This window comes from Cicer arietinum, chromosome 3 (assembly GCF_000331145.2).
Source record: "Cicer arietinum cultivar CDC Frontier isolate Library 1 chromosome 3, Cicar.CDCFrontier_v2.0, whole genome shotgun sequence".
Classification (NCBI taxonomy): Eukaryota; Viridiplantae; Streptophyta; class Magnoliopsida; order Fabales; family Fabaceae; genus Cicer; species Cicer arietinum.
Genome location: NC_021162.2, coordinates 62,067,617 through 62,134,351, shown reverse-complemented (window position 1 = coordinate 62,134,351; position 66,735 = coordinate 62,067,617). Strand labels below are relative to the sequence as shown.

The following is a 66,735-nucleotide window of genomic DNA, read 5'->3' as shown; positions in this document are numbered from 1 at the left end:
CTAAATCCATTTATCTCCGTTTTTTCAACAAGGTAACTACTTCTCTCTCTCCCTCAACCATTTATTTCATTCGTCAATTTAGGTATTGTCTCTTTCTATACTATAGTGTTGGAACTTCAATTTATAAACTCGGATTATATTTTATGCATTCATCTTCCAAAATTAACAACACACTTTGTTTTTTCTTTAATTTTAATTTTAATTTTGATTATGTGTGCAGGGATGTCCAACTACTCATATGGTATTATGCCCCAGGGTTAAGGCCCAGTTAAACGAGGTAGTTAATACTTTCCCTTTTATTTACACTTTATAAATATATGTGTTTTCAAATATGAATTTGGCTAGTCTAATCCAACAGAGTACTTTAAAGGATAATAAAAACACAAAATTAGTATCATTGATTGGAAACTTAACACTTGAGATTGTATGTGATAGATCAAAAATACATCATTGTAATGTATGCTGCAAACTATAAATTGTCAAAATTTATTGTCTTGATAAATATTTTTGTTATTAACCATCCGGTTTCTGGGGGAAGGGGTCGTGGTAACTCGGAGTTTGGCAAGGAGGTAAGTAAAGTCTGGTCAAAGATTATTTCAGCTAGGGTTTGATGTCTTGTCTTGATACATATGTGCGCTCACACACCCACATGTTGGTTTGCTGATTTTTGGTCTCATCTTTTGGCTTCAACAAGGTTGCCCTTGATGGTCCCTCCAATGATGTGCCTCCTGTTAAAGCCAAATCAGGCGTGGAATCACCAACCACACCTTCAATTGAACCATCTTCTTCAGTCTCGGTAAACCAAGAATCAATCTCTCAGTTTTTTACTCAAGTTGCAAGTCTCGTCAAGTAAGTAACCAGCTGCTTCAATCTTGCTACTTATTGTTGGTATTGAGTAGTAGTATATATGAAATTTTCCAACAATGTTGGAGTGGAGCAACAAAAACCTTCAGGTGTATTTTACCTACTGCAGGCTTGTTGATTCAAGAGACATTGTAGAGTTGAAGCTGAAGCAGCTAAACTGTGAGGTAACAATCAGGAAAAAAGAGGCTTTGCCTCAACCACAGTATGCTCCTCAACCTGCAGTGATGTATTCACCACCTCCGCAACATTTTGCGCCATCATCTACTCAGGCTCCTCTTGCTCCTTCACCGTCAACTTCTCCCCCTGCTGTCAAGTTGCTTAAATCATCACGTCCACCTCTTAAAAGCCCCATGGCAGGGACATTCTACCGAAGTCCTGCACCGGGTGAACCTCCATTTGTGAAGGTAGATCTTCTGTTTAATTATGTATTTATTCTTTGTATCATGCTTTTTGGCACATATATGAAGAGATTCTTTCTTTAGGTTGGTGACAAAGTGAAGAAAGGTCAAGTCTTATGCATCGTTGAGGCAATGAAATTGATGAATGAAATAGAAGTAAGTTCAAAGATTTTATGTTCTTTTTTTTCATAGTAATTGTTGATTAAAATTTTGACTTCTACATAAGATTCACTTATTATTGCCTCTCATGGTTTTTATTTGCATTATTTAAATGCTGAATTTTGTGATAAATATTATCATTAGTATATGACACAAAGTATATGCACTTCGTTTTGCAATGCAAATCTTAAATTATCAATTACCGGTTAGCCATGGATAATGCAGTGAAATGTAATATATGAGGTTATCAGAATGCATTTTGACAGTTTGACCTCCTTATCAAGTAAATTGAGTCAAATGTGCTGTAGAATGGTCATTGAATTTTGATTATGGATTTCTGTTCTCCATTTCTCTCTTCAAGCATGTTTTCATATCTTACTGTGCTAGTATATTAGGCGGGTCATGTAGCATGAACTGCTTAATGACTACTAGGAATGTGTAAGGTAGACAGTTAGGAACTATCAACTCTGCAAGTAATGTTTAGATCGAAGAATAACAACATTTGGAATGAGAGAAGAGGTATAAAGGAGGTTAAGGTATTCTCCTTATATATAACAATGACTGAAACTAAAGTGAGACAAAGAAAGCATAAATACAAGAGAAATGCTACATACTCCTTGTTACTCATTATTGTTGAGTAAAGTCCTGTACTGGCCTCACGAATAAACATTGGACCCAGGCTACGGAGTCCCCATGAATTTCACCTGCTAAAAAAATAGTTTTGAAAAGAGGGTGTTGGTAGCATTCATCTTAATACAAAAATGTTTACAACTCCTTTGTTTAATTAACAAAGAAAAACTTGAAAGAACCATGTGGAGAGAACTAGGGTGAAACCGTGAAACAAGGCCTATGATTCTGTAGGACATCAGTGCATTATGAGCATAACAAAACTGATTCATAAACATCCATCAAGATTTTTGCCACACACTGGTCTTCCTGGTGTGGCTCGCTCTATTTTGTTTTTCCAAATATTTGGTTTTTCAGAGACCCTGTCTCCAAGTGGCTTCTATTGATCTATGCCATTTATCCATGAGCCAACCAGTAGTTGGTATAAGGCTTGGCTGTTGTTTGTTGTTAGTCATACCTGGTATAGTATTCTGAATTTCTCTGCATGAACATCCAAATAAATCACTTGTTTCCGATGTTCCGAGAAATGTAGTTCGTAAACTTTAGTACATTTTAGTCTCTCTCTCTGAATGAGAAGTTTAGCACTGTTAGTGCTCTCTTGTTATTGAGAAATGATTTGAAGTAGCTTTTCTGGTCAGTAAGTGCCTTAAATGCAACATGCAAGTTGCTTTCTGATGCTTGCACCATCCATACTACATCACTCATTTTGTTTTGTTAGTATTTTAGGATTGTGTTGGACTTTAAAATATCTAGGCTTTTCAATTTACTATATGGTCTTACATTCCTCTATTTTGACAGTCAAACCATGATTAAATTGATGCCTTTTACCATGAAATAGTAACTTAGTGAAAAAGTGTGTGTGACGTCCAAGTAGTCAAATATTGGAAAAGTTTGAATGCAACACATAAAGGAGGAAAGATGAGTTATATAAGTTGATCTATTGCTCTGGGATTTTTGTTCTTTTGGTTTTCTTTTTCAGCAGATTTTGTTTCTTCTCTCTTTAATAGTTCCTTCCTGCAGTAGTTCTGGATATTTCATAATATGTGAATAGGTTTGTTTCTTTATTAGTATTTAAATAAGGATTCAGAGTTGTTTGAAAGTTCAATATAGTTTCACGTATTTATAAGCATGTGCTTAGTTTTTTTGTTAAGGTACTTGGTTCTTCACATATGTATAAAGAATTTGGAAATTGTAACGATGAAGTTCATTCAAGCAGAATAGATAAAGCAAAGAATCCTGCTAATAGTTGTAATCTTATTTCATTCATAAGAAGGAAATAGCTTGTGTTAACCTAGCGATGAAATCTTGTACTTAAGGTAGCACTTACTAAATAACTAAAATCAATTGGCCAAATTGCATTTATTATTTTAGTTCAGAATGGCTACACTTCACTTTTTTTATGGAGAGATAAGTATGAAGTGCAAAAACTTATTGAATTATCTGAGGATGGATTATAGTTAGAATCTCCATACAATAAACCTTGCACTATAAATATGCTTAAAGTTGATTCCGAGCATTGCTTGTTGTAACTACAAAATACAAAATAAAATAGTCATCAAAATATGTGCTAGTTGTAGCAATTTTTATTTTGATGATCCTGTGTCATCTCAGACTATAAATTTGTGTACTATACAGGCTGATCAGTCAGGAACTATAGTTGAAATCGTCGCGGAAGATGCTAAGCCCGTAAGCGTTGACACTGTGAGTATATTCCGGACCGTGTTGACTAGTACTACTCGCAAGTAAAACTAACTTCATTGTCATTAGAGGTTTGATTCATTTTGTTCCCATGCAGCCGCTATTTGTGATCGAACCGTAGAGCCAACAGAGTATTTCAAGTAGATGGATGATAATCTGCAGGTCTTGGTAGTTGAGAAGTGTGAGGTGCATCAACTCGGTCGAGGAAGTGTAGGAAGATTTTGTTTTGAATTGGGATGGTACAATTGAGAAAAATTACTCACTTATATGAATTTGAGAGAACCTTCCTCTTATTTTTCACTTCTAGATGGTTGGACTATGTTTTGGTGAACTTTTCTTTTTGGTTTCAACTTTCAGTTAAGTTTATGTGTGTGATATTTATTTCAAGTCTTCTGTTTTTCCTTTTTTAAGGATAGGTGAGCTTTTGATCCTGATTTTAGTTGGTAACATCATTTATTTCAAATTTTAGGTGGTAAATTGGAGAGTATTAGCCTCAATCAAATTATCTTTACATATGTAAGAGATGGTACAATTGAAGTGAGTATTTGAAAAATGTGTTCAAGCTAGTAGTAATTATCATTTATTTCTGATCTTTTATTTTTCTCCTCCTCACTTCCGTGGCGTGTGCTGTTAAGTTCTTATTAGGATCTGATTTTTTCAAACAACCAAACAGGGAAGGGGGAGGATTAGGATATATTTTAATGGAGGAAAAAGGTTAATTTATAATTTAAGCCCTTATAAGTTATTTAGTGTGACATTAAATGAAAGAATATTTTAGTGAATGCCTTAATAATTTTATGAAGCATTCTCTATTTGGGTGGAGATGTTTGGAGGGGAGGGAATGTTTTTAGAAAAATGTGTTTGATTCAAATTATAAAGGGGAAGGGAGGGGATGCAAAATCCTTCCCTAAATGGTATTTGGTCTCCCTTATTTTAGGTGGATTTGAAGGGAAGATGTTTTATTTAACTAAAAAATTATTTAAATTTTCTCCTTTTGAATCAAACAAATTCATTAAAAATTCTTCTACTTCTTCGTTCAAATCCATTCTCTTACGACTAAACAAACTATTATATCTTTATTTACGTGAGTCAAACTTGACTTCGGAGAGATTTTTATTTTATTTTATTTACTAGGTTTTACTCCCTCTTATATTTAGCTTATTTGTTTTGGTTATAAAATATAAAAAGATCTCTTATATTTAGCTTATTTGTTTTGGTTATAAAATATAAAAAGATTTCGAAGAATTAAAATTGTGAATTTAAAAAGGAAAAGTAAACTACAAATGTATTTTAACTTAATTTTGTTACCAATTTAGGTTTTAGCTATAAAATATAAAAAGATTTCGAAGAATTAAAATTGTGAATTTAAAAAGGAAAAATAAACTACAAATGTATTTTAACTTAATTTTGTTACCAATTTAGGTTTTAGCGGCATCGATAAAACTCATTAAATTATAGTCATAGGTATACTTTGCACTTATTGATCACATGGGTGGGTGCCAAGAAGATATATGAATTTTGTGTTCTCTTTTATTTAGTTAAGTTAATTTAGCTTATTGAGAACTACCTAATAAGTTTGTTCGAGAAAAGAAAAACGCATGGTAAATAAGTCTATCTCATTAGGTTGTAGTTTATTTTGATATGCTACTTACAAAAGCTTATAATTTTTATATGTTATTCGATATCATTTATATTTATTGCAACTAACTTTACGAAATACTTTAGTTTTATTCGATTAGATTCTAGGTTATAAACTATTTTAGCTTTGTGTGAAATAAAATCCTTGTAGCTTAATTTAAAATAAATATGAATCGAATTGTTTTCATAGCTACACTTCAAAATTGTATTTCAATTTTATAGTTATCCAATTAGATCTAATTGTAGTGTCACTTTGTTACAGTACTCCCTAAAATATCTCAACAACTATATACAGAGGAGAGATTTGGAAATAATCTCAATTTATTAAATGGGTTGTATGAAACATCTCTTTTAATATGAGGGTACATCTATGTATCACATTAAAAATTATTTAAAAGTTAAATATCAATGTGTCCATCCGTCTATTTTTATCAAAAAGTAATTTAATTGATGAAAACAGATAAAATTATAAATAAAATAACATTATAAATTGGAAGATAAAAAAGTAATACCACAACGTCTATTTTCTCAAAAACAGTTATTTAATTGAGGAAAAGGGATAAAATTATTTTTAAAAAATAACTTAAAAAATTAGAAGATAAAAAAGTTATGCTATAACTTTGTATAGTTTTATATAATGGTAAAGATTAAAAATGATAAAATAAAATAATTTAAATGAAACTAAAAATTAGAAGAAAAAAAGTCACAACAAAATTTAGCAGTCTTTTTTATATATAAGTATATATCTCAGTTTTACTTAGATTAAATAAATTTTCAAACATAGAATTTCTAATAAAACTAACTTGTATAAATTTATTAAAACGATGATATTTAACATTTTTCAACGTTGAACACCCTAAATAAATGGACATAAAATGAAACAAACAGAACAAAAAAAGGTAATAGCAAGTTTAATATATTCACAAAAGCTAATTGCAAGTTTAACCTATTCACTTATTATCAATATTTTGAGCAAATAAGGAAAGGGAAAGGAGAGAATTTCCAACTCTCCAAAATCTTCGGTTTTTCCTCTTTCTCTCTCTCTCTCTCTCTCTCTAGTCCCAATCATCTTCATCAATGGCTATGACAAGTAGGGTTTCCATTTTCCCATCAAATCTTCATCTTCTTCTTCTTGTAACCGTTTCATGGCTATTTTCGTTTGTAAATGCATCAAATTCAACAACGATATACGATGAGTTAAAAGCAAAGGGTCTTCCCGTAGGGCTTTTACCAAAAGGAATAACAAGGTATGAGATCAATGATAGCAGTGGTGAATTCGAGGTTTGGATGGAAGAACCGTGTAATGCAAAGTTCGAAAACGAGGTTCACTACGATCCAAACATTAAAGGTACCCTTGGTTATGGTCGGATCGGGGAATTATCTGGTATGTCTGCTCAGGAACTCTTCTTATGGTTCCCTGTTAAAGGCATTCGTGTTGATCTACCTAGCTCTGGTCTTATTCACTTTGATGTTGGTGTTGCTGATAAACAATTCTCTTTGTCTCTCTTTGAAGACCCTCCCGATTGTAACCCCCAGGTTTTTTTTTTGCCATCAATCTGTTCATTTTTTTATTTTTTTCTCTTTTGGGTATTTGAAATTCATGTTTGTTGTAGTTGGGTGTATGAAATTTAATTTTTTGTTATTTGGGTATCTTAATAGTTGTGATTTTTTTTTTTGTTGGGTATATGAACTTCATGATTTTTGTTATTTAGGCATCTTAAAGTTGTGATTTTTATTTGGCCAAAAATGCACCATCTGTTATATTAGTCCATGTTGTGATATGAATGATAGAAACTTAAATTGTATCTATGTAGTATTTTTTGGACACGATAGTGTTGATGTTTTGAGTGAGATTTCAAGCTATGATCTTATGTAAACAAGTCATGTGCTTTTTCAGTTGTCAGCAGCAATTTTTTTGGTAAGTAAACGGAGTGCTAAACAAAACTTGAAAATCACACACAACTGATTTTTTATTTTGGGTGAAGATGTCAAACCTAACAATATTGGTATTTTAGTTGAGCTAGATCTTACTGTCTTAATTCTAGTAGCTTTATAACTGTGCTATTTGAATATGCATTTAGTTCATCAAATTAAGATTTTTTTTGGTTGATTGGGTTTTCCCAATGTGAAGACTGAAGACTAGTTTGATTTGACTAAAAAATTCTGCACATTCAAGCCATTAGGCCTAATTTGTTTATCATCATATAGTAACAAACATGACCAATTTTATGTCTTTCAGGAACTATTGGAATTCATATTTTTTTTTATTTTAATTATTTGGGTATTTGAAAATTTTGATTAATTTGGTGTTGGATTTATTCAGGTTAAAAATGCTGGAAGTGATGATATACTGAGGGCTGTTTGGTAGAAGATAAGCATGTTGCTGCATTTCAGAGTTATAGATCAAATAGATCAATCAGCCTAGCTGTGCCTGTGGTTGGTCTTGTGATATTGTTTCTGTACAGTCACAGTCTTTTTCTATTATCTGCTTGGATTGGAATCAATCGCCTCTGTCAGGGGACAAAGGATGACAATTTTGGTGGTCAGCAACAATGGCCTATGGTTTTGGCAAAATCTGTGCTATAGTAAGGGATGTTGGATTTGGTTGGTTTTGCTAATAATGTTCTATATTATACTAAGGTTTTTGTTATTTGTATTTTGGTATTGTCATTTTTGCACACAAGTTTTTATGGCTTGTTTTGTGTTTGACTCAACTATATTAATAAAATATAGCATAGTTTGTTGGTGGTTCTTGTATTGTAAGTAATTTTGATTCCTTATGCCTACAATTATATTGTGAGTACCCTTTGTCTGTTTTGTCTAATAAATTTCTGGTTAAATTCATACTTTCAATGAGGCAATATTCTCCAATGATTTGTATACTCTGTTGAAACTTGTTTGTTGTTCCACGAGGTATTCTAAATTCTGCATTATGTTCTGTTATGGTTCAACACAGGACAAATTTTTTGGGTAGAGTGAACATGGAAATTACTGTAGTTGGCAATTATATATGGATTATGGATGACAGAGGATAAAGGATAAATGATTCTTTTAATGAAATTTACTATCGGTTCTGTTTTTTTTCATCACATAGAGAATTTGAGTCTAGTATCACTCAAGTTAAAGTTGGTAGAGGTCAAATGATTTGATGTAGGTGGTTTATGCTATCCAAAAAGAAAACAATTGCAATGTGCCAACTTCTAAAATTTAAATTAAATACATCAATTAATTAAATATTTCTTTTCTATATATATTTTATTTTAGATGGAATATATTACTATTCCTAAAACCTTATTGGTAATGATTTGAAATTTTTTTAGTGGTAAACCTTGCTTCAAATGAATCTACACTGGTCTGTCAATTTTGTATTTACGTTTTAGAAGTGTTTGGTAAATGGATAGTGAAAATCTGTCCAGAACATGTAAAATGAAAAGTTTGATTATGGCAAAAAGTTTCTAATTTGGTTTATCTAAATCTAAATACACTAATAAATGAAAATTCTATGCATAAAAGATTAACCAAGGCACTTACCTTGTTATGATGGACTTGTGGTGGCCATTAATTGTGACATTACTACATGCGTAATCCAACTGTAATCAATTTTAGGTGAATTTCTTGTCATTCATGATTTTTTTTCCCCTCTTAGCTCAAATGATCAAATCTATGCTTAATATCTTTTTGGCCAAATTCATGAACTGTATTGATGGTAGATATTTGTAAAATGCGTAATGATAAGACACTGAACATTCATTGAACGGCATTGGCATGGCTTGTGCTGTGGGACCTTCAAATATTGCATGTAGTGATAATAATGTTGTGGGGAGAAAAGATATCGTAGAAATGGAAGTATGGAACACATGCTACAAACTTTATCGTTTTATTTTTAAATTAAAAGATGAGCAATTTTTTTTTTAATATAACAAGAAGGATATTAGTTAGTAGCTACTTCTTGATATTGGATGCCAGATATCACTGATAAATTAATGCTACTTTGGTTATTATATTTCTGTATTTAAAAGAAAAGTATTGAAACTTTGAGTTGATGAGTGTTTCTACTTTCTAGCCTCCACTAGCAATATTTTATTTTATTTTATTTCCTAGTAATATATTATTCATTTTTTTATGAGTATGTTTATTCAACTTAAAATGTAAAAATAGTTACTAGATATAAATCTGTGCTATTATACGGGTTAAATTAATGAGACTTTATATTCACTCCTAAGATAATTAAGATGGTATCAAGATTGTATTAAGATGGTATTAATGAGACTTTATATTCACTCCTAAGATAACTAAGATGGTATATTTTTATAACTAAGAATAAGGCTTTATGAATTCAATGATATATTAAGTACATAAAAAAAACTCAATGATATACCCATTATTTATTTTTCTAAAAATATCTTTACCACATATAATTTATGACAATATATAGTTAATTTATATACACTATCAATTAATTGTAACCGATAGATCTTTAATAATATTAGATTTTTGTCGTAACTATTTAGTGCATGTTTGCCATCAGACTAAAATTATCAAAATCACAGTGAGTCGATGTGATTTTCAAACATAAGTCACTCACATGATTGGTCATGATTTGCCAATTGTGTAAATTTTTTTACTTAAGAGCATGAAAATTAAACTTTTTATGAAATTTATTAATAACCGCATTTTGATTATTGACCAAAAACTAATATAATGTTTATATGACAAAGATCAAAAGAACAAATGATTTCATAAGTTATGAAAATTGATAGTTATTAGAAAGAAAAATTTCAAAAGATTCTTCCAAATAGTACCAATGTTAAGAATTTGCTTATATGGCTGAAATAGCGAGGATTTCAGAAGTTGAGATGATAGCTCTGATAGATAGATATATTTTTTTTAAAAGAACATAAATAGATAAAATAGATAGTGATAATAGATTTGAGATACCATTTTTTTATTATTTAAGAGCCTGAGTGAATAAAAATCAGGACTAATTGAATTTTGAACTAAAAAATATTTCTACAGGATATGTTCCTAATGTATAATGAGCCAACAACATCGTTACACGCAGTTAAAAACATCTCTCTGTAATTCCGACCATATCAAACAAACACATCAAATATCTCAAATGATTGATGTCTATTCTGCCTGTGAGAAGGTGGCTTGTAGATAAACCAGTGAGCCTGCATCTATCAATTTAAATATGCTAGTTTGCCACCCTGTCCATGATAAAGAATTGAAGCGTTCATGAAGCACAATCATGTTTTAGTGTATGGGGAGTTTTTTAAAGGGCTCTGATATTATATGTTGTCAGAATAATAGAAAGAGAACTCGACGAACTTCTCCCTCTCTCCTTAGTTAACAAACTACTTTACTGTGTTGTAACACTCTTGGCAAGATTACGAGGCTGGTCGACATTAAATCCCCTCAGTACAGTGAGATGATATGCCAGCAACTGCATCAGAAAGAAATATTATGTTCAAGTAATATTACATACAAATCTTCTTTTGAAGAATACAAAAGAACAAGCTAGCCAATTATTTTAGGTGACAAGAAAATAGAACTGCAAAATTTGCATATAATCTAGACAGATATATTTATATTCAAAATGAGGAAATACCATGAAGCTCATGGAATAATAATGAAAAGAAAATCACTTTCCAGTGTCACCACAGTGCATATTTGATTTCTCGGCGAGTTTGGCAAAATCACGGTGGCTCACCGTGATTTTGATAATCTAATCATGAAACCAAACATGCATTTGGAATATGTCTATATAAAGATAGACAAATAATTTTTTATGCTAATATTGAAACATTATCCCTTTGTTATGTGAACTACCTATGTTTTAAAGATAAAATAAAGCAGGGAAATAGGTTATAAACATACCTGTAATGGAACTACATTAATTACAGGTTGAAGACAGTCCACAACCTGTGGAACTTCAATTGCTCTACAAGATTCACCAGGGCATACAGAAGCAGCATCCCCTTTTGAACACATAACTATCAGGCGACCCCTGCGGGCATGAAGTTGCTGAATAACAGACTGCTGTTTGCTGCCAAATGTAAAAGTTGTCAATGTGAAACTCCTAATTCAGATCATTAAGCTACTCAACACTCAATACAACCAACCTGAAGCAAGCATCGTGTGTAGCTATAACAACAATGGGAAGATTTTCATCCACTAATGCCAAAGGACCATGCTTCATTTCACCTGCGAGTATCCCTTCACTATGCATAAGTGCCACTTCCTTTACTTTCAAAGCTCCCTCCAGAGCGGTTGCATAGTTGTATCCTCTCCCAAAGACAAGAAGAGACTGCTCAGCAATCAACAGATTTGCTAGATCCTTCATCTCTTGATCAAGCTCTAGGACCTCTCTGACTTTGTCTACAATTAAACATTTTAATTAGATTATTTCTACAACTACTACTGATCTACTTTATGTGGTATTTTCTACAGTATTTTGAAGGATTCATCATAAAAAATTAGTTTGACTTAAATGAAAGTTGTCTATAACTCCTGAAGTTCTAATTTCTTTATTGTTTTGTATGATTGACACGCGAGATACTTAAACGTGAGAATTGTGGCATGCTATGTTCTCTGTTTTTCACATCTAAACTAGTATTTGTGCATTTCTTGGTAAGTTTACATTTCATATACTTTGTCTTCTTTAGATGAAAACCGTGTTTCTAAGCATGTCTTCAAAATTTTAACTTTTCTTTTATTTCTTCTCTCGCCTATCCAACTAAACCTATACTGTTCACAAAAATCAGACATAACAATACCATTTTTGTATACGTTTGGTGAAATATACTAAATTCTAGTAATCAGCTCTTACGAAATGAAAAAAACTTAGTTATGCTCAGCCAACAGAAACTCACTTGGCAGGTCATAAAGACCATCTACAATAGCTTCTCTCCGCGCTTGATTGGAAATAGTATCACCTCCTATTGCGAGAGCCAACATGGCCATCACTACTATTTGGCTCGTGTATGCCTATAGTAGTTGTAAATGTATGAGTAGGCCATTGGTTAAATCAATAATAGGAAAATATATAAAAAAAATAAATGAAGAAAATGACATCATTTAAATACAACATGTACCTTGGTACTTGCCACACCGATTTCCGCACCAGCATTTATATGAACACCACAATGTGTATTCCTTGCTATTGCACTACCAACAGTATTTGTTATCCCAACACATAATGCACCATTGTCTAGAGCATATTGCAGTGCAAGTAAAGTATCTGCAGTTTCACCAGATTGACTAACAAAAACGGCTGTATCTTCTCTGTAAATTGGCCCCTCCCTATCCAATAAATCACTAGCAATTTCCATAGTAACAGGAACACCTATAATGCAATGTATAGAATAAAACATTATAACAACAAAATTTAAATATGCGAAACTTACAAAAAATTGAAGTCATACAGCACTGACCAGAAAGTTCTTCCAAGATGGGTCTAGCTGCCAAAGCAGCATTATAACTTGTGCCGCAACCAATGAAAACTATTCTTCTACTTCGCCTGATGGTTTTGAGGTGATCCTTCAGTCCACCCAACAGAACAGACTTGGATTTGCTAGATCCCCGACGTATAAGCCTCCCCCTCATAGTGGTTGTTAGAGACTCTGGTTGCTCATGAATTTCCTTCTGCATATAATGCTCATAATGTCCTTTGTTTATTTGCTCAACCTCCATTTCAAGAACTGATAATGCACGTCGCACTGAAGAAGTTCTGGAGAGAGAAGCTCCAAGTTCGCCCATGTCATTCTCATACTTCAAAATAGAAACCCCACCATCCTGAAACAACCATTTCCGAGTAAGACAAAATACGTTATTTCTAATTGACGTGATTATAACCAGCACGTAGATCCATTAACCAAATGCAACATAGAGTAACCGTGGATAGAAGATATCATCTCATGTCATCATGCCAAAAAGGGAGAAGTATAAGCCGTAAGGGATAGATGAAGTAAAGCAATTAAGAAATCATGAAAACAATTTTTGCAAAAATCCACCATTCTTACAGAAATATTTGTGAGGTTAAGTTACTATAAATTTCAGTGATTTGAAGTGTGCCAATAGACATAAAAACACATTAACATGCAAGCACTACTTTGAAAAAGGAAGGTTGTTGTACATGTTAGAGTATTAGAAAATATCTTATAATATCTATTATATTATATTAAAGTATCAATTTATAATCATAAAATATCTTAGAATATTTCTCATTATTATGATTTGTTCCTGATTTAAGATTGAGTCTATGTTTCTCTGTAAATAGAGATTAATATTGAGTCTTTTTTAATCAAGTTAACATAAAGCTATTATCAATAATATTCAAACCCTTATTATTTTCTCTAAAATCTCACAACTTCAACAATATCTACCTTGAGATGCACAACTTCGCCATCCTCAATAACTAGAACTTTCTTGGTATGCTCAACCACAGCATTTGCATCACTGGACAAAAACAGTTCTTTGGGCTTTCCATCTTTTGATAGGAATTTGTTTTCCTCAAAGGCTGAACCGTTATCCTTATTTTCTGTCAATTCCTGAAATTAGAGTACTAATTAGTTCAAACAATGTCAATCAGAAATTCTTCATCCTCACTCAATTTACATATTAACCATGAAAAATAAATTAAAACTATAAAAGGTGGTATTGTGAAATACTCGATAGAAAGCAAAGGAGAATCGTTTAGTGATGAATAACAACGAACTATCTCAATTTCCTTTCATTTGCTTCTACCTTTTTCATTTATGCAATATGTACTGCATTCACAACTGTTATGTTCAAAATGCTTTTAATTATTCCCTGATTTTTTTCCTAGGGCACACGTTACTGATAAAGAAGCATTATTACTCAAAATTATTGATAGTTTGAATCCACGGCTATCCCTTTGCATTGGCGTATAGTAGGTCAGTTGCCTTAGATAACTCAAATAAATTCCAATAGGTTCTATTTCCAGTTTGTTAATGGGAAACCTTCTCATGTGGTTTTACCTGTTTTGGGTAGAGCAAAGAAGGCTCATTTGCAGTGAGCACTGTATAAAGTGAAACCTAAGCTCCAATATATGCATTATTTAACAAAATACATCTGACTATATACACAAACAAGAGACAGCATTTCAATAATTGGCCCTCTTTTATGTGTCAAGACACTGAGTGCCTACAAAAACAACTATATTCCTAAGAGGTCTTTAGGCTGTCTAACTAGAAGTGTCATTAATGAAGTCAAGAGAGACAGGTAAAACCAAAACAATCACTGCCAGGAAATAACCCCGAACTATCAATGCTGGTAGGTAACTGATCTAAGAAACTGAATCGCTAAATCAAATTTAACTTACTTTAACACCTAGGAGCAGCGGGCTACCGCGCTTGCAAGCAATCAATTCATTAGGATAGTGTACACTTTTGAAAATAAGTGCATAGGCTCCTTCAAGATGCCTCATAACTTCAAGGACAACTTGACTGAAGGTAACAACCTGACCACCTGCATCTATTAATTGTAAACACATGAGAAAATACCAAACGGTCTAGAATTTCGGAAGGTAACAAAATACATCTGAATTAACGGCAACATCATTGGGATAGTGTACACTTTTCATATTAGTGGGATAGTGATTCAAACTCAAAACATGCAAGCTTATCATATTATTGGGAACCAAACGGCAACATCATTGTTAAAACAAACTATAAAAAAAAAATCAGTCTAGAATTTCGGTACTAAAATGGTCACTTTGTAAATCTCCACCTTCTCTCCTTCAGTCCTTCTCTTTCACAATTTATATATTACACTTCACAATTATTGCATGTAAAAAAACAAGATGTATGCATACATAACTTAATCCTATAAATTATATGTAAACAAATTCAGCAATAAAAATTACCAGCGGCTTCAGTTGCTTTGTCATAAACAAACTTGGCAAGCTTGGGAATGACTTCGGTATCAGTTTCCGATTCAAAGATGAAACCATGTCGAAGCAATGTTGCCTTCAAAACCTGAACACGCAACAAAAGAAAAGCCTCAAATTCACAGACTACAGCATATTAATCTACAAGGAAAATGAAATAAGAGTTCATGCAATGTAATTCAATTGTAGAGTACTATAATACCTCATAATTAGTGATAACACCATTGTGAACAACCATGAATTCATTGGCAGGACCTGAAGTTTGGGGATGACTGTTCCTCTGTGCAGGTTCACCGTGTGTAGCCCAGCGCGTGTGCGCAATTCCAGCGTGAGTGCTGAAACATTCCTCCAAGTTCAGTTCTGTTTCACCAACCTCTGTTTCCATGCAATTCAACACACAATTGCAATGCCGAATATAAAAAATTAATGAACAAAAAGAAAAGATCAAGAAGAAGAATTAAACCTTGGTAGACAGATTTAACGAGTGACTCAATGTTTCCTTCTTGGCGGAAGACGAGAGGAGGAGATGAAGTTAAATCGGAATCGGAGGAGCATTGAGGTCTGGAAGGAGAATCGATGGCGATTCCGGCTGAATCGTAACCGCGATACTCTAACCGTCTTAAACCGTTGAAGAGAACTTGCAAGATGTAACTTCTCTCTCTTTTCACGTTGTAATTCAGATATGCAAATATTCCACACATTTTTCCCTCTTCTCTCTTCTTCGTTTCTCTCTCTTTTACTTTCGCTCTTTTCTTCTTTTAAATTTCCCAGACTCGGACACTCCTACTCAGTTTTTAATTATTAGTTCATTAATTCATTTGTTGCGCCCAATCTATTTGACTTGTTATGAGTTCTGGTGTCACACGAGCAAATCAGAAACTTCCACCTTGTTTTTTCCCAATTCCGCCCCCAGCGAATAAAAGAACTCATTTTGTTTTATTTCTTCCTCATTACTATATTGGGGGTATTTTCGTCATTTAACTCCGCATCAGAGGTTCTGACGTGGCGGTCTCTCGTTGGGTGGATGTAGTCAAAATTCAAAACCTATACATTCTTTGATTCTTTTTACAGGTAAATCTGGTTGGTTGGACCCTCCGCCACTATCAGTTGTTGTTGCTTACTCGAACTAATTAATTTAATAACAAATAATCATATCCAAATCTCTACCTTTATTCGTTTCAATTTTTTTTATCGATTTCATCGTTTCGGGTTACCTGTGCTAGCATCACATGGATGACAGGACAGTCATGATCATCTTCATCATAATTAATTGTTTTGCATAAACATGGCTGGTAATATAATTGGAGAGACACAGTAGACAACTCCTTCTTGTATGCACAATCCATATTCAATTTATAGCGTGTTTGGGAAAATGATAAAAGTTTAAAACTGAATAAAACGTGAAAGACTGCGAAGAGGTAATTTAAAATGAAAACTATTGTAAATTAAAATTCTAGAGCATCTAATATTTCTTGGTTAGAGAAGCATATTTGAAAAATCATGCATATTCTTCATAAATTGTGGGTCATTGTTTCACGAAATTGCAATTTTAATTTTTATATTTTTATCTATTTTTGAAATTTGTCTAATTTTTTAATTAAAAAATTACAATGTGAGATTATTTAAATAACGTGACATATGATAATGTAAAATAATTAACACCTATTAAATTTGAATAAAACACCGTAAAAACTTAATTTTTTATTTCGATTTTTTTTTTATATTTTTAATTTAATTAACAACAACGAATAATTGATACATTTAGATAGAAAACCAAGTTTATCGATTATTAAAATAGAGAATCAATTTTATAAATTAATAATAATAATAATAATAAAGGAATTAAAACTACAACTAAATTAAATACTTAATAATCATAGATATATTCTTAATTGCAATTCCTTTCAAAGTGTATTTGTGGTATGATAAATGGCTACCAGAAAAAGATTGCATATGTTCTTATTCAATTTGTTCACATTTCTTATATCCATTTGAGGATTTGTGACATACACAATTATGGCCAAATTGGAAAATGATAAGTATATATGTTGATTAGACTACTAATCATTTATTGATACAGAATTCACCGAATTTATTTTACAACTATCTTCACAAACCAACCAACATTGTCTTTTCAACATTTTGTCATCACTCACACTTTTTAGAAATATTTTTTCTCCATCAAATGATTATTTGTCCAAAATGTGTTCTGCCCACTAAATTTTTGTTTCATACTTTAGGGGAATGCCACACAATTTCAACTATTTGGGATTTGCTAGGATCTTTGAGTATGCAACTACTTTAGAGGAATGGTCATTAGATTCATTTTTTCTCATCTACATCAAAGATATTTCATTCGATTGAGACAACTTTTTGTACATCAGTTTGCACAATTAAAATTTAGCAATTAGATAGTACCCTCTCTCACATAGGTCAAACTTCAAATGGAAGTTCTTTAGAGATTTTAGATAAATTTGTTTCTTAAGACTCTTTTTGAGAGTTTAAACAAAGGAGAGAAAAAAATTTAAAAATGAAGGAAAAAATCGAATGAAGAAAGAACTTTAAGAGAGGGTCTTAGAAAGGTTTTTTTTCTTCGTGATACAAAATTCCTCTAATTACTCACTTTTCTTGAATAGTTTTGAAAGAAAAGAGATAAAAAAAATACTTTGAGCAATATTATTTTTGTTTTGAGAGTATTATAATATAGAGAGAATAAATGAATTTTAAAATTAATTCAAATACTTCCAAATTCCTCCCTAATGTATTCTTTTAGTTCCCATATTAAAAAGTTTTAGTCCTCAACCTTTCCTTTACTTATTCCTTTATCTTCAAAATAGTCTCTCCCTATCCCTCCAAACTCCCTAAAATAGGCTTAGTTTAGTCTATCTCGGGTTGCTAGACATTATCAATTGGGCATTGTTTTGACATACCATAAAACCCCCGTAGATTAGATATCCCTTGACAGCACTGGCTCAATTCATATTTATTTCATACAGTTTTATCTTTTCAAAAGAACTAGTAAAAGCAATCTGTTCGTAACAGAAATAATTTTAAACAACTCTTCCCTAGGCATAGGGAATAATTAATTACATTACAACTTACAACAATAACATGATGACATTTCCTCATCTTCCACTCAGCAGCTTACAATTGCATTAAAAATACTTACAGAGGGTATCAAGCATGATCTTTTTACATAGACAAGAAAATACTTATACTAGTAATATTGTTTAGCTAGACCGAACAGTGTTAATAGCAGCGACCAAATCATCATATTTAGCTCCAGTTACTTCTTTTACAACCTTGCTGTCCTTTAGAATTTTAAAAGTGGGAACCACTTTAAGTCCTAGCTCTTTTGCCAAGGGCTGCCAATAACCATTATATATACTATGTCATTTTAGGTAATGCACACTTCTTAAGAAAATGATAACTTAGGTTGATTTCTCTAATGTGTATAGCCTAAAATACTCATTAATTAGAGTGATTGAAAGTAGTAGTAATAAAATAGTTATGTAGACTATTCATTTAAAGGAGGGAGGGTGTTGTTGGAAAAAAGTGAGAAATGTTCTCTTGGTGTTTGTTCTAAAATGACAAATAATTTGAGATATAACTATTTCAAACATGACACTTTATAATGAGATGGAGGGAGTACATTACATCCATACCTTGTTATCTTGGTTGCAATCAAGCTTTAGAAAAACAACATCCAAATACTTCTCAGATAATTCTTTGAATTTTGGAGCTATCACTTTGCAGGGACCACACCTGCAAAATTCATGATAAATCATATCCAATTCCAAGGTTATCCAAATATCCACTTGGCAATGTCATAAAGGATCGATCAAAATTGTAACCATAGCATAACCATTCCTGCAGAACCACACCAGAAAATGAGTCTGAATGACCAAAATCAATTAACCTTTTATCAACTTTGTTTTTGTTGTATCCCAAAGAAACTGGTTTTTCTTACTTTACTGTAAACTAATGAAATGATCAGCTGATCACTATTTAGGTCATATGACATCTCAATATCACTCATGAACAATCCATTCTTATGCACATGAAGAAAGAGAGAAAAAAAAAAAGTTACTCTTCTTCTGCAAGCTAAAGCAAGTTATCAATAATCCATATGCGTGGGTCCATATACTTCATATCCCAAACAATAACACAACTTTATCCCAAGAGTAGACCATGAATTGGTCTTTGCTAAACATATTGGACAGTCCCAACATTTTGCCATTCCTAGCCCGTGTTCTTAAGCATCTCGCCCTTGAAGCCTAATGCTTGGGGTTATGGGCCATCATAAAATACTTGTTATGCTCGGATCGGGCCTAAATGAGAGAATTCTAGAATGGCCCGAACACGCTGAGTTACGTGCCCCTTTGCACATTACACTGTAGCCCGATTGCTCTGACCAAAGTCTGAGGGTCCCAGGCAAGATAGGCCAAAAGGAGCCCGAACACATAGGAGACTCAAAAAACCCTAGCCGAGTAACCCAAAATTAGCAGCTGAATCTAGAATTCCATCCCGGAACACGTTATTATCAAAAAAATTGATGCTAATTGTATGCCAAAGGCCAAATTTGAAGTTTTCAACAGACTGGAAAGCATGAATGCTAAGTATTACTTTTGTTATTCAGCCTACGTACAAGTACTTTAGTCATGTTACTTTATTCCCACTTTGTCAGAAATTAAGTTCCCTTAAGAAGTGAATTACCTCCTCTTCTTTTTACCTCAAATGTGGGCATTCTATATTAGAGTAAGGGTTCACTTTATAACAGTTGCAATTATGATAAAATGCATGGATGTGCATAACAAATTGTAGTTTTATGTGACTCCACTCCCTTGATTGTTTCGTCAACTGTTAAAAATTCTGACTTCTCCCTCTAATAAACCCCTTAGTTTAGAAACCCACTTTTTATCAACAATAGTTAGCTATTAATTAGAGATTTGTGTTTGGTTACATTTATAGTTCATAAGCTATTTTCACCTTATTTATCTTCATAAAGTTTTTAAGATAGTGTATCGTCATTTGGTTGTTTGGATTGACTTATTTGAACTTACCTACTAACATAGACACTTGTGAGACTGTTTGAGGGAAATTATGAAAATAGCTTATGACATGTTTGTAAACTATTTTCAGCTATGAAACAGGGACAACAACACGGACATGACACTAACACTAACACGCCGACACCAATATTAATTTGAGAAATTGAATTAATTGAATGTAATTAATGTGTTAATGTGGTACTGGTGACGCGGACAACCGAACACAGTTTATTTCCATAATTTCTCCAAGATGCCTTATGAAAACAACTTAAAACAGTTTAATTTTATTTTATATTTTAGCATAGAAATAGCTTATAGCATAAACACGCACGCTTAATTAAATTGTTTATCTAAATTGTGCCATAAGTTGTTATAGATGTCTTCTACCCTTATTCTCTCTTTGATCGCAGAAACAATTTCCTCATAAGTTTTATAGGTAATCGCATGCTACTTAATTTAATTATGAAACAAGGTAAAGTATAATTATATATTAAATCATAATATAAAAAGGAAAATGATGCTATAGAAGTACTAGTTAATGGTAAATTAATAATTTAATGTCGTAAAATAATGAAGTACTTATACCATTGGGTGAACATGTCGAGGACGACGGTCTTATCACCGGCGGCATTGACAATAGGCCAAAATGTATCCTTGTTAACTTCAGTGACTTGTCCCACCGTCACAGTGGGCCCCGCAGTTTCCAAGCTCGATCTCACACTCAGATTCACATTTCCACTCTTTCTCAAGCTTAAGCTCCTGAGACCAACATTCTTTGAACTTAAAATAGGAGAAGAAAATGAAGAAGATGAACCAATTGATAGCTTCGATGAAGAAGAACTATCGAAGAAGGCGGTGCCAACCAATTTAGGGGAGGTGCACAGATTAAGAGTCATTGCAAAACGGAGAGTGAATAACTCGACTGTGAGATATGGTGGTGGTGGTGGATGTGAAGAGGAGAAGAATTAGAATGCGGCGTGAAAAGACAGAGTTGACCTTGGAGTTTGTGTGTCATATTAATGTGGTCGCGAAAGTGAGGGTGGTATTGGTAAATTGAAAGAAGTGGCAAACGTGTGAGAGAATGATAGAGATGTGGGAAATTATGAGATTGCCAAGTTTTGGTGAATGTTATTACCAAACTGTCCTTATCTGATATTTTTTGGAATTGCGATCATTCTTCCACATAATTGGATTGGATGCCAAAATCTCTTCAAATATCGCCTATTTTTAATTCTCACTTTATTATTTTAATAATCTAATGGTTGATAAATGTTGTAATCACTATCACATAAAAATAACATTTTTATTAGATATACTATAAATATAAAATAAGATAAGAAAAAATGCAATCATTAGTATTAATAATTAGTATTCACAAAAAAAAATATTAATAATTAACACTGTTAATATTTTATTATAGAGATGATTAAATTTTTAACCACCTTATTAATTTATATTTTAACGCTATTCCACCAAATCTACCTTAAATCCTCTGTATAAATACTTTCTATATTTGTAAAGGAAACTTGAGTTAACCTTTGTAAAGAAAATTTTAGTTAACTTTAGGCTAGGATTATGCCTACGTGGCACTTTAAAAAAAATCATCCTCTTTTATTCTATTTAATAATATTAATCAATTTATTCAATAGTTACAAAGTCTCTTTCTTATTTTTGTTAATTAATATCGTGTCTATAATTGAATTATAAGCATTAACTAATTTATATTAAATCGAGATAACTTCATATGTGAAAGTTGAAAAACTTGATCAGTAGTTGCTTTTATATAGAAATAATAGTATAAATCAAGCAAAAAGAATATAAAACAAAAAAGGTGTAACTGAACAAATTAATAATATAATATATAATAATATACAATTTTTTGTGTGAGAATAAAATAGGTGAAATATAATACAATTCAAATACTACAACCGATTAATTATTGTAACTCTAAAATATAATAATAATAACAATAATATTACTATTATTATTATTTATTATTATTATTATTTCATTGATATTACGTAAAGTATATATAAACTTTTGAACTACTCTTATTGTCACCTCTATTAGTATTTTTATAAAATATAATTCCATTTGTATTACTATTAATTTGTAGAACTTCAATTATCATTAAAACAATGTTAAGAGTTATTTATTACTCTCGATTTTTTTTATATTTATTAAAAAATGGTGATTACTTATATTGATTGATCATGATTTGATTTGTTTTGAAACTTTTAAATATACAAGTGGAAGAAGAATAGAAGCACATCCACACAAAAATAAAATAGGTGTATTAGTTATATGAAATAAAATAATATAATAAAATATTATATAATTATAGTCTTTACATGTATAATATAATAATATTATAGATCCCACAAAGTGAAAATTGAACACCTTTTGTTTAAATAAAAAATTGAATCATAATATAAAATAAACACTATTTAAATTTATAGTTTATTGCAACTACGTACGGTCATGACAACTTCTTTATGTAAAACAAAAATTCTTGCCGATATGTAATTAAATTATATATTTCACAAAAATAAAATACTATATATATATATATATACCACAATATAAATTACCCAATTCTCTTTTAATGACTATGATTCATTATAATTTAAATGAAAATTTGAAGAGTATCTCACTTAAAAATAGTTTCAATTTTTTTAATAATAACTTAACTGCTATTACCTATAGGCTATAGTATATATTAATTTTCCTCCAATTCTCACCTTTCAAATGCTCTATTAACTTTTATAACTCAATTAGTATTCCTATTAATTTTTTAAACTTCAGTTATCATTAAAATATTGTTAAGAGTTATGTATTAAAATCTTGATTTATTATTATATTTATTAAAAAAATTGGTTATTACTTATAAAATACTATTTTGATTTATCATAATATGATTATTTTGATTTAATATTTATTTGAAACTTATAAATATAAAAGTGGAATAAGTATAGAAGAACATCCATAAAAAATATAATAAGTGTATAAGTTATGAAACAATATAATATAATAATATATTATACGAATATTGCATTTACATATTTTGCATAATAATATTATATAGATCATCAATGACAATAATGCAATTCTCTTTTAATGATAATGATTCATCGTAATGTAAACCAAAATTTGAAGAGTATTTTACTAAATATAGTATTTAAAATTAATTTGTAATGTTGCAACTAAAGGTCGTTACATTTTTTATTAAAAAAATGCTGATGAAATAAATAATCACAATATAAATAAAATTTATATACTAATATATTTCTCTTTTATTGATTATAATAATTACTTCTAATATAACATTTATGCATTCTATTATGATTAAATTTTTAAAATTAATTCATAATGTCCGCAACTAATGGTCGTTACAATTTTTATTAAATTTATCATAACATAAATTAAATTTATATATACTGATATATTTATCTTTTAATGATTTTAATAACTACTTCTAATATAACATTTATGTTGAGTATTATGATTAAATTACTAATAAATTTGAAAAATTTATAATTTAGTATAAAGTTTAAAATCTAATATATACTAATAATAGTAATAAAAAATTAATTTAAATGTAGCTTTAGTTTCCTTACATTTTTTTATGTCTCCAATTTTTAAAATTTATAATATTTTTTCCAGTCCTCAATTTGATATCTAATTTGGATTATTTGACAATTAAATGAATTATTCTTAAAATCATAATATATTTATTATTGTATTTTAATTATTTAAAATGTTTTAATAAATCTAAAATGATAATTTTGGTTTTATTAAAAAAAAATAAAGACAAAAGAAAGGCTGGAATATTTTTTTTTTTTTTGTGAAAGATCAAAATGTGAAACTTAAGATTAAAATTAAAGTATTTCCGTAAAAGAAATTATAAGTATTGTAAATAAAAATAGAAATTGAAGAACCCTATATTGACAGCACGAAATGAATAGCAACCCGAAGTTACTTGCTATTTTTTTTTCTTTATTTGTCATTTTATAGTATCAATATAATATTAACTATTTTTTTATTAATATACTATTATTTATTGAATTTTAATTCATCAAACTTTTCTACTAACTATAATTAATAAGAGTATTTGAGTAAATAAAACTTAATTTATTATTGAAATTAACACAACTAATCATTTTCTTAAGAATCATGCACAATTCAAATGACACGTATAAAATGAGAAGAAATGAATAATTTAAATTACTAACAAAGTAAATGCTATAATCAATTTTTTTAATTCATATAATTTAGTTAACGAAGTCTTTTATATATATATATATATATATATATATATATATGTGTGGGCGTATCAAGTGATAACTGATATTTCTTGTGAGAAACAAAAACTATTAATAATAATATTGAATTGAATTAATATATAAAATCAAGTTATTAATTAAATATCTTATGTGATCCACTAATAACTATTTCATATTATATGCTATAATATCTTTAAATTTATTTTTCCAATTTTCGTAATAACTCGAATTAAAAACTTCTTAATAAATATATTATTTTTATATTTTTTATTCAAATATTTTATTTTTATTAAACCTCCATTTTTATTGTTTATTATAATATTATTTTAACTTTTAAATTTCAATCATTATTAATGTGATATTTTATTGGCTCAAATTTCATAAATTTAAAATTTCAATCATTGTAATTTAACTATTGAAAATATTATTTCGAGTTTATATAATCTAATAACTTATTTTTTTATTTAAGCATTATTAATTTATAATTAACTATTATAAACAATTTTATCAATAAATTCATTAATTTGTTTATTATAATAAAACCGTTGGTGTGGCTAGTTTGAATTATGATATTCAAAATTCAATTTATACAAGTTCTATATTTAATTTTAAAAATTATTTTTCAATGGATTTTTTTGAAAATACAAACTTTTTCAGATTTATATTAACAAAAAACGGTGATTGAAGAATAGTTTTTTATATTTATAAACAACAAAAATGCATGTTTAATAAAATTAAAATTATTGAGTCAAAAAAAATATAAATAAAAATAAAATCCTTAAATAATTATATCTTACAGCTACTAGAATGAGTTTTATATTTTGGATTCAACATTAAGGAGTTTTTAATTCGAGTTATTACAAATATAGAAAGCAAATAAATTTAGAGATATTATAACATATAGTATCAAAGAGTGATTGATTGGATGATTTAATGTTATGCGTTAATTAAATCTAATAATTATTATTAATAGTTTTAATTTCTCAGAATAACTATCAATTTTCACCGTATACTCTATATATATATATATTAGTTTTTTTCTGAACTTATTTTATTGTTATCAATCATATAAAGAACAACATAATAAATTTAATATAATTTTACGATATGAATTAATAGAATTTTGTGTTTAATTTCAAGAATCTTAAAATGTATTTCATTCAAATTATCTCTTATTTAATTATTTATCTAAAATTTGATTGACTGTTTATGTTTTTATGATTGTTGCAATCAAAACTCTAAAGAATTACATAAATTTAATGATTTTTTTTGAAGAATTTTAAATTTCAATTTTGTTAGTTTGAAATTAGGATAATTGGTGTAAATATTTACAAACATATAAGACAAACTTACCACTAAAAAAAATAAAATAAATGACTAACTTATTATAAAAAAAAGATGAAGACTAATACGTTATTTTTGTATAACTTAAAAGCCACATGATATATTTTAACTTAATTTTATTATTTATTTTATTTAATATTAAAATATTAAAAATAACACAACATAAATAAATATTTTTAATTTGTGCGTAGCTATATATTTTAATTTATACATTATTTTTATTATTTATTTTGTTTATATATTAATTTTATTGTTTATTTTTAATATTTTTAATATATAAGTAAAATAAATATTAAATAATATTAAAAATGGAATAAATTAAAATAAATAAATTTTAAGTGTTAAATATTTTAATATATAAATACGAGTATTTATAAATAATATTATTGACATATTATATTTATAAAATTATTTTCTTAGTTATTTATCTCTCAAATCATCTATGGAATGTATAAGTGTCGTTACCTCATTTTTTGTTTAAAACTTGTGAAGGTGGGTCACTCCAATATTGTTGTTGTATACTCTCTTTCGTACATCAAATACAAATAAAATTAATTAAATCATGTATATTAAAAAAATACGTAAACTACCAACTTAATACTTGAAACTGTGAATGTTTAAAAATTTAATAAATTAATCGAAACTTCTTTTAAATTGAATTATGTTTGATAAATTGCTCTACCCATTAAATAATTCAATTAAGTTGCTGATGTGTTACGTTAAATAATAATATTTAATCGTTGCAACCTTTTTTTTAATGACTAATACATCGGTTCACTAAAAGTACAAAAAGTTAAATTAAATTAATAATATTTTAGAAAAACATCATTAAATAAGGAAAAAGTAGTTAATATTTAATTATATATTAATTTTATTTATAATTAATTTCGGAGGATATATCAGCTCCAAATCTTTATGAGGTGCCGAAGCTCATAACTATTTTCTAATTTTTTTCTTACAAAGGTGGATTGGGATAATAATTTTCGGTGATAGAAATACTTGGAGCAAATAAGTAGAGTTGCTTTTTTTTTTGTTGGGTCAGAAATAGGTAGAGTTATTTTAATTAATGTTATATACGTTTCTAATACATATAATACTTTTTTTAATAATGTTTTTTTTTCAGTAAATACATAATTTTTTAATCGAATATTAGTCTAAAATTCATTTACATAGTTCATACATCTTTTTTTGTTGTCATTTACTAATATTATTCTGAAAATATTTTCAATGAAAATAATTTTTTAACAAGAATGAATTTTTATGTTTTTATTTATAATGGAAATTAGAGGTAGATGCAAATAAAAGAGAAAGATATAAAAGAATGGGTACAAGAAAAGAGTGGCATAAAGCAAAAACAAAATTGATTGCCAAAAATGGTGTCTACTATAGATGGCTTGGTGAAGTCAATGGCGTGTGTATGTTGATTGGGGTCCTTTCAATTTAAGAAGTTAAAGAAGAAGGAAACCAATTATTATAATAATAATGAATGAGAAATTGAATTATAGTAAAATTTTATACATATATTTATAAAAGAGAGTACACTAACAATAAAATACAATGTAGCAAATTTAATGGTCCGAATTGAATAAATTATTTTACAAGGTAAGTGCATCTTTACACTCTTTAAATATTAAATTGCACAATCCAAAAATGGGAAGCATTAGTGGAAAAAAAAAAGGGGAGGCATTAAGCAAAGTCATGACATGAATGCAACGGAAGGAACAAAGCGAAGAAAGCAAAGGACCAAAAAACAAACAAAACAACGTTGTCTAATTTCAGTATTTTTATATTTATTTATTTTCTAAAATAATACATTCTCGTTCGCCGTTGAAACCGCGAAATTCCCTCTCCTTTCTCCGTCGTTCACAAAGTTCCCTCTACTCTTTTTCTCTTTGTTTTCTTTCTCTCCTTTTTCTTCTTCTTCTTTCTCTCTATTCTTTCACCGACCCTTTTATTTCTTTCTCAATGGGTCGGCAATGGACTAGAGTCTCTTCTCTTTGATTTCTTTCCTTTTTATTTTGTTTTTGTTTTCTTTCTCTTTTGTTGTTTGCTTTCTATCGAAGCTACAATGGATCGTGTAAGAGGGTTGATTCTTATTATTGTTTCCTTGTTTTCTATTCAACTATGTTGCCTTGTTTCTTCTTCCAATGCCAATATGGTTTTCCCTGTTCAACGAAAATTCAAAGGACCTCATGAGAGTTTAGATGCAATCAAAGCTCATGATGCTCGTAGACATGGTAGATTTTTGTCTGCTGTTGATGTTCCTCTTGGTGGCAATGGTCTTCCTTCTTCAACTGGGTTTGCTTTCTTTTCCTTTCCATTTTCTTTATCTTTTGTTTTCCATATCTTATCTCTATTGGAGGTAATTCTATTCGAGCCGTGTTGGAAACTAAATGCTGCTACCTTCCAACTAAATGCAACTACCTATTTCGGTAGATATTCAAACCTTGGTTCGCTGGTCTAACCGCCTCAGCTAGACTCAACTCCATTGGTCTTTATTTTGTTTGTTCTATCATGCACCTATTTTATTTTATTATTGTTTATTATCTACTAGTATATAAATTCAATTTGCGAGAATCATAGTTTTGACTTTTAATCATTGTAAGAGTCGGACAATCTGATTGCTGAAATTAACAAAATTCTAAAATGATTCCAAAAGTAAAAATCTTCAACCATATTATAAGTCTTTTTGGATTGGTCAATATGATTCTTTAAATTGTCATGAATCGGTATGATTTTTTATTTTATGGGTTACTTTGGCATTTTGTTAATTTCAGAGAGACCAAATTGTCTAGTTCCTATAATTTTAAGGACTAAATTTGGCGATTCATTTGGTTAAGTTCTTTATATCTGTTTTCTGCTACAATTTATGTAGTATGGTAAAGAGAAAGTGGTCATTTATTATCATTTTCATTTGAATGCTTAATTAATGTTGTTTGCTTCATTTGGTTAGGTTGTATTATACCAAAATAGGGCTTGGCTCTCCTGCAAAAGACTTCTATGTGCAAGTTGATACAGGAAGTGACATTCTTTGGGTGAATTGTGTCGGCTGCACCGCATGTCCCAAGAAGAGTGGTCTTGGTGTATGTATTCTAGATTACGCTGCTTTAATTTTCATGCTTTCTGGTTGAATTATAAGAATATATATACTTTTGTTTATATTGTTTAACCATATAGTAATGTAGTTTTTGCAATATTATCATGTAACAGATGGATTTAACCCTCTATGACCCGAACGACTCCAATACTTCAAATGTGGTTTCTTGTGATGATGATTTTTGCACTTCCACGTATGATGGTCCAATTTCTGGATGCAAGCAAGACATGTCCTGTCCATACAGCATAACTTATGGAGATGGAAGTACAACGTCTGGTTCCTATGTGAAGGATTCTCTTACATTCGACCGAGTTAATGGTAATCTACATACTGTACCAGAAAATGGCAGTGTGGTTTTTGGGTGAGTATGATTTCTAATACTTTACATCACACACTCACAAATACACGTAGATATGTGATAGATGACTTAATGAAAAATTGAACATTTGAACCATCTTCATATCCCAACCTTAAAAGACCAGGGCCAATGTCAACTGTTACAAGCTCATTGCCACATTTATAGTCAAATGTTGCAGGCCTCGGTAGAATCTGCAGTCAATGTTATGGAGTTTGATAAGTTCTTATTTGCCCTTTTCATGAAAGAGTTTTCTTGGTTGTAAACTGTAATTTCTTCCTCCATTAAATGTTTTGTCTTATGTGGATACTTTTCGTTGTAATCATTTGTATGTTTCCATTAAATGCTTTTGGGTATCTTGAGTAGTTTCTTTAAATGTATTGATTGATTTTTTCAGTGAAGATTGCCTTTGCACAATAGTTGGACGTCCGGTGCTTTATAGCGCCTGGCTATCGTTTTTTGTTGATAGGTTATTTTTCTTCGTAACCTCAGAGCTTGTTTTGATTGGCTTATTTAAGCTTATCTACTAGCATAAACATTTATGGGACTGTTTGAAATAGTTTATGGAAACAACTAAAGATATGTCCTTGTATTGTTTTCAACTTGTTTGAGACAATTTATCTTTTTTTATAGAAACAACTTATACATAAGGACTTATATGATAAACTCTTATGCTTTTGGGTATCTTGAGTAGTTTCTTTAAATGTATTGATTGATTTCTCAGTGAAGATTGCCTTTGCACAATAGTTGGACGTCCGGTGCTTTATAGCGCCTGGCTATCGTTTTTTGTTGATAGGTTATTTTTCTTCGTAACCTCAGAGCTTGTTTTGATTGGCTTATTTAAGCTTATCTACTAGCATAAACATTTATGGGACTGTTTGAAATAGTTTATGGAAACAACTAAAGATATGTCCTTGTATTGTTTTCAACTTGTTTGAGACAATTTATCTTTTTTTATAGAAACAACTTATACATAAGGACTTATATGATAAACTCTTATGCTTTTGGGTATCTTGAGTAGTTTCTTTAAATGTATTGATTGATTTCTCAGTGAAGATTGCCTTTGCACAATAGTTGGACGTCCGGTGCTTTATAGCGCCTGGCTATCGTTTTTTGTTGATAGGTTATTTTTCTTCGTAACCTCAGAGCTTGTTTTGATTGGCTTATTTAAGCTTATCTACTAGCATAAACATTTATGGGACTGTTTGAAATAGTTTATGGAAACAACTAAAGATATGTCCTTGTATTGTTTTCAACTTGTTTGAGACAATTTATCTTTTTTTATAGAAACAACTTATACATAAGGACTTATATGATAAACTCTTATGCTTTTGGGTATCTTGAGTAGTTTCTTTAAATGTATTGATTGATTTCTCAGTGAAGATTGCCTTTGCACAATAGTTGGACGTCCGGTGCTTTATAGCGCCTGGCTATCGTTTTTTGTTGATAGGTTATTTTTCTTCGTAACCTCAGAGCTTGTTTTGATTGGCTTATTTAAGCTTATCTACTAGCATAAACATTTATGGGACTGTTTGAAATAGTTTATGGAAACAACTAAAGATATGTCCTTGTATTGTTTTCAACTTGTTTGAGACAATTTATCTTTTTTTATAGAAACAACTTATACATAAGGACTTATATGATAAACTCTTATGCTAATTAAGTTGTTTATCCAAATAGGGCCTTAGTTTTAATAGTTTTTAAGTCTTTCTGAACATTCACTTGCTGACAGGTGTGGTGCTAAACAATCCGGTACATTGAGTTCATCTTCTGAGGAAGCCCTTGATGGAATAATTGGTTTTGGACAAGCAAATTCTTCTGTGCTTTCACAGCTTGCTGCATCTGGAAAGGTGAAAAGAATATTTTCGCACTGCCTCGATAGTATCAATGGAGGAGGAATATTTTCCATAGGGCAAGTGATGCAGCCAAAGTTTAATATTACTCCATTGGTACCTAGAATGTATGTGCAGAATCTTAGCTTTTTATTCTCATGCCATGTTATTTTTAGCCAGTTTATTCGATCTGTTCTGTTTTCTTATAATAATAATTTGATGAAACAGTTTGATATATTGTTTTGATGATAATGATAATGCCACTGAATTCAATCTCTTTTGTATATTTTATTCTTTTAAGGCATTCATCTTTTATGAAGGTAGATTCATTATGCAATCTCCGAGATAAGCTATAAAAAAATTCAATATAAACTCTCTTAACATATTCTCTTTTAAATGTTCTTTCAGATTCATGTTATGTACTTTATATTCAATTTAGGTTATGGGATTGGAATTATGTCATAACAGTCTTCAATTGACTATTTCAGGGCACACTACAATGTGATTTTGAAGGACATGGAGGTTGATGGGGAATCCATACAACTCCCTACAGATTTATTTGGTTCTGGAAATGGGAGAGGAACAATAATCGATAGCGGTACAACCTTGGCTTATCTTCCGGCTTCGGTTTATGACCAGCTAGTAACAAGGGTAAGTGTGACTTCAGAGTTAAGCGAATCAATTTTTTTTACACTTGAATCCTCATGATTGTTCTTTGTGATAATAGATTTTGGCTCGGCAGCCTGGACTGAAATTGCTGCTCGTTGAAGAACAATTTACTTGTTTTCATTATTCTGACAAGTATGATACTTATCTTTGTAACTTAATTTTACTTTGTATAAAAAATTTGCAGTCCTCTTTTATTTTGATATAAGTATTATTTACCAATATTAATGTGTGACATTATTTTCTTTTTTGATGTCATTATTGTTAGATTGAATATGTATACTGTGCAATTTATAGGAGACTAATGTTCAATTTCTTGGTTGATTAGTCCATAAAGACTTAAGTTTCTTTAATTCAATAAGGCAACAAGCTCACATTTATTATATGACATGTGCAGCTCTTAACTTGTGGATAATTGTAATTTTGCAGTTTTGACGAAGGATTTCCAACTGTCAAGTTTTACTTTGAGGGGCTTTCCCTGACCGTTTATGCTCACGACTACCTCTTCCTGTATAAAGTGAGTATGAACTTAAATTCATCTCGTTTCGGGAATTCACCTCCCGCTCCTGGAAATTTATCTTCTGTACACTGTTGATTACAATGATGATTCATATTGCAATTTGAGGAGTTTAATTGTTGGTTATTCCTTATGGATAGTTTTACAGTGAGATTTGTTTTATATAATGCTACTTTTTATTTCAAAAACTTGGATTTTGGTGTTAAAAAAAAGCTGTTTCTTGATATTATTTTTTCTCTTTGTTTTCCAGAATGATATATACTGTATTGGCTGGCAGAAAAGTAACACACAGACTAAAGATGGAAAAGACCTGATTCTTCTTGGAGGTAAAGTTGAAATGAAATTTCAATTATAATTTAATCTATTGACTCTAGGGGAGACTTAGTATAAGGCATGATCTGTTCATTTTGACCCTGTTTACTGTTTCTGATATATTTTTATGTTAAATTAATAACTTTCACATAGTTATGTTTGTATCTTTTACCTTTAATGCACAGTGGTAAAATATGTTGAATTAAATATAACACGTGACTTAACTGGTGCTAATTTTAAACTTACAATTCTAATAACTTTGGATGACTATATCTTTTATTAACATCAATATATTTCCAATTGCAGATTTGGTGCTGTCAAACAAATTAGTTGTATATGATCTTGAAAATATGGCTATTGGATGGACCGATTTCAATTGTGAGTTCACCGCTTATTTATTTGCTATTTGCTACAATCCAAGGTTGTTTCTTTCCTGTTTTTGATGTCTTTTTCTCTCTCCACAGTCTGCGATTCATTTTCATGTTTCGTGTAAATGTTTTGAGATTCATGAAAGAAAAATCGCGACTAACTTAAGAGAGTTTGGCCAAAATAGAAGTGAAACACTAATTCATTTCTTGAAAGTGTAGAGGTTGGACAATTTGGTCTCCGGAATTAAATAAATTTTCAAAATTATTTCTAAAATTGAAAAAATCTTTGATCACATTAGTCTCTTTAGGGTGATTTCAGCAGCTAAATTGATTAACCCAAAAGACCTGCTGTGACATAAGATTTTTTTATTTCTTTAATCATTTTGAAATTTCGTTAATTTTAGTGACCAAATTCGTTCACTGCTATAACTTTTCGAGCTAAAATGACAATTCACTCCAAAAATAGGCTTAATCCAAAAATAGGCTTAATTTGTTTTAGCTTCTTTCATTATGACCGTTATATTATGAATTTGTTAATACTTATGTGTACATAGAATGACTTGGCATTTTCTCGTTGATTCTTTAGGCTCTTCCAGCATTAAAGTGAAGGATGAAAAGAGTGGATCTGTATATACAGTGGGAGCACACGATCTTTCTTCAGCTTCCACCGTGTTAATTGGGAGAATGTTGACATTCTTTTTGTTGCTTATTGCCATGCTGAGCACTTAAATGAATAGTTTTACTATATATCTATATATCTATATATATATATATATATATATATATATATATATATGAGGGGGTGGCATTTATTTCATTTTACTGTAACATAATTCTTTGATTTGTGCTTGTTGGTGCATAATTGCATATATTTTAAACCATTTCTCGTATAGAGTGAAATATAACCGACAAGAGGGGAGAGCAAAACTTCAGAGTTCTTGAGTTACTTTTGTTTTTGCTTCATTTTTAAGTGAGCCATAAGTTGTGATTAATTTTCTAATGGATGCAATATCATTAAAAAACAAGTGCAAATCAAACTCTGGATTTTAGGATTTCTAGCAAATATAATTGGAACCAATTTTGTTATTACATATTGCTTTGATATTTATGAAGTACTCAGAAATTAAAATCATAGACTAGTAAGTATAAAAGAGTCTTTGAAGTCTATGACATTTTCACAAACTTTATCCAGAAGAAATAAGCCTTATCTATTAGAACAAAATAGGTAAAATTACGCCTATAGTCATTTAAATTTAACGCATTTTCTATTTAGACCATTCAAGTTTATTTTATCTCAATTTAGTCATTTAAGTTACATTTTATTTACATTGTTTTTATCATTTATCCCAATTTTGACAACAATTAATTTAATTGAATTTTTTTGATAATTTGAAACTCTATCCAATGCTGCAATAATATGTTTTTCATACTAATCATTTAGAAAACACTCATGAAATCTTATAAATAGTCTATTTCTTGATTTTTTCTACAACAATTTAAATATAAATATAGCTTTAAAAACAAGGTAACAAAAGACCTATCTGCATAATCAATGTATTTAACTTCTTTTACATATAAAATAGTTTGGATAATTAACTTGATACCATATTTTATGACACTAATTCGAGAAATTTTTTAAATTAAAACAAATATATGTATAATTTAATATATCTTGAAGGCTAATGCTGCAAACGAATGCAACTTAAATGATCAAATCGAAAAGAAAAAAAAAATTAAATGACACAACCGAAAATTGAACTAAACTTAAAAGACTAAAAATGTATTTTTGCCTACAAAACATCACACATCTCAAATATGCTTGTTCATTTTATAGCACAATAATCAAATAGTCATTTGTATATCTGTGGTACCAAAACATCTGAATTTATACACAGTTAGAACAACATATTAAATTATAACTTTGACAGAACAACGTTATGATTATAAGCTGATAATTACACATTATACTGATAGATATTCATGAATAATAAGATGTAAAATGCAGATCATAACAAGGTAGGCATGTTTTTCTTACAAAGTTATCCTCAGAACTTGTACCACAAAATAAAGAACTGCCAGGAGTAGTGCAATCTGGTATACATCTTGTTGAAAGCTGTCGTCTCTTTGGAAGAACTGAATATAAGAACAAACCAACAATCAACTCATCCAATAAAATGTCCAAAATTCCAAATAATACATAACGAACAATTTTCTATGGTTATCCTTATTGGCATGATGAGTTTTGCCGATAAAAATGACATTTTTAAGTTAAAACAAGTGACACAGCAAACCTGTAAGTTGATATATCATCTCAATAATGTAAGTTTCAAGTCATGAATCAAATGACAAACGAAGAAATCGCCTATACAGAGTTCACAAAAAAAGTGGTTGACTATACAAAATTTAGTTAATATTCATTAGAATAAGTTGGGGTTTGTCGTAGTCAATCGGGATTTATCATAATGAATCGGGATTCAAGATGAGATTTGTGTTCAATATAGATACACACTAAAGATTCATATCAATTAGATTCAGTTTTATATTGAATCAAAATACGACTTGCATGTAATGTAAGACACTAATAACCATGATTCATACCATCACGTAATAATGGTAAAAAAAATGTAAAGAAATAAACTGGGAGAATGGAACACCTTGCATGATTTATTGATTCATTAAATAAACCAAAATGCACTCAAGATTAAAAAGGATAGGATGATGAAGTCATACATTTAAGATTCTTCTACTTCTGCAGAACAGAACTCACCTTGGTTGGATCACCAGAAGGATCTGGATAAATATCCATGTCCTCTTTTTTGGTTGAAAAATTAGCACTAAAATTCTTGGCACTATTAGCTAAATCTTTTACAGATTCAACAGTAGCAAACAGAATGCGCGATGTCCAGAAAAACGCCCGAGCACTAGCAGATGAAGCTGACAGGTCCCATAACTCTTCATGCTGAATTACTTGTCCACTAATTTGGTTAAGAGTGAATTTTGAAGTGATTCTAAGTATGAGATCTCCTCCTACCCCGGCAAGAACAGATTTAAGCTTCCCTTTAATTGTCCACTTGATGCTTAAAACACTTGTTGACAGCATAGCCATTTCCTGCACAGTCTGTGACCAACCAAATAGAATTTCACCATAAGCCTACCTTATTTATTTTAAATGTTAATAAGTGAAATAGAAATCTAATAAAATGATAAAAATACACGAACATTTCACTAAAAAATCCACTCAAATATAGTGAACTTTGTTGAATTGAAACTTTGTACTATATAGTGCATCGCATAACATTTGTTCAAATTCCACCATTCTATAGCGCTATAAGCCCCACTATTTTAATATTTTCTATCAACTCAAGCATTGACCAAACAGTTTATGATAAGAGGAAATCACATAATCCCTGTTGTTTCATAGATTAATTGCTTCCTTAGGAGCAGGACTCATAATTTAAACTCACCGCAGAAGGGCTGTCTAATGCAATGGCTGCCCATAAGGGTCTCTTATACTTCTCCCGACCAGTAAAACTCCTGATAGGGTCCTGTAAACAGTAAGAATATCATAAACATGCATAACATAACATCAAAGATTAAAACTCCAAATAGGGAAACAAACTAATTTCTTTGTTACGTTACAAAGAAAAACCATAATAGGAAAATCATGTTGTTTTGTTGATGAACATTACAAAGTCCTGAAGTACCTTGTAAGTGACAGAAACAGCATAGGTTCCAAGCGCTCGATTTCCACTCCTTAGCTCAAGTATATCGCGAGCAAGTTGTCTTGCAGTGGATTCTACCAAAGGACTACTGTTGCACTCAAACTCATTGCAAAGCTCACCAAAGTTCATACTATCAACCATTTTATCAGCATCTGAATATGTTGTTTCAGTTGTGGCATCTGATGACAGTTCAGTCCTATCAGCATCATTGGCAACTGCAAAACACATGCCATTTCACATTTATCAACCTTATAAGTTGCTAAAAAGTCCATTTTCTTGTGTGTGTGAGAGAACGATACTAACTTTGACCATCTGTATGCATTTGGAAGAGCTTATTTAGAACTTTTAAAACTTACCTTATGACATACAATCAAGATATTTTCAGCTTATTTGAAATCTCCTTGGGACACCTTATATAAGAAAGCAGCTTACAACTTATATGAAAAGAGATTTACCGTTTTCCCTCTTTAATTATGGCATAACTTATATGATAAAGCACTAATTCAATAAGAGTTTAATTTCCACACACAATCAGAGCACATCACAACCAATCATGTGTGACTTTAAAAGTAGTTATGATACAATAAAAGCCAATCATTTCTAATGATCTCACGATTGTGTATAAGAATTGTTTTCCCAGACACATACTAGTATATAATTAAGAGTATAATTGTTAAAAAAAATTACGCTATCAATATAGTATAATAATATATTTGTGAGAAAGAGAGAAAAGAGAAGAAATGAAACCTCGCAGAGAAGAAGAGTGGTTGTGGTGATGACGGAAGGATAAGGGTGTGCATGTCCGTATATTGGATGTATTCCGGTGGAGTGCGGCGGAGCAAAAAGAAGAAGAAATTGCGGCAGTGAGATTCATGTCTCCCCATTCCGAGGCGGAAGGTCTATTGTTTTGGATTACAAACTAAATATGTTGAGAAACGAGAGCCTCTTCTTTTTCTTATTTTCTTCTTTTTTCATGCTTATATTTTTGGATAAGATCAGTGCACGTATATATATAAATATTTAATTGTTAATTGTAAATGAATCTCAGTAAATAAAATTAACATGGAAAATTAATTCTTCTATCCCAAATACATTGAGAGTGTGGATAAAACACACATTGAATTTATCAAATGATTCTATATTCAAAATCGATTCAATCCAACATGCAGTGACATATTTCGAGAGAGGCATCATAGGTTGCAGTCCCACTCATGTTTATTTATCATGTAATAAACACACATACATATATTGCTATTACATATATTATTTAATACTAATATATTGGATTAGAATATATATATATATATCGGTAACATATCTAACAACCATTATTTAACTTTTCGGTCTGTCAAATACAAATTAAAAAAAATTTATATTTGTTGAGTTGGATAAAATATTTGACTGCTTAAAAAATTAAAAATTATTTGATATTTGTAAAAAAAAAGAATTATATATATATATATATATATATATAATTATTTAACTAAATAATAGTTAATAATATTTGTAAGTTGGATAAAATATTTTTTATGTCAGTATTATTGTGATTAATTTTATTTATATATTAAAATATTTAATATTAAAATTAAAAAATATAAAATTTATTTATTTTATTTAAATTTTTCAATAGTTAAAAAATTTAAAATATTATATAAAAATATTATAAAAAATACTTATTTTATATTAAATATTTAAATATTGTTTTTATATTTAAATTTATTAAAATTTTAAGATTATTTTATGTTTATTTTAATTATATATTAAAATATTAAAATTAAATTTATTTTACTATATTTATAAATTAAAATATTTAAAATTAAGATTTAATATATATATATATATATATGATATAACAATAATTTAATTTTTTTAAATATTTATATAAACTATTTAAATTTTATTTATTTTTTATATTTTAATATATAAAAAATAAAATTAATTACAATAATAGTTATATTAAAATTATTTGATTCAAATCACAAATGTGACTTAATTGATACCTCATTCATGGGAGTGTCATAGAATAAAAAATAGTGGGGATCACAAAATCTCAAAAATTTGTAAATAGAGACTAAAAAACTAGTTTTAAAAATATGAAAATTAAGAGTTTATTTTTAACAAAATAAAAGAATAAAAAATGTATTTAAGCCAAATTAATTTTAAGAAGAAATTAATATTGCATTCAAGTGACATTTAATAGTTAATATGCTAGTGCTATTATAGTGTGTGATCAATTGTTACCTATATGGGATATCTCTGTAATAATAATTAGTTGCTTTTGTAAACCATTAACAAATATGACACTTTGGTATAAAAAAAACGACACTAGCCGGAGGAACAACTTTTTTACTTAAACTATTTTTTAAAAAAATAAATAAACTTTTTTACATAACTGCTAACATATGTGTCAGTACCATCAAAGGGTAACAATTATATCAAATTATCCGTTTACTATCTAATATAAAATTTAATTGATTGGATTCGATTAATCAAACATTTTTTCAAAATGTTATGAACTATATATATTTAATAAAATTCAATATATTACATTTTAAAAAAGTTATATAATTTTTAAAAAATTATTTATTTTTTAAAAAATTATTATAAAACTGTTTCAATTTTTTTCTAATTATTTTATTAATTATTAATTAAAATAGAGTGGTTGGTGGTCGCCGGTGACCAAAGCACCACTACTGACCATAGAACCACCGACCACCGCCACTAGCCATAAAATCACCGGAACGTCGTTGAGAATCTTTGTGATAGATGTTGGAGTACTGCTTCCGATCACCACTTCTATTATTTAATTTTTAATTAATTATCTATTTAAAAATAATAATAAACATATTTTTAAAAATAATATAAAAAATTAAATAACTTATTAAAAATATTTAAAAAACAGTAGTTTATAGTATTTTTTAATATTTTAAAAACAGTTTCGCATTTAAAAATAATATAAAAAACAGTTTTATTATTATTTAAAAAATAGTTTTTTAAAATAATAAATTAATTAATTTTACAAATAATAAAATCCATTATTTATTTCTACAATAAATAAAAACTATTATTAATATTGTAGATATATAATTTATTATAATATTTAAAAAATTATTAAATGGATTGGATGAATATCAATCCATTAAAATATAATAATGAATTAATTGAATGATTTTTATTTTTAATAGTTGGATTGAATTGAAATCTTTTTAAACAAATTTAATTAATTATAAATGGATTAATAAATTATTTTGATTTATTAATTACAATCCAAATATATATTCATTCAATCCATTTATTTTTGTACCTCTAATGATCGTTGAATAATGCAAGCATGGGACTTCAAATTAACTGTTTCTTTTGGGAACCTCTTTTCATAGTGAGATAGATCGTTCACAACTACTTTTAGAAACTGCAATAATCAAAGTTATATAGGAGTATATTTTTACAAATTTTTGTGGGGTAAATCTTACAATTATATAGTGACTTAAGCTTACATAATTCATTCCTAAATTCTTATAAGCAAAATTCACAAATTAGTTTGAGTTAAAGGATGAATCAAAAAGAAAACAACTCTTTCCAATAACGCTCATAAAAATTGTTTTATCGAAATTGTAAAAGTGATTTTTTTAAGTCAATAAAAAAAGTGATTTATTTAAAAGCCCTAAAAGTGATATTTTTTTACTTGCAATCATTTCACATCCCATAACAAAAATTGTAATTTTATTTATTTTATTTTTTAATTTTTTAACCCGACTCAATATATCTTTACGTATAAAAAATATTTTAAAATAAGAATGGATATAAACAAATTTTTATTTTCTTGTGTAGAAAATATCTTAAAATAGAATATACATAAACACATTTTCAATTTGAAGAGAAAAATTGTGATATATATTAACAATTACCAAAATTAATTCATAGTTAAATTACATGTTTTAGAGCAAATGCATGTCTACAAAATACAAAATACAAAAATACCTACATTTTGTATAGCAAAAATACAAAAATACAAAAATACAAATGCATGTCAGAAAAACCTACATTTTGTATAGCAAAAATACAAAATATTTTATAAAGTGAACGGGACTTAACTTATCAAGATCTTTCTTTTTCAGTGACACTAAAAAAAAAACATTAAATTTTGAGGAAAAAATAGTAATCGTAAACAAAATTTACAATAGCTATATGTTCGAAATCAACTAACAATAAATTTCAAAGTATGCGTATTTAATAAAATAAATATCATATATTTCCAAATTTTATGGTGTATATATATGTTTTAACAAACATAAACTGTAAAAATCATAGTAGTAAATGTTCATTTTCAAATAGAAATATGTTAATTTTAAATAATTAATGTAAATTTTTTTACGTAAAATATTTAATATAAATTAATATAGTCGTAAATTATAATTTTTATTTTTATTTTCAATTATACAATACATTAAACATTTAAAATTTTTGAATATCGAAATAGAAATTTGAATAGAAATAGAAAAATTTAAATTTTCAATAATTAATACAAACAAATATATTAGTAAATTATAGCATTTGAATAAAAATAGTTAATTTTCCAATAATTAATACAAACAGATATTCTAGTAAATTATAATTTTACTATAGAAATAGAATATGTTAATTTTTGAGTAGTTAGTACACGCAAATATAGTAGTAAATTATAGTTATTTTTTTCAAATATGCAACAAATTAAACATTTATTATTTTTTAATTAATATAGACATAGAATTTTTGTATTTTGTATTTTGAAATAGAGATATGTTAATTTTCGAATAATAAATAAAAACAAATATAGTAATAAATTATAATTTTGATTTCATTTTTAATCAAATGTAATACAATAAACATGTATAATTTTTGAATATAGAAACAGAAATTTGATTTTGAAATTTTGAATAAAAATAGGAATATAGTTTCAAATATTTGATACTTACATATATACCCCATCTGAAATGATATACAAGCAAAAGTAATAGTTGAAAGTTTGATGTATCTGATTAAAAATTTAATTAAAACTTTAGATATATTAATTTTCAACTACTATTTTTGCTTGTATTTCAGAAGGTGTAGTATTTAAATTATAGGGTTTGAATAGAAGTAGAAATATGGTAATTTTGAAATGATTAATATAAAAAATATTGTAGTAAAGTATATATATCTTTTAATGAAATACATTAATTTATAAGTTTAGATTATAGAAATAGAAGCACTTAATTTTTTTTTTTATAATAATTATTACAAATAGATATAGTAGTAAACTATAATTTTCAAATAGAATAGAATTATGTTAATTTTTAAATAATTAATATGAATGGATATAGTAGTAAATTATAATTTTCAAATAGACATAAAAATATGTCAGTTTTTTTGAATACTTATTAAATAAACAATTATAGTAGTAACTTATATTTTTATTTTATTTTTTCAAATTACGCAATACATTAAACATTTATAATTTTCAAATATAAAAATTTAAATCGAAATAGATATATACATATTAATTTTGAATAATTAATATAAGTAAATGTAGTAATAATTTATTATTTTTGAATACAACAAATTAAATTTTTATTTTTAGTGGAGGAATTATGAAAAACTAAAAGAAAACAGAATAAAGTAGAATGAATAATAATGGATAATGTTGCCGTAAGAGGGCCTCATGGCATTATTGTTCAACAAAGCCCATTTTGAATTGGGTTATATCTGTCCCGTCGGCTATTTGGATTTTACCAAATCAAAAGGTATGACAATGGCATTTGCAATTTATAGAGTTTTAATCAATTTCTTAAAACAAAAATGCAAGCCCCATATAATATCTTCCAATTTCATATAAACGACTAAAAAAAGTATGAATTCAAAATGGAATCTCGAACATTTAATTCTCATAAAGTTATAAAATGACAAACCTTGTTTTATAAACGATTGTATTTTTTTTTTGCATAAAATGCAACAATTCTCAATTGCATCCGCAACTTCTCCATTCATGTAAATTCCACATTTTCGAACCATTTTGGTAAATTGGTATTCGCATTACATTATTACAATAAAATATCCAATTTTGTGCTTTGTTATATCTGTCGTTATTTCATTTTTTGTTTTATAAGCTAAATCTGTGAAGTTTTTTTTATTTCAGTTCATCAACATAAAACCGTTGCTTCTGTGACTCTTTCACTCTCTTTTTAAAGTTGGATTCGCTTCCAACGCCGACGCGCTTCTCTCAACCAACCACCCACTCTCCACAACCACTTGTAAGATTCCTATCTATCTATCTATCTATCTTTATTCTTTTATTTCTCTATTTTTTTTAATTTGCAATCAATAATTAATTAATTAATTTGAGTAAAAAAATCATTATAAATTTATAATAGGAGTAGAAATTGGATATTGGGGATATAAGGTTTTTGTGCTTTCAGCAACTGAAGCGTATGTATAAAGTTTTTGTCATCCTCTCTTTTTCTTTCATTTATAAAGTTTTTGAATTAATTGTTTGATATTTAGTGGGTTTAAATATTTTTAATACATAACTCGCGTGTTGGAACCTTTGAAAGTTAAATAACAAGTTGAGTGATTGATAATATAGTACATCGTAATATATTAGGCATTGATTTTGTGTTATTTATAAGAATGCTTACCCTTGTTGAAAAATATAAGGGATCGAAGGGTTAAAACTATTAAGAAACAAATCACTAATATATGAGTTAAATAAGTATTTAATTATCATAAAATTTATTTTTAGTTTATGTAAAAAAATTATGTTTTTTAGTTTTGGAAAATTATTATGTTAAATATTTTTAATCTCTATTGAAATATAAATAAATATTTTTAAAGAATTCTTTTACACACATATCTACAACAATATAAAAAATTTCTTTCATAAAAGTGAGTTTAAAATTTATATATTTTTTATTTTTATCTTAAACATATAATATTTAAAAAAATTATTTTTAACTAATTTCAAGTTAAAAAATTATAAATTTTTATGGATTTAAATTAGATAATGCTCAAAATATAGTTTGATAATTTAAGAATTTAAAAGTTAAAGAATGTTTTATTCCAACAATTATTAAAATAGCTTGTAGAATAATTTTATAATTACTAAAAAACAATATATGATTTTTATATATTAGAAATATAATTATTTTTATAAAAATTAAAAATAAAAATTTAAAATTTTATATAAATTAAAAATTTGTTTGAGCTTAAAAAAATATAAAAAATTAGAAATGTAATTTTTTTTATAGAGTAATAAATGAAGACAAAATCACAAAAACAAAATATAAACATATTGGTTGATGATACTTTTTAATGTATAAATCATTTTTTTAAAATAGTTTCATTAACTTTTTAATGTAACATACGTTATGAATGAGGTTAAGAAAACAAAAGTGAAAAACTTTTACATAGAAAGAAAGTATTTATTAAGAAATATTTTGTTGTTTGTCACCGTAAAATTAAATATGTTATAAATTTTTTCATGTTATTCCACCGAGGAAACCAAATCCTGGTCCCGGTGTTGGACAGCCCCCCACTATAACAATCATGCTGAGTGGACAAACAATCACATATATCATTGGTCACTGTCTAACTAATTTAAACAGTACCCAACCAAATACTTTGTTTTTCTTTAATTTTTCAACTCAGTGCTCATAATTACTACAGTAATTTAGAAGTGTCACAAAAATTCAAGCTTCAAATTGTAAAGAGATAAGGTCTGAATTATTATTATAAAATATGACTATTCTTTATTTCTTTAACTTATAAATGATTTTATATAAAAATAAATTAGGTACAACCAATTTATAAAAGATTGATTTAAAATCATCTTTATTACACGAATACTTCTGTTAGGATATTAATATATTAACGAAATAAAATAATATAGAACAACTGAAAAAAAAACGCAACAACTGAAATCTAGAATTTTGTTAAATTCGTTTTTATAAAAACAAATTATATAATTTTGAGAAAAAGTATATTTTAGAGTTTTAACGAAGGTAGAATATTACTATTAACAATAATTTTGTTGAACTCATCATCGGTATAAAGATACTCTTAATCCATTTATAGATCTGACTTCCCTTGGTTAAGTTTGGACTAAAGAAAAGCTAGTAGTCCTTCTCTCATAACCTCTTTGGTGTGCAATATAAGAACAGAATAAGATAATTTTATTATATCTTATTTCAATTTAGTATTTAATGAGACATGAAAATATGATATATTATGTTTCTCTTGTTAAAATATTTGTTTTAAATTTGATTTGAATCAGAAATCAATAGAATAAAGACAATAATTTATTGAGTTATATTAAAATATATTAAAAACATTAATATAAGTTAAAAAAAAAGCAAAATAAAATAATATTAAATTAAAAATGAAAATTATTAATAATTTATTTTTAAAAATATGTCCCAAAAAATATATAAATCAGTAGACATAAAAAATTTCAAAATAATAATATTATTAAAAATTAAAAAATATTAATATTAATTTATTTTTTTGACATTTAGTATAATTTTCTTGGAGGAAAGTTGTGTCATTTATATATAATATACATCTTACAATATAATTTAAAAAACATATATAATTATTTCACAAAGATAATTTTATTATCTAAATAATATTATCATGTGCTTTAAACACATAAATATAATAAATTTTGTTATGCCTATATTTCTGTTTACTGAATATTATCATGTCTTGCAATACAGTTGGTTTATTATTACTTTTTGACAAACAACGTTTAGCCTTGACCTTATCTCTATTAGTAATTAATGAAACTGTTAAACCATTTTTAATTTTTTTTCTTCTTTAATAAAATGAAGAAATTAACAGTTTAATTAATCAATAATAAAACTAATTTATATTTTTTTTAATAATTTATTCAAACAATTTTTGCCTTAAAAAATTTTTACAAAAAATTACTCTTTAGGATTTATTTAGTAATTATTGTTAATTTTTTCTCCCTTTTAATAAATTATACTATTAAGGAATTTATTTTCTTTCTATTTGCATGATAAAATCAGATTACAACAGTATAATTAAAATATAATTGAAGTTATTAATATAATAAAAAAACAAAGAGTTAATAAATGATTTGGCCTTGACTATTAATTAGTATTAAAATCTATTATACGCACGGTCGGCCGTATATGTTAATATATAGAGTGTGTGTGTGGTTGAGTGCTTTATTACATCCATTGTATATTTGTATACTTTTTGAGCACATTGAGATTTTGAGAGAAGGGAATTAAAGGAAATGGGCAATCACAAGTTACTACTACCACTCTGCATATTTGTGTTGGTTCATTTCATTATCTTCGGTGAATCTGCACCTCAAGGAGCTCTCATCACACATCTCCCTGGCTTTTCAGGCAAATTCCTCTCCCACCATTACTCAGGGTACTATATATATATTTTAATTTCATAAATTGTTTTCTATTTTAATAATTGAAAGGGGATTTCTTAATATTTTGAATTTGTTATTCAGATATATAAATATTGATGGAAAAGGTGAGAATGGGAAGAACCTGTTCTATTACTTTGTAAGTTCAGAAAGAAATCCAAGGAAGGATCCAGTAGTGCTATGGCTGAATGGTGGACCTGGGTGTTCCAGCTTTGATGGCTTTGTTTATGAGCATGGTATGGTTATATCTAATTTATGCTACTCTTAATTTATATATATGTCACTCTCATCAATTTTATTAATTCTTCAACTGCCCCCCTCTATTATTGGATCACACAATTCAAGGCAACATTTTCATTTCAAACATGTTTCATTACTTTTAACATGTCTAATATTTACCTTTAATTAGCTTACTTCATTGCTTAATGTTTCTCAAATATGAATATGTAATTAATTAATTAATTATTTGTTTGTGTGATTGTGAAATATGAATGTATGTGTGCAGGGCCATTCAATTTCGAGGCTGCAAAAACCAAAGGGAGTCTGCCCATTTTGCATCACAATCCTTACAGCTGGTCCAAGGTTAAGAACACGTGACACCCCCAAATTTTCTTTTTTTGACTATACCCCAAAATCAATCATGCTTTATTTGCATCTAAGGAGTATTAATTTTGATTGAATTTGCATCTAATTATTGTTTATTGAATGAAAAAATATTTCATTGGACACAAACTTTTTTTAATATATGTGACACTTGATTAATTGGATGTAAAAAAATATGATTAATTTAGTTAAATAAATAATTAATTTAGATCAATTGAAAATTTTATTTAATTATATAATTGAATTAATCATAATTTTAATTGTGATTTAAATTAATCATTTACTTGAATAAATTAATTATATTTTTTCAAATGATTAATCTGACGTCATATGAGTGTATAAGAAACAAACTGTCATATATCATTAATATATTAATATATTGATTAATTAAATTGATTGAGATACATGTCGTAACCTAAACCTTTTTCAATATTAATTTAGTAATTTTTTTTTTACAATAGTAGTGTTGATTTAATTAAATCTATTAATTATGTTGATATTTGTTGGCAAGATCATGTATTTTTTACCTCAATTTACTTGAACAGTTTCTTAATTATATTTAATATTCTTAAATATGCATTTGAAGTATATTTAAAAGTACCTTTATATTGTTCTTATGACTATATAATATTAATTTCAGGTTTCCAACATCATATATTTGGATTCACCGACGGGTGTTGGGCTCTCTTACTCACAAAACTCAAGCCAATACATAACTGGGGACCTACAAACTGCTTATGATACCCATGATTTCCTCTTAAAGGTACTTTCAAGAAAAAAAAGCAACTAACCATTTGAAATCAGATTTAACATTTGAATTGAAAGGGTAGAAATATGATCATGTTGATCTTCTTAATTACTTATTAGTTTAATTTCTTGTCACAATCATGCGTAAGATAAAATAATCATATACATAATGTTTTTGGAATTTTTTTCTTGGCAGTGGTTTGAGCAATTTCCAGAATTCCAGGCCAATCCATTTTATATTTCTGGGGAGTCTTATGCTGGAATTTACGTACCCACTCTAGCTTTGGAAGTTGCTAAAGGTAACACTATTAATATATTTATTAATTAGGATTTCAGATTGAATTTAATACATTTGTAAATTTAATTACGATATATTATTTTTTTTTTTATAAATTTAATTGGTATGTATTGTGAATTTTAAAAAATTTATATTATTGATACATTACAATTATTTATGAATATGATTTTAAAAATAGTTTTAGTACCACTAGAAAATGTGTGTACCAATACTCATAAGGCAAAATGGATTCTAAATTTAAATTAATTAAATATGAAAAAATAACACGGCCTTAAATAATTGAATGTCGTATGTTATACCCAACAAAATTTCATGATACCATAGTGTTAACCAAATTATAAACTAGTTGATTTAAAAGTTATAAAGTAATAAAGGGTTAATGATACTAGTGTTTCCAACTTGCACTATATATTGGGTTTATGGCGTGGAATTAATTATAGCATATAAATTTGTGTATGCCATATGCCAGGAATCCGGAGACGTAAAAAGCCCGTGATCAATTTAAAGGTAATGTAATATTTTTAAGTACTACTATAATATAAAATGAAGTGTAGCAAATAGTACCTTAAATTAATTTGGCATAGAAATAAAGTGTTGTTAATTTTATTGGACTTTTGTTTGGAGTGTAGGGTTACATTGTGGGAAATGGTGTCACGGACCCAAAATTTGACGGCGACAGTGCTTTTTATCCATTTGTGCACGGGATGGGTCTCATTTCCGACTCTATCTATGAGGTGCGTTCAATAAATAAATTGCTTTTTTTACTCAATAAACTACATAATATTTTTGCATTTTCATCGATCATATTAACGTAGACATTATTTTTACACTTTCAAATAAAATAATCATGCACATATATTCTAATGTTCAAAATTTTAAGTTCTATAGTCCATAATTTAATAGGGTTACTCATATTATGTGTTCGTATAAATAATTTTTTTATTTTATTTTATGTTTAATAGTTTGGTTGAAATCAAAATTTGATATCTAAATGGTGCTTTCTAGATGTGGGCTTATTGTATATTCAGCGATGAATGAGCAATTTGACTGTTTTATTTATTTATTTATTTATTTATTTAAGTATTTCCTTGTATGTAGTTCAATGTTTTATGAATAGATAATTTATGGTATCATTACTAATTACCACACCATATACTTATTTTCGGTTTTTTATGATTATTAATCAAGTTTATTTTTCACCTATAATTTTTTTTTTAATATTTTGCAGAGTGTGCAAGCTTCTTGCAAAGAAACTGACTATAACTTTGAATCCGATAGTGAGGGTAGTAGTAGTACATGCTCTAAGATCTTGAACAAAATTTCAAGGGTGAGAAACTTCTACTATATTATTATTATTATTATTATTATTATTATTATTATTATTATTGACAAATAAAATGGTATCAGGCAATTGAAGGGCTTAATGTGTACAATATACTAGAACCATGCTACCATAACCCTGATGAAGAAAGAAATGGAAGTTCTAAGTTGCCAATGAGTTTCCAAAAATTAGGGAAAACAGAGAGACCTCTAGCAGTGAGAAAGAGGATGTTTGGTAGGGCTTGGCCTTTTAGAGCACCAGTCAGAGATGGCCCTGTTACCTTATGGCCACAATTAATGGCCCAGATGAGTCATAGTAGTGGAGTCCCTTGTGTTGTAAGTTTTCATCTTCCATCCTTAATTATTATACTAACATTTTTAGTAGTAGTTCAAAATAATTAAAATTAATTGATTTTATTTTATTTTATTTGATGGGTAATATGTAAATTCCAGAGTGATGAAGTAGCAACCACGTGGCTAAACAGCAATGAAGTTAGGAAAGCCATTCATGCTTCGCGGGTACGTAATCACAAAATTAAAAATAAATATGGTCTCCAATTTCAATTTTTTCTAATAGTATTATTATGACTCAAATTATGGGTATAGGAGGCTGGTAACTGGGATTTATGCAGTGATAAAATAATTTTCGAACACGATGCTGGAAGCATGATTCCTTACCACAAGAATCTAACCAAACTGGGTTATCGAGCACTTATTTTCAGGTGTGAACTAGTTACAAGCACATGATGTATATATTTGACTATTTTTCTTTTTTGGATCTTAAAATTAAACATGTCTTCAATTCATTATTTATGATGCATTAATTCATGGCAGTGGTGACCATGATATGTGTGTACCATTTACTGGGAGTGAGGCTTGGACAAGATCTTTGGGATACAAGATTGTGGATGAATGGAGACCATGGAACTCTAATGACCAAGTTGCTGGGTACATTAATTTCTCTTTCAACTCCCACTATTTCATTACCTACCAAAAAAATACTACTAATTGCTTTCATAATGTTTCACAACTAAAGGGATATCCCAATTGTAGATTGAAATCCAATGTTTGTATAACAGATGATAATCTATTCAGCCCAAAAATATTTCTCTACCTTAATATGGGACACTATATCTCACTCCAAATTTTATCTCAAAAAGAAATTATAATCTATTGAGTAGAAATATTGTATATGATTTTGACCCAAAATAATATTATATCATATTTTTCCTTTATATTAAAACATATGGTAAATTTTATCACGAACTATAAAATCTTGGGTTCGAATATCAAAAAAGACAAGACTTATTTCTATTGTATTTTATTTTATATTTACTATTTTTTGTGAGAATATTACAGTTTATATTATACTATAAAGTGAACGGTTGATTTTGATCTGGAAAAAAATTCAACAATAAAATAATATTAAATTGAATTGGCTAATTTTGCTCTTTCAATTGCATCAGGTACTTACAAGCGTACGAGAACAACCTTACCTTCATCACAATTAAGGTGAGTCACAAAATAAACATCACCAACATATAAGTTATCACATCATGTCAACCAAATTTATTTGGTGATTTTTATTTTATTTATTTCTTTAAATTAAACGAAATTCAAACCAATTAGTGATACATGGTTTTTGGTAATGGTACAGGGAGCTGGGCACACCGTGCCGGAATATAAGCCACGAGAGGCACTCGATTTTTACAGGCGTTGGTTGGAAGGAGAATCAATATAATTGTAAATTCACCAATGAAAATTATAATATAGTTACAATAAACATAAATATCATTATGTGCACAAAGTTGCCAAATCCTAATATCTTCATTTGTGATTGAATATAATTTTGTTTGGTCTCCAGGGGGCGGAGCCAGACTTTGAAATCTGTAGGGGCCAAATTTTAAATATATTTTTAAATCAGTTTAGTAATTGTTTAGAATTGAAGAAAGATAAATAAAAAATTTGAAAATTATAAATTATGAAGAAACAATAAACTTTAGCTTTTTTGTATAAACACAACAAAATGTATATAATAATTTAGAATAGTACCTTTCAATTTAAATTACTTGTATTAATTAAGCCTTTAATAAATATTTATAAGTATTAAACATAAAATAAATTATCTAAAATTATGTTACATTTATGGAAATAAGAGAAAGGGAGTATGTCGCTAGTGCCTAAATGACTAAATAAATATTATGCACTATAAAAGTATAAATACTGTAACGTAATGTTTATTTTTTTATATATTGCAACCTAACGTTTGTCTGTTATTCATGTATCTTAATAATTAAAAATGTTTGTTTGTTATTCATGTATCTTAATTAATAATTCAAAGTATATATATATATATATATATATATATATAAAGGATGAATTTTTTTACATATGTCTAATAATTTTTATTTTTTCCCTATAAAATCATTTTTTAAGAAAATAAATGTAGAAAAAGTATAAGAGAGTAGAAGCAATTGTTATCATGAAAACTTTATTGATTCATCACTAGGTGTTTTTAATGCTAATAATAATATTTTTATTTATTTTTCTTAATTTTTAAGATGCAAAATATTTTAATTATTCAATCGGTATATCTTTTTACACTTACAAAGTTTTTTACTTGGTGTACTTCAAATATTTTTTGACCTAAATATACAGCCAAAAAAAATTGGAGGTTTACTAGTTTTGGCCTTAGATTTGCCCTAACGAAATATTTGAAGATTGAAGGAATGATGTTCGAAACATATCCTATAGCGTGTTTTTGGGCCATGCTAGGAGTTCGATCGATCATTATATTGACAACAGAAATAGTTCCATTAAGGATGCAAAATAGATGAATAGGATATAATATAGGTTGGATTATAATAGATGATGTGAACAATTCATTAGTCTATTTATATTCCACTAGAAATATATGGAAAGAAAATCCATCACGATCCGTTAAATAAAATCCAAACAATTTTCAATGGTGAATATCCATCCATCTACTAAGTTATTTAAACAATTTAAAAATAAAAAATATCATATTTATATATTTCAAAATAATAAATTTTATTATTTAAATTAAATTATTTTTAAAATAAAAGCAGTGGTTGCCTTTCAACACAAATTATTATTATTATTATTATTATTATTATTATTATTATTATTATTATTATTATTATTATTATTATTATTATTATTATTATAAATATTATTTTCATCATTACTAGTTTTAAATTTTAACTATTTAATGTACTATGCTAAATAAAAATTGTCATAAAAGCCAATGGGTTTGTGACCGGCAGAAGAGACTAGACATGGTTGGAATAGAATTAACTTTAGGGAGGAAACTAACATAATTATTTAATTTAAAATAATAAAAAAATTGTATAAAAAGACATAATTTTTTTTTTGGTTATATTATTTACTTTTTTTAATTACAATACATACATAAATTTAAAGAGTTCTTTAAAAGTTTAACAAGCTCCATTTATAAATAGTAATTATAAAAATAATGTCATTCATTTACTCTTATGAAGAAATAATAATAAATATGACAATGCATATTTTAATTAATTTCTTATAAAATGAATAACATCAACAACAAAAAGTTGAGTTATTTTAGCAAAGAATTAAAGAAATTAAGTACAACTCTGTTTACTCATAAGAAAGATATTGTGAACTAGTAGGTGAGTGGAGTAGTTATTTTGTATTACATAATGAAAAATTCTATATTATAAACTCAAACGTTACTTGAAATATCGCATATGAAAAAGCTATACCTTGGTGAAAAAAATTTGTTTACCATACACATCTATGCTAATTCAACAAATTTATGAACTCATTTAATAAACTATAAAGTAGTTTATTGGCGTTATCAAATAGTGCCTTAATTCAATCACACAAATGAATTAAATACTAAATAGACACTTAAAACCTTAAATGATATAGTTCACATCTATTTTTTCATCTATATTATTCCTCATATTTGATATATAAACACACCACTTTTGGGCCAATCATTCACATCTTCATTTGCATACATGCAAAACATTTAACCAAAAGAAAATGGAGTATTCTCATAAACATAAATCAAACTGCCTTTCAACACAAATTGACTTGTCATCATCACATCATCTTATAGATTTAAATATCTAGCTCCATCTTGTTACAAAAAAATATCTAGCTCCCTCTTGATGTTTATTTGACATATACGCATGGCACCAGCCATACCACACACAAACATGAGTTACCGCTGGCACCAGGCTATAAACCACATCATTCATCCCATTAATTTTCATATGAAAAAGAAAGATGTAAAACCTTCAAAACAATATAGACCACTTCATCTGATTTTTGTACTCAACCACTATGCTTGTCCTTATGTTTTCTTGTCATTCATCTACAACATGCATAACAGATTAATAATTTAATTAATATACTAGTCACACACAAACTCGTGAACCACGCTATACTATTATGTCGACGTATATAAATCATCAATACTTTATCCAACCAAAAACAATAATAAATTATTAATGTACTATGAAGAGTTTTGATTTCACAAAAATTTTGAAGCACACAAAAGAGGAAGGACAAATTTCCAGACACACTAAAACAGCCCGGACATGTTTCTAAGACCAAAACAAAAACCATCAAATTGGTTGGATGGGAATAAACTAAAAACATGTGAACAATAAAAAAAAATGTATGTATCTATAATAATAATATATTGAATCGAAAAACAAAAAAGGTAAAGGGCCAGCTTAATATTCCTTGCTTGAAATCATTTTGTTTTTTTTTTGGCTGCAGCTGCTTTGTCTTCTTTGTCAGGAACAAATCTTGGAAGGTTTAATAATGTGTTGACACGTGATACTCCTTCAAGTGCAGACCACTCTTTTGCCAAATCAGCATCTATCTCTTCCTCTCCCTTGAACTCTTCCTCGTTGTCGTTGTTATCTTCTTCATGTGTGTTATCATTGCCTTCTCTGCATGTTCCTGATCTTTCTAGAGCATTTGGTCCAGAATCGCCTTCGTCATTATCACCATTGCTGCTGACTTGAATTCCTGAACTAGGAGGAGGATGCTCTTTGGACTTGTTGGAATGTGACGCAGTCGATATTTTTTGCGAGTTTGAGTCTAGAAAGAGACAGATGACAGCACAGTCGTCAACTTTTGAAGTTGGATATTTGTATCTCCATGCTCTAACGGCTGACTCAACCAGTGATCTGGCTGCTGTTGCACGCCTCGGTGCGGCTGATATAATGTCTACCACTTCCTTGTTTGAAAGCACGTCCCAAATCTGGCCATAAAAAGTGCACATAATCATGAGATGAATATAGGTACAAAGCTAAAATGAAAATAATAGCAGTCATATATGATGATCACAAAACTTAGGAACTGTTTGGTTTGAGAAAACGTTATTTGTTTTCATGTTTTTTTGTTCCTATTATCAATTTTACTAACAAAAATGTTGCTTTTTTTACCCGTGTCCTATTTTCGAAGATTTGCACAGAAAACAATGAAAACAACTGTTTTCTGTTTCCATTGTTTTCCGTACAAATACTTGAAAACTGGAAACAAAGTGAAAACAAGGTGACATTTTTCCAATTACAACTGAAAGTAATAAACGAAAACAGAAAACATATATTGAAACCAAACAGGTTCAAGCGCAATTATTATTATCATTATACTAGAATAGAAAGTCAAGTATCATACCCCATCTGTTGCCAAGACAATAAACTCATCCTTCCCAGTGAGTCTTCTATATGATACCTCTGGAACAGATATCAGACCAAAATCTTTCAAACAAAAATCTCCAAATGCCCTTGCCATGGCAAGGCCAGGAGAATCATTGTTCGGCAACCAGACTCGAGCAACTTCAGGTTCGTCCTGAAGAGAAAAAACACGTCCTTTACATTTGCGAATTCTCTCTGCTTCGGCTGTCAAAGAGAGAAAAAATGTGACGGAAGACTTATCGACAATATGCACACATATGATTACACGACTGGTCATTAAAAGTAGTACTAGAGAACTATGCCAACTTAATACAATGCTCTACTTAAACCACAATTTATTTATCCAAATATGCTTATTTAAATGGAAACTAAGAATCGGCAATCGAGTTGCTTCTTGCTATGTACAATTTGAAATGATCCCTAACAAAGTCACAAAACTAACTCAATGGATGTAAAATTTGTCCATTGATCCATTCCTATGGTCAATTAGGTATACAACATCCTCTACCTGAACAAGATGTCCCTTTTAAGGTCTCCTTCAATATTATATCTCATGTAAATATGTAGATTAGACATTCAAAAGCGTATATGCCTATTGCATGTCATCGCCTACATTGACCGTTCATAATTTCCAACAAGTGCATTAATTTACACATAATAAAAAACTTGCTCATACTATCACACAAAGTAGCTTGGCTTGATTTAAGATATTCAACGATCTTATGCCACTGTTGAACAAAGTAGGCAAAAGTTGTATACCTGGAAGATTGGGTTTTAAATCCACAGTTAACTGAACTGCAACAAGAGAATTGTCTTTATCTCTTGTACCCAGCACAGCTCTAGAGTCACCAACGTTTCCAATAACAAGATCACGACCCTATATGAAACACAATCTTCCGTAGTCAGAAATAATTCCTTGCAAACAATTTTAATAACACAAATCAAATGCGATAGAATCACTAATTTTCCAAATGTTACAAGCTGATACAATACCTGCTTAATCAGAGTTACTGCTGTTGTTCCACTACAGAAGCAGTCGATGGTTTGGTGCGTCTTCAAATCTCTATCCATAACTTTGAATGCCTTCAAAAAGGACTCTTTAAGCGTTTGAAAGATTTCAGGGAGTTTTTCCGTTTCCTCTGCATCAAAGGAAACCCTGGATTCTTCGTCAGCAGATATAAATGCGGTATCTTCAGAGTTCATGCTTCCTGCAGTATTAATGCTAATCTCCTTGAGGACTTCCTCACCAGATACATTAAGTTCCCAATGTGCATTCAGTTTTAGAGGAAGAGAATCCCTCACTTTTTTTGCAACCATATGACCATATGGACCGTGGCCGTCAAAAACTCCACAGAAAATTGTATCTTCTCTAGAACAAAAGTTCTGCGATAAATGATAGAAAACATCATTAAAAGTAACCAACAGAAAAACCAAATGGCAAGTATCAACAATTGCAATAAGTAGACAAACAAGATAGATGTAAAGGACAAATTTTCTGATAAGTTGATTCACAATACTCATGTCATGTGACTCTCTTAGTGTCTGTTTGGCATTACAATGGAGAGTGTCAAAATTGTGGCATCATTTGATTCATGTAGCCGAATCCACTTAGTGGGATAAGGTATATAACATTATGGCATCATTTGATTCATTAAGGTATATAACATTATGGCATAAGATATGGTATATAACATTATGGCATCATTTGGTTCATGTAGCCGAATCAACTTAGTGGGATAAGGCTCAGTTGTTGTTGTAGTATAGATATCCAAACATAAATTGTTCTCCTTCAAACTCAATATTAACCAAATCAGTTTAACATAATCAAGTTCTTTCAAAATCAGACAAGTGTATACACAAAACATGAAGAATACATACATATTAGCAAATATGGCAAGGTTTGATCATAAATCTCATTTAACATTAGGATTGAAAATAGGATCTAGAGTTATGAAAACAATTAGATAAAAAAAAAAAAAAAAAGGCAATTATTTAAATATAGAAAATGTGAAAAGATCACTAACCTCCCAAACAACCATGGCATCTTGGTTGGTACCCTTTTTACCTTGTTGAGTAAATAAGGAAGCAAATTGAGAAGAACCATTAAGGAAGATCCTATCAGGAATCCTATGAAGAGGCTCATTCCTCCAATACTCAAATGAAGAAGCTCTTGATGATCCAATCCTCTTTTTGTTGTTGCTATTCTTTTTGCTCTTCCTTAAAAATGATGATGATGATGATGAAGAGGGCGAAGTGGGGTGAGGGCTCCTGCTTTCCGCAGAGAAGCAGGACCCCATCTTTAGAGCCCTTAGAATGCTTATTACACAATCCAGAACACCTGAACAATAGCTTTCTTCTCTTGATGAATCCGTCACAACCCAATTTGTGAAAAACAACAAAATTCAATCTTTTTCAACAAACAAACTCTTTTACTTCAAACTCAACATTCAAAATGTCTTTTTTTTTCCTTCAAAATTCCACCAATCACAATCAAAATTACAGTTACAAATTTACAATTACACACTTTTCAGATTGAGATTGTTAGATGGTACACACTCGTCATCAAATAAGATAAGGATAAGATAAAAGAAAGATAGATATAATTGGAAAAACAAAAAACCAAAAAGTAAAAGAACAAATTTTTTTTATGAGTTTTGTTTATTGTTGAGTTATAGATTATAGTATACAAATGGATATAAAGTGTAGATCTGTGTAATCCAATGAAATTCTCAACAAGGCAACAGTTTTTAATTTTTATTATTAGAAAATCAAAGAGGAAAAAGGGACAAGAAGAAAAGTCACAAATGATAGAGAGTGAGTGAATGCGTTAAGACCCAGAAAGCAAGTTTTTAGCTTTTGGATCAAAGGTTGTGGATGGGAATGAAATTGACGAGAAACGTGAAATGGGGGTGAAAGAAAGGCTCAAAATGGTTCAAGGAAATGTGAAGAGAGAGAGAGAGAGAGTGAAAAACGGACAAGTTGAAAATGGAGAAACAATCGGAAAAGAGCATGAAGATCGCATAGACACAGAAACTTGCTCTTGTTGAGTTTGTAAAACAACGTCGCTTTTAGACAGAGAGAGAATAAATTGTAGAGAGAGAGAGAGATGTTTTCGGAGGTCGAAGAAATTGAGAAACTCCCTTTAGACTTTTTAATAAAACAAGTTATTATTTTATTATTATATTATTTGTTAAGGGTATAATTAACGTTATAAATTCATACACAATTAACGTGTATAAGTTAATAATATCAATATTTATTATAACTATAATAGGTTAGGACCTATTAATTTATTATTATTATTATAATTATAATTTGGATAGGCGTTTATCATGAAAGGAAAAAAATTATTTAATACTATTTCTTTTTTAGTTTTAAGTTTAATTATTTTATGAATATATCCAGAAAGTATTAATTTTTTTTTACTCAAGTATTAATGATATATTGCTCTAGAATAATTGGATAATAATTTAGATAAGAAGGATTTTGAAAACAATGCACTTACTATTATTTTATCATAGATATTTTTGGAGTTTAATTAAATAGTTATTTTATTATAGATATTTTTCAACTTTTTAATGTTTAATATTTTAAAATATAATACACTAATTAATATATTGGCTATGGTTTGCTTTCTCTATTTTGAAATAGGTTGTTGTTTATGAATTTCCAAATGATTGTCGGTTATAAATATTTTTAGTGGGCTAATAGTTATATATATATATATATATATATATATATATAAACCATAAATAAATGAATTTAATCTTTTGATAAATATAGTATATTTTTATATATTTATATTTAATCATATTTCACTATAAATATTTTAGAGATTAATATAACAAAGTGATATTGTAATGTAATTTGATTGAATGTATATGTAACAAAAATTATAATGTAAATATATAAAATTAAACTCTAAAAAAATTAAAAAGTGTAATAATTTATAAAATTACTATTAGTTATTGATACACCATATATATATATATAATGTATTATTTTCAAAATAAAAATTAATAAAAAAAATTTAATACATGATTTTATATTTTAAAATAGGTTAAATACCATATGTGTTCCCTTAACTTAATTTCAGTTAACGTTTTAGTCTTTTATCTTTTTTTTTTTATTTTTTTTCTGATTTGGTCATTTATTTTAATTTTAAGTGACAATTTGATCTTTTATATTTTAAAAAATCAACAATGTTATCCTTTTTTTTTTTACAAAAATTCATCAAAATTTTCAAATAAAACTTATAAAATTAATTATATTCTTCAATATAATACAAATTTTATCAAATTCGTAATGCAAATATTTAAATAAACTCATATTTTCATTCATTATTTGATGTTGTTAGAGATAAAGGACTAAATCGGGAAGAAAAAAAAAAGATAAAGAACTAAAACCTTAACTGAAATTAATTTAAGGGATCATGTGTGGTATTTAGTCTTTAAAATATCAAAAAATAACTTTGATAAACTTTTTAATAATTTTATTAATATATTAATATTGACTTTAATATATTTTATATTAAATTCCATCTTAAATTTCTAAATCTATTGAGCTGATTATGGACACAACTTAAAATAAATTTAAGTTTTTTTTTGTCGAACAAAATAAACCGAGTCTATTTTTCATATAATAATAAATAATTGGCTAAATTACATTCGTGGTCCCTTAACTTAATTTCAGGTAACATTTTAGTCCTTTATCTTTTTTTTTTTCGACTTGGTCCTTTATTTTAATTTCAAGTGACAATTTGATATTTTATGTTTTAAAATTTCAACAATGTTATCATTTTTTATACAAAAATTCAAAAAAAAATTTAATCAAAACTCATAAAATTAATTATATTCTTCAATATAATACAAATTTCATCAAATTCGTAACGCAAATCTTCAAATAAACTCATGTTTTCATACTTTATTTGATATTGTTAGGATTAAAGGACTAAATCGAGAAAAAAAAAAGATAAATGACTAAAACGTTACTTGAAATTAAGTTAAAGGACCATATATATAATTTAGCCTAAATAATTACATGGACACAATCCGCTAATTAACACACACTCAAACAACAAAAATATTAAGAAACACTCTCTAAGACTCTAACTACTCAACTGGTTGAACGCACAGTCGATTTAAATCTTCTAATATTTTTTAGAAATTGATAATTATTAGAAAATTTGAATGAATTTTTTTTAATTACCGTCGATAATTCTAATCTTAATAACATGTTGTGAATTACATGCGTTTGTGCGTGCTTCTACTTTGTACATGATCTTGGTGAACTCTAAATAAATTAATACGTATAATATTTTTTAATTTATTTATTTATCAATTTTTTAGTTGGATTATTGTTGTCATTATATATGTATGCAATAAATTATTATGAAATTATAATAGTAATTGTAAATATAAAAATAATTGTTGTTTTTTTTTTTTTAAAGTATAAATAATTGTTGATTTTTATAGTCTGAGATTTGCTATGTATGGTCCAATAAAAAGGAAATCACACGTCCATACCTCACAAAAGTATTATGAACGGTCTGAGTCTTAATATATTACGATAATAGTAATAAAAAAATTATATATTTATATATATATATATATATATATATATATATAGTAAATGTGAAAATATCATTTTAAATTTGAAATAAAATTTCGAATTTAATAGTACTGATATTTATAGATTGAACTATAATTTTAATAAAATAAAATTATATTTAATTAAACAAATCAGTCTGATAAATTTTTTAAAAAAATTCAATAAGTATAAATTTTTTTTAATTAAATAAACTTTTTAAAAAATCTTTACCTAACTTAAAAAAGTTTGTATAGTTTGATTGAGACTATTGGCTAAATTATTGTCCACGTTCATGATTCTCATTAGACTTATTTTCACCCATAGTCCACTATACTAGACTACATAGTCTCTTTCAGACGTGGAAAAACATTAAAAAAATGTGTATAAACTAACAACCAAGTTATTTTTTAGTAAAAAAATTAAAAAAGGAAAACAAGTTATTACTAAGAAAAAAGTTATTTTTTAGTCAAAAAAGACAACCAAGTTACTTATTCTTTTTATCTCCACCAACAACCAAGTCAAAGCAACCATATTTTATATTTTATCGACAACAAAAAAAGTTAAGGAAACAGTATAAAAACCAGAAAAAAGACAGATATTTTTTTTTACTAAAAACAACAAACAGGCCAGGAGTAGAAAAATATCAATATCATTTTTAACTATTTAATAAAAAAAAATGAAAACAACATAAGTAATCAATGAACAATAGCAATAAACGTGTACACTCTGGATCTTAATGTAACCATTATTTTATTTTATTTTAATGAGACAGTGAGTCATTGAATTAAGTGGATGCATTAAGATCGATATCTATCTATGTATCTACGTTATAAAGAAGGTTGGTGGAGTAGATTTTGATGGAATAACTACTCCTTTCACAAGGAAAAAGTTACAACCCGGATAGGGTGCGTTTGCATTTGTTTGTATAACTTTAAAAAAAAATCAAAATCCGAAAAATAGTTTAAAATTGATTTTTTTTATAAGATACTTTTGTAGTATTTCAAAAAAAAATATCTTTTATAACTAAGTTTTTTATAAATGAAAAGTATTTTCCCTACGACAAAAAAATATAAATTTATTTTATTTTAAATTTCTAAAAATTAATATCTAAAATATAAAATATCAAAAATTACTTTTTATAGAATCTATATCAAATGGATCCCTAACCTATACCTCAATGTCCCAATCCCCCGTTCATGTTCATGGTCTAACTATATGTTTGTAATCATTAGATTTTGTTAAAAGTGTAACATGTAATTTTTGTCAAAATTCCAAATTGTGAATAGAGATAGATCTAAAAAATTTGAGCAATATGGCACTATACATCTCTTTTGACTATGGCCACATATATAAAATTAAAATAAAAAAGTATTTTTATTTTTCTTCTTAATTGTGATGTGTTGCCTTTATGGTCTTTGAATTTATTATAAATACATTTTTTAATATCTTTTTTTTTAGTAATTTTAAAGATTAAAATTACTAAAAAAATATTTGAGGATTTCAACAAACTAAGACCAAAATAATTAATAAAAAAATTTATTTAAATTTATTTTTGTAATTTTAATATGTTTAAGATGAGAGTTAACAACATAAATTTTTTAGCATATTATTTAATTGATTAAAATCTACATAAGTCCCAGTAAAATATGTGGACCATATATAAATTTGATATGACTCGTGTGTATTTTAACTAATGTATATTATAAATATATTAAAAAATATGTTGTTATTATTATTTTATATTTGAATATTATTAGAATAACGTTTCTCATATAAAAAACATCAAAATATAGTAGAGACACAATATATAATATAGATTTTTCTGTTTTTTCTACTTATCATATCATTTTTTTTTTAGTATATTAAGTAGTAATTATTTTTCCCAAAACTAAGTGCAAGTGATTGTCCACAAACTAACACATGGGTCTCTTGTTGATTGTGACCTGTAACTCGGTTAAATTTTCATTCTCAATTTGAACATGCACTAAATTACATAAATTGTTAATGGACAAATGATTTCTTCAATGAAGTTCTATTTGATTTTTGTTCACATCTTGTGTCCCTACAATTATTAGAGATTGAAGTATATGTGATTTGTCCATATAAAATCATATTAGCACATTTTCTATATATGTATCATCATGATTCACACATACACACCAAAAAAACCTTAAAATACCAATTTACAATTTCAAATTGATTTTTATCCTTCCTACGCCTCAAATCATTTATTTAAACAATCAAATTTCAAACTATTTTATGAGTTATAATAATAATAATAATAATAACAATAATAATAATAATATATTATTATTATTATTATTATTATTAATAATATAATCAACATAAACAATAATTATAACAAAATCATTTCCAACATTTTTCTTTATATGCTTCATGATTTATAAAAAGAACGCAAATACACAATTTGTAATCTCAATCATATCTTTATCCTTCCTACGCATCAAACTTTTTCTTTAAGCAATCAATTTTCAAAATTTCTTCATAAATTCTGATAATAATATCTATATAATTAACATAAAAAGCAATTATAAGAAAATCATTTCCAACACTTTTCTTGGACAAATGTTATCATTTTCATATATATCCTTCATTTTGAAAATACTAACTAAGAATATTATACAACGAATCTTATACAACGTGAATCTATATTATTTGAGTATATAAAAAACTTTTCAATTTAGTTAAGTAATTTTTTTTATGGTTTAAACTGTATGTCTTGTTGTCAAGACTCAAAATTAAATCCTTTAAAGATTTTCATATAAATTATCATTATTTATTGACTCATACAAATTTGAACACATATTTTATATATAAATTAATTTTATTTTGTATACTATTAAATTAATTAAATACTAATATAAAAGAGTATTTGAATTTATTTTACGTGAATATATTTTTTCAAAATTTTTTCAAAATTAATAGTAGATTTTTACCAATAGTATTGAACCACTAATCAATCTTTATAATATTTGTATTTCAGTATTCAATTTTTTTTTCACAAAAATTCATTCTTATATCTAATTAACTTGACATCTTTGGATATACATAGTACATATCCACACAAAAATTGCTTCACAAAATAAGTTTAATTTCATCATTTGCAAACGACAGAATAAAAAGCAAAACAGTCACTGGCGGATCCATGTGTATATATATATGGAGACAATTGGCCCCACAAAGCAAAACAACTGACCTTTATTTATAACTTTGTATTTGCATAGATTCCAAGTATATATCTTGCTTTAGTTATATGGCCCACCTATTTGGATAAGTGTTAGGAAGAATGCCTCAAAAATCAAATTGTTAAAGATGTATTGTTTAGCTTCGAAATCTAATTGCAGGCTAGATTTTTTTATTTATTAAATTGTGAGTGGGATAATATTTTTTTTAAGGATATTTGGTATTTATGTATTAAAAAAATAAATTTATACAATCATTTGGAAATTTGAATTAAATTATTATAAATTTTTTATTTTAATTTAATTAAAAGTATTGAACATTCAAATCTTAAAAAAAAACATTAATGTTAAAACAATCGTAAGAAGTTATACATCAATCAATTATAAAGCAAATTTATGAACTATTTTATACTTTAAGTTATGCAGACCATTTCCTTTTTGTCTCCAATAGAGAAGTTTTTCAATCCGCCACCGAAAACAATACAAGCAAACCAAACTCTAAATATAATGTTAAGAATGGAAGTTCATTGAAAAAGAGATAAGAGGATATAAAAAGAAAAATTATGTAAGACTTTCAATAATAGGATTAGCAAAACTACCGATTAATTACTTGATATAAAAATCTCGCTACTAAACTTTATTTATAAAAATATATAAACTCGATGTTGATTCAAATAATAATATAAAATTAATCCTAACATATACTCTATAATTATAAACCAATCATAAAAACTATTTTCTAATATACTAACATATGTGTGAGTATGTCTTGTGTGTGTCATCCTTGACTAGTTGAAATGCAGCTATCTTATTTGACTAGAAGACTTTTCATATATGGTGTCAATTTGGATTTGTTTTCTATTTTTAGTTTTTCTTTCTCCCCTAATTTTTATAATGTTTTCCCCTTTTAAAATTTTGTGAAGCAAACGAATAATACCATTATAGATTGTTATTTTATATTAATAGTTAAAAATATATTTTAAATTGTTTAATTTTCCATATTTTTGATAGAAAAATATAAAATTATTTTTTTGTCAAGAAAATAGTGTAAACTCTAATGCACCACCTCCACTTTTGTAGTATAAAATTATTTGAATATTTGATTCATTGTTGCTCCCTCGTATTCTTCAATAAGTAGTATAAGAACCTATTTATGTTTATTGGGGGAGCGAGAGTGGATTCTAGTGTATTGAACTATTGTATTAAAAGTCTTTATGACGATATAGTCATGAGATGTGTTCCGTTAGTAACGTTAGTAACAATAGTGGTACAAATATATATGTGAGAGACTCATATTAATAGAGATTATTTGATTCAAGTGTGAGTAGTCACATCAACTAAAAATGAATTAAATGTTGATATATAAAAAATGTGACTCATATATCAATTGTCTCAAAGTTCTAAATGTAGATGTGGTATCAAAGTTTCTAGTGATTTTAGAACATTTGATTTAGGCTTAATTGCAGTTTTGATTCCCCTATTTTAGCTGAATCGTGAAAGTAGTCCCCCCATTTTGTTTCTCCCCAATTTTGGTCCCCAAACAGAATTTTGATCCAAAACTTGATGAAATTTCATTTTTTAAAGTCGTACTACACCATTTATGATCATAGATTTCAGGTACAATTGTTGCAAATGAGATCTTGAGGCATGATGTAACTTAAATAAATGCAAAAAAGATGAAATTTCATCAAGTTTTAGACTAAAATTCTGTTTGGGGGGACCAAAACTTGAAAAAAACAAAATGGGAGACTACTTTCGCGATTCAGCTAAAATAAGAAGACCAAAACTGCAATTAAGCCTTGGATTTATTATTGCTACTTGCACTCACATTTTTGAAATCCTCAACAACCAACCATATGAAACCAATTAAGGATTCACATCATTAAAAAAATATTAGAATTGCTAACCAGTTTGGAATTGCTTTAAGCTTCAATGATTATGGTGAATAGGTGACTTGAAGTAGTGGTTACACCTTAAGCCCTTGTTATTAATGCACAAAACAAACAACCAAACAGCCCTTCAGTCCTGGCCTAGTGAAAAGTCCATATCAATCACACACACCTTTGGATGTTAGGGAACCCTTGACACACACCAACTTTCCCCTACCCATGACTTATTGTTTTCAATCAATTTACTTTGTTTAACCTTTTGTCCATTTAAAACCGAGTTTCACTGCACATTAGTTAGTGCATGCTTAAATTATTTTAGAAACGAGAAATTGACTTTAATCATTGGTTTGTATTTTGACTTTCTATTGTTACCTCCAAATATTATATTGATAACTTTTTATATGAATATAAATCAATTCGGTATCCGACATTTATAACACTCGCATATATTATATACTAAAATATAATAACTTGTTTTTTGGATACAAAATATATGTATATAACTTAAAGATGAAATTTGCCATGTGAAGTAAATGTAATTCTTGTATCAAAAAAATTAACTTCACCCATTAGTTCATCTCTAACCATGAGATAGCCCACAACTTCAAATTCTGACTACATCCCCCACCATACCATGGATAGGAGTTAGAATGGGTCATGCCAAATAATAGAGATTTATAATTAATCTACAACAGATTTAGATCAGATCATACTTTTTTTTTCCTTCTATACGTCAAGCCAAAACTTTTTTTATCAACAAATTTTCAACAAATTTCATATAGAAAATTTTCACTGGGGCAATTTTCCTATTAATTGGATATGGTTGGTGTTCACGGTTAATCACAGTGCAAGTAGTTTGATTGCACTCACGGTTTAGTGGTCCTATTAGATTGTGAATGTGATGGAAGATTCATGCAAAGTTAGATTGTTGCAAAAAAGTTAGAAATTTTTTAGGGCACCAAACTCAAGTACCTTGAACACTCGAGACCAAATTTTCTGTATGTTGAAGTTTAACAGACCTAGATTTTTATAAAGGTAGATAACTCTTTTCCAATGCCCTAAAAAATGAGATTTTATGTGACCACATACTCTATACCCCAA

General features: G+C 28.0%; 8 protein-coding genes across 10 annotated transcripts in view; 4 read left to right on the top strand and 4 right to left on the bottom strand.

Annotated features, from left to right (window-relative positions):
• LOC101488597 (biotin carboxyl carrier protein of acetyl-CoA carboxylase, chloroplastic-like) overlaps positions 1-4,133 on the top strand; it is a 4,726-nt gene extending 593 nt beyond the window's left edge. Inside the window, exons 2-8 of the mRNA XM_012713668.3 lie at positions 3-32; positions 221-277; positions 695-849; positions 974-1,268; positions 1,347-1,418; positions 3,684-3,749; positions 3,844-4,133. Coding sequence (XP_012569122.1) covers positions 3-32; positions 221-277; positions 695-849; positions 974-1,268; positions 1,347-1,418; positions 3,684-3,749; positions 3,844-3,867 — 699 coding nt within the window. The 3' untranslated portion in view covers positions 3,868-4,133. The remainder of the gene's footprint in view (positions 1-2; positions 33-220; positions 278-694; positions 850-973; positions 1,269-1,346; positions 1,419-3,683; positions 3,750-3,843) is intronic.
• A 2,152-nt stretch (positions 4,134-6,285) lies between these two features.
• Positions 6,286-8,137, top strand: LOC101512804 (uncharacterized). Its single transcript, XM_004492794.4, has 2 exons — positions 6,286-6,920; positions 7,708-8,137. The coding sequence occupies exons 1-2, from the start codon at positions 6,462-6,464 to the stop codon at positions 7,750-7,752; spliced, it is 504 nt and encodes a 167-aa protein (XP_004492851.1). The 5' UTR covers positions 6,286-6,461; the 3' UTR covers positions 7,753-8,137.
• Positions 8,138-10,349: 2,212 nt separating this feature from the next.
• Positions 10,350-16,197, bottom strand: LOC101512277 (glutamine--fructose-6-phosphate aminotransferase [isomerizing] 1). Of its 2 annotated transcripts, none has more exons than XM_004492792.4 (11): positions 15,761-16,197; positions 15,500-15,672; positions 15,274-15,385; positions 14,731-14,882; positions 13,772-13,936; positions 12,821-13,181; positions 12,482-12,732; positions 12,260-12,374; positions 11,510-11,765; positions 11,265-11,433; positions 10,350-10,830 (listed from the first exon to the last, which is right to left on the bottom strand). In XM_004492792.4, the coding sequence occupies exons 1-11, from the start codon at positions 15,996-15,998 to the stop codon at positions 10,747-10,749; spliced, it is 2,076 nt and encodes a 691-aa protein (XP_004492849.1). In that variant the 5' UTR covers positions 15,999-16,197; the 3' UTR covers positions 10,350-10,746. The 2 variants fall into 2 exon arrangements, with proteins under 2 accessions (XP_004492849.1, XP_004492850.1); XM_004492793.4 differs by having other exon boundaries at positions 14,731-14,876.
• Positions 16,198-18,327: 2,130 nt separating this feature from the next.
• LOC101511948 (thioredoxin F-type, chloroplastic-like) lies at positions 18,328-21,322 on the bottom strand. The gene is made up of 3 exons (XM_004492791.3): positions 20,934-21,322; positions 18,963-19,062; positions 18,328-18,662 (listed from the first exon to the last, which is right to left on the bottom strand). The coding sequence occupies exons 1-3, from the start codon at positions 21,242-21,244 to the stop codon at positions 18,528-18,530; spliced, it is 546 nt and encodes a 181-aa protein (XP_004492848.1). The 5' UTR covers positions 21,245-21,322; the 3' UTR covers positions 18,328-18,527.
• Positions 21,323-27,646: 6,324 nt separating this feature from the next.
• LOC101511625 (aspartic proteinase 39) lies at positions 27,647-34,068 on the top strand. Its single transcript, XM_004492790.4, has 10 exons — positions 27,647-28,273; positions 28,929-29,058; positions 29,186-29,433; positions 31,160-31,387; positions 31,748-31,910; positions 31,987-32,060; positions 32,355-32,442; positions 32,693-32,768; positions 33,061-33,132; positions 33,709-34,068. The coding sequence occupies exons 1-10, from the start codon at positions 28,044-28,046 to the stop codon at positions 33,849-33,851; spliced, it is 1,452 nt and encodes a 483-aa protein (XP_004492847.1). The 5' UTR covers positions 27,647-28,043; the 3' UTR covers positions 33,852-34,068.
• Positions 34,069-34,929: 861 nt separating this feature from the next.
• LOC101511104 (uncharacterized) lies at positions 34,930-37,800 on the bottom strand. 2 transcript variants are annotated; one of them, XM_004492789.4, is made up of 5 exons: positions 37,592-37,800; positions 36,827-37,059; positions 36,587-36,667; positions 35,853-36,240; positions 34,930-35,255 (listed from the first exon to the last, which is right to left on the bottom strand). In XM_004492789.4, the coding sequence occupies exons 1-4, from the start codon at positions 37,716-37,718 to the stop codon at positions 35,866-35,868; spliced, it is 816 nt and encodes a 271-aa protein (XP_004492846.1). In that variant the 5' UTR covers positions 37,719-37,800; the 3' UTR covers positions 34,930-35,255; positions 35,853-35,865. The 2 variants fall into 2 exon arrangements, with proteins under 2 accessions (XP_004492846.1, XP_004492845.1); XM_004492788.4 differs by having other exon boundaries at positions 35,890-36,240; positions 37,592-37,797.
• Positions 37,801-46,028: 8,228 nt separating this feature from the next.
• LOC101510778 (serine carboxypeptidase-like 20) lies at positions 46,029-51,165 on the top strand. Its single transcript, XM_004492787.4, has 14 exons — positions 46,029-46,261; positions 46,350-46,501; positions 46,771-46,847; positions 47,509-47,631; positions 47,812-47,914; positions 48,383-48,420; positions 48,543-48,647; positions 49,142-49,240; positions 49,321-49,569; positions 49,687-49,752; positions 49,840-49,955; positions 50,068-50,181; positions 50,700-50,745; positions 50,891-51,165. The coding sequence occupies exons 1-14, from the start codon at positions 46,119-46,121 to the stop codon at positions 50,972-50,974; spliced, it is 1,515 nt and encodes a 504-aa protein (XP_004492844.1). The 5' UTR covers positions 46,029-46,118; the 3' UTR covers positions 50,975-51,165.
• Positions 51,166-53,721: 2,556 nt separating this feature from the next.
• Positions 53,722-57,385, bottom strand: LOC101510446 (probable protein phosphatase 2C 33). Its single transcript, XM_004492786.4, has 5 exons — positions 56,978-57,385; positions 55,947-56,336; positions 55,713-55,830; positions 54,934-55,157; positions 53,722-54,517 (listed from the first exon to the last, which is right to left on the bottom strand). Exons 1-5 carry the CDS (start codon positions 57,248-57,250, stop codon positions 54,002-54,004), a joined length of 1,521 nt encoding a protein of 506 aa, XP_004492843.1. The 5' UTR covers positions 57,251-57,385; the 3' UTR covers positions 53,722-54,001.
• Positions 57,386-66,735: the final 9,350 nt, after the last annotated feature.

What these genes read in the sequence shown, in the direction of transcription:
- LOC101512804 (XM_004492794.4), top strand. Translation starts at nt 6,462, where the DNA reads ATGGCTATGACAAGTAGGGTTTCCATTTTCCCATCAAATCTTCATCTT. An exon ending in CTCCCGATTGTAACCCCCAG is followed by an intron (nt 6,921 to 7,707) that starts GTTTTTTTTTTG and finishes GGATTTATTCAG; the next exon opens with GTTAAAAATGCTGGAAGTGA.
- LOC101512277 (XM_004492792.4), bottom strand. Translation starts at nt 15,998, where the DNA reads ATGTGTGGAATATTTGCATATCTGAATTACAACGTGAAAAGAGAGAGA. An exon ending in CGCTGCTCCTAGGTGTTAAA is followed by an intron (nt 13,937 to 14,730) that starts GTAAGTTAAATT and finishes CTCTAATTTCAG; the next exon opens with GAATTGACAGAAAATAAGGA. An exon ending in TCGGTGTGGCAAGTACCAAG is followed by an intron (nt 12,375 to 12,481) that starts GTACATGTTGTA and finishes CAACTACTATAG; the next exon opens with GCATACACGAGCCAAATAGT.
- LOC101511948 (XM_004492791.3), bottom strand. Translation starts at nt 21,244, where the DNA reads ATGACTCTTAATCTGTGCACCTCCCCTAAATTGGTTGGCACCGCCTTC. An exon ending in CTCGACATGTTCACCCAATG is followed by an intron (nt 19,063 to 20,933) that starts GTATAAGTACTT and finishes TGAATTTTGCAG; the next exon opens with GTGTGGTCCCTGCAAAGTGA. An exon ending in ATTGCAACCAAGATAACAAG is followed by an intron (nt 18,663 to 18,962) that starts GTATGGATGTAA and finishes GGTTATTGGCAG; the next exon opens with CCCTTGGCAAAAGAGCTAGG.
- LOC101511625 (XM_004492790.4), top strand. Translation starts at nt 28,044, where the DNA reads ATGGATCGTGTAAGAGGGTTGATTCTTATTATTGTTTCCTTGTTTTCT. An exon ending in GGTCTTCCTTCTTCAACTGG is followed by an intron (nt 28,274 to 28,928) that starts GTTTGCTTTCTT and finishes TCATTTGGTTAG; the next exon opens with GTTGTATTATACCAAAATAG. An exon ending in TGTTTTCATTATTCTGACAA is followed by an intron (nt 32,061 to 32,354) that starts GTATGATACTTA and finishes GTAATTTTGCAG; the next exon opens with TTTTGACGAAGGATTTCCAA.
- LOC101511104 (XM_004492788.4), bottom strand. Translation starts at nt 37,718, where the DNA reads ATGAATCTCACTGCCGCAATTTCTTCTTCTTTTTGCTCCGCCGCACTC. An exon ending in CTGTTTCTGTCACTTACAAG is followed by an intron (nt 36,668 to 36,826) that starts GTACTTCAGGAC and finishes TACTGTTTACAG; the next exon opens with GACCCTATCAGGAGTTTTAC. An exon ending in CTTCTGGTGATCCAACCAAG is followed by an intron (nt 35,256 to 35,889) that starts GTGAGTTCTGTT and finishes TCTTATATTCAG; the next exon opens with TTCTTCCAAAGAGACGACAG.
- LOC101510778 (XM_004492787.4), top strand. Translation starts at nt 46,119, where the DNA reads ATGGGCAATCACAAGTTACTACTACCACTCTGCATATTTGTGTTGGTT. An exon ending in GTAGTGGAGTCCCTTGTGTT is followed by an intron (nt 49,570 to 49,686) that starts GTAAGTTTTCAT and finishes TGTAAATTCCAG; the next exon opens with AGTGATGAAGTAGCAACCAC. An exon ending in TCTAATGACCAAGTTGCTGG is followed by an intron (nt 50,182 to 50,699) that starts GTACATTAATTT and finishes CAATTGCATCAG; the next exon opens with GTACTTACAAGCGTACGAGA.
- LOC101510446 (XM_004492786.4), bottom strand. Translation starts at nt 57,250, where the DNA reads ATGGGGTCCTGCTTCTCTGCGGAAAGCAGGAGCCCTCACCCCACTTCG. An exon ending in ATGCCATGGTTGTTTGGGAG is followed by an intron (nt 56,337 to 56,977) that starts GTTAGTGATCTT and finishes CATTTATCGCAG; the next exon opens with AACTTTTGTTCTAGAGAAGA. An exon ending in TTGTCTTGGCAACAGATGGG is followed by an intron (nt 54,518 to 54,933) that starts GTATGATACTTG and finishes TTTTATGGCCAG; the next exon opens with ATTTGGGACGTGCTTTCAAA.